Raw genomic sequence first — 72,089 nt, 5'->3', positions numbered from 1 at the left:
TTTTTAGAACATTATTCAAATTAGGCTTTTTAAATTATAAAAGGACCATAAGTACTTAGTTTCAGATCTGCTATCACCTGACAATCCCTCAAGAGCAGGAAGAAAAGTCTTTTTTGTTCATTTTTCAAGAACTTTCTTTCTTGAAAGTGGATAGCATAGGCTTGTATTCAGCTGCAGCAGCTAATGGAGGATTATTCACAGGACAGCTGCCAGACTAGCACCATTCAAAGCAAAAACTAACCAATGCTTGACGCCTATAATTTTTGCTTTTGAACAAAATTAAATGTCAGAGAGTTCAGACCCTGTAAGTCAAGAGTGACAGACTCTATTGCTTTAATTTTGACAAAAGTGATTGTTGTTATCCAATATCTACAGTTACCTCAAGATCCTTTAATATTAAAAGACATTATTAAACACAAAACTTTGCAGAAACTTACTTGAAGTGCACTGGGGTCCTTTTACAGCACTATTGGAAATACAGTGCAAAGAAAAGGAACTGGTCCTGCACATTTCTTCTGTTTTACTTTTTTCTCACTGTTAGATATTTAAAATTATCAATAGTAATTTCAGACAGATAATCTGAGTACACACAAATGAATTGATTAACTGAGTGTTTTCATTTAATGTCAGTCACCACACAGACATGATAACTGCCAGGCATACAGAATAAAAGCGATGAAACCCCCCCACTCAATTCATAAAGATATTAAAAAGCAACACCTCATACCATGGTAAAGAAATTAAAAACAAGCTGATGAAACACAGAAATCGACATGCCATGATGACTAAACGCCTTTGGGATTCATGCTGGCTGCACTTAATCTGAACTTGATATCAAAGTTACCTTGGGGTTTTAATTGGATGATTTTTAAGCTGTATTTCAGTTTCTTTTTTGGACACTTTTGCTAGTCAGTCAGCCATGGCTTTTAGCTGTTTCTTTTATGACTGCAAAATTTTGCATTGAATTTTTCTTATCCTGGTTGTTCATTTCGAAGTACAACCATATTTTACATATTTTCGTCAGAACATATATTTTGTGTGCAACATTCTGTCCTTGAATTTCTGGGTGAAAAAAAAAATGTTAGTAAAAGACAGTCTGAGTGATACATTCTGAAGTAAACCGATCCAATGAGTTTTTTTTTTTTTTAAATTGGAGCGAACGCTGGTTGTTCATGAAGGTGATTCCTTTTTTTTTTGTGTGTATCTTTTTTTGGTCACACATTAACCTGCGATTGACAAAAAGTGAGTGATGACTGACAACTGTGCTCCCACACACAAATCTCTCCATTCACGAGGCCTCAGCATATTTTTCGGTGTCTATATAAAACAAGTGGGAATGTGTCAACCAACGTATTCTCATGTTAATTCTATTTTTAGGTTTAGGTGATTCACTGGTTTTTAGTTACATATTCCAACCCAAAAAGGCGAGAATCAAATATCTCAAAATGAAAGAAGTTTGAGTTATTTGGTACCAGGGATTTAAAACTGTCTTGTTCTCTTTTCTAAATGCTCGCTTATACTAGAGACAAACATTTTGTCAAAGCATAGCGCTGACATACAAATTTTGATTTCTCTTTATGTACTATGCATGTGTACCAAGCTATTTTTTTTGTTAGAAAAATCATTCATACTTTTATTTTAGCCACAAAAAAAAAAAAAAGAATGCTAATATGTTTGCATTGTTGATTTTTTAAAGCAGTCTTCATTGGTGTATGCAGAGGTAGCAGGATTTTGCTCAAAATCTTGTCACATTATTGAAGTACATGTATTGTTTCTGATGAAGTTTCTCTATAAATATTATGTGTATATTGGGATCAACAGTGTGAAATTCAGTATTCTGCTGCATCAAGCCCAGTTCTATCATATCTATTAATTTTTTTTGTTTTTTTCTATTTGTGTAACAAATGCATTAACTCAGATAGATTGGTGCATATGTGGAATAAACAATGTAAAAAATCTTGGAAATGTTCAACAAGTCCTGAAGATCCATGTCAGTCTGGTTTACCAGGTGATCAGTTTTATGTGTTTCAATGTCTGTGTGTTGCTGACTGGGAAAATGATCGATAGTTCATCTCAAGTAGAAATAAATGCAGACAGTATACATTTATTTAAAAATGCTTATTGTAGCCCTGTGGTTGCTGTCCATTCTGCCTCCCACCTCACTCTGCAAGGATTTACAGACTGTGGGTCTGTAGCCTATAATAACTTTCAGATCTAAATATCAGTGCAAGTGTTTCTATGAAACTGCAAGTTAGATTTATGGATGTCCAACTTTATTTTGTGTGGCATTAATGTTTTACTTTTTTCAGTTTTCTCATGGGTTCCTGTCAAAAATCAAATCTGGACAGTACAACATTGGGAGATTCTTATAAATTGGCTTGGATTGCAGAATTGATGCCAGGTAATTGAGTGGACAATAAAATCATGAGTTACACTTTATGCAGCCTTGAGTTCTTGGATTTCTAATCATCCACTAATAAGATCCTCACCTGCTTTTAAACCTTAGAAAAAGCCCCCTCAGATTGTAAGCTATCGACTGGTCTTTTGTCAGGCTACCATCTTTCCTTCCTCTTTCTTTCCTGACCACTCCAACTGGAGAATACTGACTCTCTGAATTTGATCCATGTCTTACAATCCAAGAACAATAAAAAAAAAAACCCTGTGTCTTAAAAGATTTAAAATGGTGAAAAAAACAAAACAAAACTGACTGTTGGCCTTAAGCTCTCACTTTTTGTCTTCTCTGGAGCCAAATGCTGACTGTGACAAAGTTGATAAAATCAAGCTGAAACTGAGGAAATAATGTAATTTATAAGCTAGCGAAGACATTACTTAGTTATGATCGTTAAGTACAGCACATTCCACACGTATTGGCAACCTGGAGAAAGATGTGTAAAAAATCCTTAAAATAAAAAACAACTTTAATTTGTGACAGTTTGCACTGGGGAAAAAAATCTCAAGCTGAAAACTGACTGATTTTGGAAAAACCTTCAGTGACACAGTAATTGTTTTTTAAATGTATGTTTTACTTTTTAAGTTGATTGGAGTGTAATGGACTTTAATTAGTAAGTAATTAGTAATCTGCTGGGAGTAGAAATATATGACACATGTACCCATTTCTTCTCAAAATGGCAGAAACAAAATATCAGCTTTCATTTTAGGCTGATAGGTGCTATCTTAACTTAGAAATGACTGCGATTCATTTCTCAAACCTTTTTCTATGCTGATGTAATGAAGGATGGGTTTATAAACACCAGAAAATCCAAAATGTGTTGCGAGTGCTCTGACTATCAACAAAGTTTCTTCAAAAAGATTAAGATTAATAAATGTGATTCTGCATGCAGTTCATCAGTAAGGCCATTAAAAATGCATTCATTAAGAAAGAAATACATAAAAATAAAGTATGCATTCATTTTTCTTAACAATTGTTCTGAGTTCATTTTTATATTTCACCGTTTTCACGGGTGGGCAGATATACACGTTGAACTGAACCGGGAAGCTCCAGCAGAAAGCAGCCATGTGAAATATTGATCAAACTATTCCTGACTGGTCAAACTGACAGTGCTGCAACAAGCCTGGGCCTCCTTTGTGTCAACCAGAGGGAGTTTTCAGTTTGGTTGTTGCTTTCCTCACAACAGGGCAGGTGAAGGGTCACCAATACAGCATTGTCCATGGAGCTGGCTGAGATTCAAAGTGTTTTCGGGGAAACTTCAAAAGCGCCGGGGCAAACCAGATCTTGAATCTGGGTTCACCACCCTGAGGACAGTGTCCCTGCCACCTGCTGCAGGCTATACTCATGTACTTGTTAAAATGGATAGCACATATCCTCGTGGAAATGCTATGCAGCCCCTTGCAATAGTATTCATGATCCCTGGAACTTAACATTTTGTCACATTGCAACCGCAAACTAAAATATATTTCATTGTGTGGTTTGCACATGTATTCAGCCTCCTTTAATTTGTTTTCTCTAAATAAAATTCAATTAAAATACTTAATTGATCTTGAAGTAAATTTAAATGTTATTGTAACTCATTATTGAAGGTTCTTCAGAGTGTTGTTGATGGCTGTGGGCAGGACGGCGCTCCTGTAGCAGTCAGTATTACAGTGGTTCCCAAGAAACCTCTGAATGAACACACTTTGTTGCTATAAGAAAGTCTCATAAAGGGGAACCTTTGGGTTGTCTGTGATTCTCTTGATTTTGTGAAGAATTTTTCCTTTCTGCAGATCTCCCACAGTGGTCTTAGAACAGAACCAGCCTTTTTTTAACGCCTTGTTGAGCCTTCTCTTAGTCCTTGGCTGTAATGCTGCTAACCTGACAGATTTTGTTAGAGGAGATGATACTCTCCACAACAGACTTATGGAAAATTTGCAGCATATTACTGTGAATATTGAAGGATGCAAGCCTGTAAAAATACAGTCTACTCTCTCTCATCTTGTAGATGGCTTCACTGCTGAGTGTCCACTTCAGTCTGTTGTCCAGGTGAACGCCAAAGGTGTTTTTGAATATCAATACAGCCATCATGTGAAGACAGAAGTGTGTTAGAAGTAAATAGTAAAACACAGCGTTATGAGACAGGTCAAGAATAAAGGTGTGGAGAAATTAGAAAAAAGCTAAGCCATAAAGCAAAATTCCAAGTTTTGAACATTTCACAGTTAGGCATATTATTATTAGCTGCAAACCTACAAGGACATGACTGTCCAAGGAGAAAGTTTCTTGCTGGAATGCGGCCTTGGGCAACCTCTGCTTTCTGTATCATCAGAAAAGCAACAAAGAGGAAAAAGACAAAGTCGTTGTTTCCACAAATCTGGGCTTCAAGGAGGAATGGAAGACAACCGTTGAAAGAAAGCTATGTCAAATGTCAATGTCAAATTTATTTATATAGCACTTTAAAAACAGGCATAGAACTGCACCAAAGTGCTGCACAGTAACAACAGTAGCACAAATAGATAAAAACAGAATATCAAAAATTGCTTCAGTTAAAAGCCAACGAATAAAAATGAGTTTTGAGAAGCGATTTAAAATGATCCAGGCTGCTAGCAGATCTAATCTGAAAAGGCAAATTGTTCCATAAATTAGGAGCAAAAACAGAAAAAGCCTGATCTCCTTTTCTTAGTCGGGTCCGAGGGACTGTAAGTAAAAGCTGATTGTTTGATCTGAGGGTGCTGGACACAGACTGAAATTTTAAAAGGTCCTGAAGATAAGGGGGAGCTAACCCATTTAAAACTTTATAAGTTAATAAAAGAATCTTAAAATCTATTCAATACATAAAAGGCAGCCAGTGTAAATTGACCAGCTTAGGCCTTATATGGTCATGCTTCCTGGTTCCTGTAAGAAGCCGTGCCGCTGCATTCTGGATCATTTGAAGTCGATGAATCTGTGACTTAACCATGCCACTATATAAAGAATTGCAATAGTCCAAACGAGTGGTAATGAAGGCATGGATCAATTGATTTTTGTTAAAACCCGTAGGTGATAAAAACTCGATTTAACGACACAACTAACTTGTTTATCGAGCTTTAAACAGCTATCAAAAGTAAAGCCAAGATTCCTATCTGACGTCTCACAAAACCGAGCTAAAAAACCCAGAATCAGATCTGTTTCTTTAGTGTTAAGAGTTTGTCCAAATAATAAAAGCTAGATGAAATCTCTAGATAAAGAGTCAAACACATCCACATGTCAACACAATTACAATACTTGATCAATAATCAAAATGTAGATAAGGATACAAATCTATAAAATATGCCAAGATTGAGCTGTCATTATTCTTGGAGCAAAATTATGTTTGTACCGGTTGCTCTTTATGGTTCATTCAATCTTAGGGAAGAATAAATTCCTCTTAAAAAGGGGATGTTATCTACTGTCTTGAATAGTTTTGGACTTTTTCACCAGGTATGTTTGTTCCAGGTATGTGTTGAGTTGCTCTGATGAATGTTATTTCAACTATGTCAAATGTGGCAGAATCATATTCTGGGGTTGTTTTGTATTTCTTTATCAGAAACAGGGTAGTTTCCAATCTGGGACAAATATCTCAGAAAAAGACCTAATGACAATATATTTCAGAAAAAAGACCTAATGACAATATATTTAAGAAAAAGACCTAATGACAATTGCAGACCCCATGTTTCAGATATTTATTAGCAACATAAAAGGAGCAACAAAAAGCAAACAAACAAAACATCTAAAAACCAAATTTCTATGGTCTACATTTTAGTTATGTACAAGACAAACAATTTCTGTAATGATACATATATTTTTTTAATTTCTGGTTTCTTCATGCAATTAGAATTTGACATTTTCAGTGTATTCAGACAGGAAATTTTCTACTTTCACATTAAAAGCCCTTTTTTTCTCACAGTACTTAAATTAAACTTAAGCTGTGTCTTAGCAAAGATTTCCTACCAACTGACTGTATCTCTGTGCCAGTATATTTACCCAGCTTGAGTCTTATGTATAGTGCTCTGCAATATTTGTTCAGGTGTGCTGATAGACATCCAAAATGAGAAAGGGAGGGTAAAAAAAATATAATAGACCATTCAAGCAACTGACACTGAGCCTCTTGAGAACAAGCATTGGTAACCTAATTACAGAGGGGATTCAGAAAGTCATAGTGCTGTTATGCCTAAGCTCACCAAATAGAGAACATGTTCATTTACATTTTGATACAGAAAAGCTAAACAGCCTCTCTATAGAATTACACAGATATATTATGATTCTTTAACAATTTGCATTCAGACAACCTAAAACAGAGTTTAGCTCATAAAAAATGTGTTTATGCCTTTCTCCTGTGGAAAATGACAGCAGTTAATTTCACATGACAGCTTTTTAGTGAAGCTTTTCGGTTGTTTCCAAACTGCCACATAATGACAAAGCAGCTGAAAGCACCTCAAACGAGAATCCGACACATTCTACCTTCTTTTCCCTTCCTGTTACTCGTCTTTGTCACTAACAGTCTTGCTAATCCTTTGACCTGTGGGGTGCTACGTCAGTCTCCTTGCAGCAAGAATCAAGGTATTCTCCACGGAACCAGCTGGTGCACCACTTGTGCCTGTTTGATCCTTTGGCAGACTCCCAATCCCGCTTCAAGTATATTTTTAGGATATTAGAAAACTGAAGAAGCGTTGTGTTCCCTGCAGTAATGTTGGGTAGATGTGTCTTTTTGCTTTCAGTAGTTGTCAAGCAACTTCTCATTAGTTTCTCATGGAATGTCAGAAAAAGCAAGGTGAATGCTTCCTCTTTTGTTGGAAGAGTCTTGTTTTGTTCTCTATGTAAAAGTGGCAAAGTCCAGCTAGGATTTTAGCAGTAACAACAAGAGGACGTTTGTTGCACATCCAGAAACTGAATTCGGTTGACATGGTACATTATTATTAAAGGTTAATATTTGACATTCTCACAAAAAGAAAATACAGACACTTGGAGGTGTTTCTTGCTTGAGGACTGCCCAAGATAATGTTTACTTTCTACATCAGATGTATAAATAGGTACAGACTTGCGTAAATTTAGGTTGTCCTATTGTCAAAATAATAAAAAAGAAATGTCCTCTGTCATTAGCACATACAGTAAAGACTTTTATTTCTTGTAAATGAGTTTTTCAATCTCAAAGAGTCTCTATTTAGTGTTGAATAATTAAGTTGTGCTCTGACCAACCTAAGATTTTTACATTTTAAATTAACAATAATGTACAGAAGCACTTTGATGCCTCATTTATATTCATGACAATATGACAAAAACTTTCATGTTCTTATGATATAATTTCTATATTGTAAGAACATAATCATTTACCATGCAAATGTCATGTAAATGTTAGAATAGTATGTTTTTGTAGTTCAATCTGGACGGAGAAAAAAAGCGATTAGAAAAGTTCATTGACATGCATAAATTAAGTCTTCGAGCTGTGATTGCGATAAGCTCGGATGAGCATTCCCGATGCTGATAGGAATGTCATCCCCCTGGGACCCGATACTGGTGGTGGAGGTCGGTAAATGAAGTATGCCTAGAGAGCCAAGACAGTGGAGGTGGAGAAGGGGTGGAGGTGGGTTGAGCGCAGCAGCGAAGCGGAAGACGCCTTGGATGGACGTCCTTATCAACTGGGGCATGGTTGATGATTGGCCGTGACATGGCTTGGTCCAGCGATGATAGGTCGTCGTTGATTAGCGGGATGCGCCGATTGGATGATGCAGGTGGGGCTAAAGAGTCTTCCAGTTTGAATTTACGCCTAGGCTTCATTTCAAACATAACACATTTCACATTCAGAAATTCCATGAATTTCTCCATTTAAATGAAACAGGTTCAATTTGTCATAGAAATCAAGCTGGAACATCAACTTATTTGAAGTAATCTTTGGCCAACTCTGTTTTCGGTCAACCTTGTATGTGTCCAGATATAGCGTGGAGCTGGTACTCTACTTGACAGTAAAACTTACCTGAATGCGGTTCAGGAAGAGTAGCTTGTATCTGTGGAACCACCCCCCACAACCCCCACCCTTTCCTCTCTGGTTGATTGATTAGCCGGTTGGTTAATCAGATCAGACTCGTTATTCCTCCTGTAATACCCCGTGTGTTTTAAGTTCCTTCTCAGCACACCCAAAATAAACACAATACTGTCTAAGCTGCTGAATAAAAGCAAATTGATGCAGGTAAACACATCAATTATCTGCATTTCGTCAAAGTTATAAGATGAATATTATATTCCAACAATAAATGCTACCATGTTTTCATGTAAAACTGTCAATGTTCAAACAATATATTTTTAATATTTGCACAATATATTATCACATCACTGCAAAATAATCTTTAACTTGGACCTCTTCAGACAGAATGCCCCCCATAGTGGTGAACAAAATAGTGAAGGGGGAAAAAAAGAAAAAACAACCATTGAAGTCATTTTAACTTAACATCTTACATATTACATATTAAATCGTTGCAGGTTTAACTACTAATGAAGAGTATTTAATGGAAAAAAAACTACAAAAATAGTACATAATACTAATTCAAAAATAGTACTGATTTTTAAAATTCAGTCAGTTAAAATCAATTAAATTAAAGGCTAATATGATTAATAAGCTATTCTAATATTCCCTCTGAACTTGTGAATGTCGGTCAGCAATTTTAGCTATCCACATAGTTTATAGCAGTATTTATAAACACCTTGTGCCGTTTCGTTTCTCAACAGTGTCAGCGCGTTGAGGCAAAAATAAACTTGTATTTATACAACTTGGTTGAAAGGTTGGTATCTGAGGAGTTGGCCACTTTCCAAAACTAAAACAATTTCATTATTGTGGTCATTACACTGATGTGTTTCAGAATTTTTATTTTTTTTTCTCAGATACGTATATCTTTTCTCCATTTTATCTGATTATTGTCACATAAAAGTCACCGGTGCCAAAAAAAGAACACCAATCACTCATATTCTTACTTAAAAGCTCATGTTCAATCCTCATTGCCTAATATTAGCAGCTATGTTGATCTAAATGTCTGTTAATCAGAACATTTTTTTTCTTTGCTGATCATATCTGTATTTGGGAAAAAAAAGAATCCTGATTAAGTAGTTGATTTAATCAATGTTATGTCAGTATAATTAAAGTGAAACATGGATTTAGACAAGAAAAAATATTTGCAATAAAGCCTAAATTAATTGATTTATTTTTATTCTTGCATGATCAATAAACTTTAATGAATTCCAATCTGCTCCTATTTGCTAACCCTGACTAATTTTGGAGCTTCAGCATGAAAAAAAACAGACTTTGCATGCAGAACAATCATGATAAGCAACATATTGATCTGACTCTGAAAATCACACTCAAAAGCTGCGTTTTTACACTTTACAACATTTTTTTTGTACACTGGTAGCAGCTTTTATTCAACAACAGATAAAAAACGCTCAACCTCCTTTTGTATCTGATTATCAGAACCAATTTAAAGGAAATATTCCCAGCTGCTCTTTAAGTATTTTACATTAAAATGTTTGGCAGCAAGGATTATTAGGGCACACCACTCTCTCTCTCATCCACTTTCCTCCCCTTGTTATTTCCGCTGTGTTAAATTTTAGCTCTTTATTTCCTCCCCTGTGCCTCCATAAGTCTCCTGGGCTTTGAATTTCTTATTGTGTTTCTGTTGTGGTATTGTGACACCTCCTTCACAGTACCTGATGCCACAGTCTTGACTTCCATTCTCTTTGTTAATCGGCAGTAAACAACACAGCTGTCTGGGGACTTCACACTCCTTGCATAGAATGGGATTGTGTTTTTACACCCAATAAAGAAAGAGGAAAAAAAAGAACTGAACAAGAAAACATTGCATGATTAAGGATGATGTCTTTCACACTGTGTATCATAAACAGTGGGGCGGTACCCCCTTAATTTACCGCAACTAATTGACGCTGCCTCAGACATTTAAACATTTTTTTATTTGCTAGCAGGCAGAGTTATTCTCAAAATGGTAAACTAAGTATGGGTTCTGATTTTCCAGCTTTGAACAGCACTTATCGGCAACAGTTTGATATTTGTGTGGTATGTTTGATGCCAGAAAAGATAATAGTTATTGGTCATCAAAACTATTAAACTGTACACCCCACCAGTCAATAATTGTGTATACCCTTTAACTTCTGGAAAAGTAACCAGAAGAAAATCATTGTAGAAAAAAAAGTTTGGATTGAAATGAGTAAAAAGTTACCATGAGGATATTAAAAATATTAAAAGAATGAAGATTAATGTTTTTTCCATTTATGCTTTCAGCTGTAAGAATTGCTAATTTCTCCTAGATTTCAAGGGATTTTGAGTCTGTTGCACTATGTTAGGATCAAACATTACCTATATGCAAGTCTCAGTGCAGTCACTGTTTTGCTGTCTAAATACTCCCACTCGATTCTTTAGAAACTGTGACATTTGTCTGTCTAATCTTGTTCCGTGTCAACTAAACCTGCAGAGAGAGCAAACACAAAAGCATAGAGACAGATTAGCATCCTGAAGGTTAGAGGAATTAGCATCTGAGATTTCTAATGATTCCAGAAAGAATTTCAGTCAATATCAACAAACAGTGATATCAGGCGAGTAGATTTGGTTGGTTTGTGTGAAAGAAAAAAAAAATCAACCTGTTGGAGAATAATACAAGAATGCAAATAGTTACAATTCTTCTGAATAAAGCTACATAATGCCTAAATCTTACTGTGTTTGATAATAAAGCCTCTTACCAATATGAACATATTTCTTACTAAAACAGATCTCTTTCTTTGCAGCAGTGTGTACGTGTTCTCCAAGAGCTCTTTTCAGCTGATTAAATATTTGAATATTTAAAAATGGCAATTCTCAGCACAGCTGCACGTAGTCGGCAGGTTTGTTCCTGAGGGAACCGGCAAGCTGTTCCTCCCGCATTCAGCACCATGCGCCCGCACAGCACGAGGAGTCTCCAGCGCCACTGGAGGGGACTCCATGTTATTTGTAGAATCTGATTTTCCACCACAAATACAGAGCACTCGGCACGCTCCGTGCACAAAAAAAAAGGCGAACCCGTAGGGCTGTGGAGTGGCATGTTTTCAATTTGGCAGACCCTCCCTTTCTCTGGCTCCACCGCTTGCCTCTGCTTCATTGTGGCGAGCGTGACAGAGTGGCCATGGCTAAAGCTTGGCTGTGATTATTTGCGGAGGTAGTCAAGGTGGTGACTCTTTTGGTCTGCATGCAAATATGACCCTATCTATATGACATGGATTACAAGCTTACAGAAAATAGGACATCATTTAGAAACTTTGGAATAATGTTCGCATTAATCTCAGAAGGTCTAACGACCAACTTAATTCAAAAGCAATGATTCTGTCATCTTTTTAAACCTTCATTGACCTTTTTGCATTCCATTTGCATAAACTATTTATGGTAGCAACCTCGTCACCTGTGCCTTTGCTGTCATAACCAATTACAAAGAGGGAAGATGGCGACCTTGCCCTGAGCACTTTGTGTTTCGCAGAAAGAACACCAGACATTTGTCAATTACAGTACAGGAAAAAAAAATTGCTTGGAGTTATAAAGTGATACCAGGACACGTCTTCTGAAGTTCTCCTGGTACTTTACGTTATGCTATGTCACAACTATAAATGTTAATGGATTTCATTTGGCTATTATGTTGAAAACCAACAGAAATAAGTATTTTGTGAACTGAAAGGCAAGTTAGGCATTTCAGTAAAAGGTATGTCCTAATCACCAAGATTGAAAAAAATGGACTTGAAATATTCCACTCCATTTGTGATGAATAGATATAATATATGACTTTCACTTTCTGAAATAATTAAACAATATTGAAATTTTTAAGGGATTTGTTGGCTCTATTGTCTTTATTTGATAGTGAATTGACAGGAAAGTGGGGAAAACGTGCTGCAAACGTCTTCAGGTCAGGAATAAACCTGAGACGTTCGCATTGACAACAACCCATACTGAATGTTTTTCATAATGTTTACAATGTTTTCATTAAAACTTTTTGACACAAACTTCTATTATGCTGTTTTACAAGCAACAATAACAATTCAACAAATTAACTGGTATCATTTAGAACCTAAGCAGTCTGAGTCTAAGACAATTTTCAATGTTAAAAACTCATTTTCACAGCATTTCAGATAGAGCTATCAGTGCTAACTGACCTTTCGTCCTACTTCGATTTAAGTTTGGTGGCTTTAAGTAGTTTATTTATGCACCCACTTTTATTGTTCCATTGTTTTTATTGATGAGTGCTTTATTTTTTATTTTATTTTTTATTTTTTATTATGTTTATAAAATGAAATTACCACTTTGAGCGCCAATAAAAGTTTACTGGATTAAAGTCTCTGAGCTACAGTATATGCATTTTTGTTACTGAGGAATGGTTGATACTATGAATAACAAATCTGTTTCATGTGTGCAGGCTTAATTAATTATTAAGCAGCAGTCATCTCTTATTTTACTACAGACTTCTTCTTATACAAAGATATTTTTTATACTGTTTCTTCCACTATCATCATTTTGCATTTTGCGAATTGTTTGCATCTGGGTTATTTGCAGCTGTTTAAAAAAAAAAAAAAAAACACAAAGAAAATATTGTTACTTCTCCACCAATGATGTAAGAACTGTAAAATCACAAAGTTTGAAATATATAACCCATCTACTTGCCTACCTGCATTTTTCAAACAGACAAATCAAAGATGCATGTATTAACATATAAACACCGATAGAAATTATTAACTAAGAAAACAAACACAAATATCAACAAGATTGGACAAGGAATGAAGAAATTAGGAAATACACTTGTGCATCTGACTAAACTGCACAATAACAAATAAAACAACATAAAAATAGAAAAGAATTGAAAAAAAACCCCAACAAATTAAAAAAAGATAATGCAGAATACTGTAGAAATTGTACAATAATAATATATAGTTGTTAAGCACCTAAATCAAAAATAAGATAATGAGTATAATGATAAATAATGAACTTTGAGCCAAACTGAACAGATGTTTCCTCATCTGTTCTGAAAGTATCTAAACTCTTGCTTTCCCTCATGTCCTCATGAAAGCTGCTCCACAGGTGCGGGTCATAAACCAAAATGAATGCCTGTTATTTGGTTCCCTTGTCTGGATGTAAAAAAACAAACACAAAAGAAAAAGAAAAAAATAACATTTTCAAAAGACTTGAGGAGTCTCGAGGGCCTACAGAAAACCCAAAAAAGAGGATGGACATGATCAGTAAGAGCACTTTAGAATCTCTTTTAAACCATGCTGGTAGTGAACAGAGAGACTGAAACACTGTGTTAATGACGCTGTATAAGCACAACCCATGAATTTTGGTGTCAAAGATTCAACCCCTAATTTTCTTCAAAGCAACCCAGGATCTCTACTGAAATGGTGTAATTAAAACAGCACACCCCTAGATCGGTTTGAGCTGCACACAAATTCAACATGTAAAGCACATGGTCTTGAATTCTGAATTGAATACATGTACTGTAGGTAAAACTGGACTGGGCCCTCGTCTTGTAGGACCACTGATACATCCTTCCAGTAGGTCAGGCTTTTTTTTGTACAAACCAAAAAAACATTTTAAAGAATTATTTCAAAAACACATCTTCACAAATGACTAGAGTTGTAAATACTAGACAACAATAATGGCGACTTTTTTTTTTCAAACTTAATACCAAAATAGAAATAGTACTGCACTGAGGAGCATGAAAGGTTTGTACAATTACAGAAAATCCTATAAGGAGGGTGAGTTCAGACAAAGTACAACTTTTTGCAGAAGTCGTTGGTATGGCACAGTTAAAGTCTGAACTAAATCTGATTTCAATGATGTAGCATCACCTTAAGAACACCGTTTGTGCCCAAAAATTTTATTTGAATAAAAAAACAAACATTCTACAAAGAAGAGTGGACTAAAATTCCTTCAATGCAATGAAAAACTCACCACTAGTCATAACAAAAGTCTGATTACAATTACATATTTAGATGGTGTTAGGAAGGACAGCTTATTTTTCTTCATAAATTAAACAATTTAAAAACTGCCTTTGTATTTAATCAGGTTAGCACTGTTGGATATTAAAAGTTGTTTGAAAATCTTAAGCATTTGTGAAAAGAAAATGAAATAAAAACAAAAAACCCCAAATAAACATCACGTAACAGCGCTGAAGGAAACATAAGAGCTGAAGATGTCACAGTTCACAGATTATTTCTCCAAGAAATCACAGTTTGAAACTCACAAACAGCAGGTCAATATTTGTAATACAGACTTGTCCAGCACTACAGAATGTTTATTTTTTAACAAGCACTAAAATCCATTCCCTGCGGTTTTACAGTTCAGTTTGCATGCACCGTCTGTCTACATATTGTAAAAGACATAAAGACATGTGTATCAGAGCATTGCTAAGACAGGACAACCCTTTGCCCCCCACCCCTCCAAAAAATAAAAAATAAAATATATATTTTTTATTCTCTTCATTTTTGCCAAAGATAGAAAAAGAAAAAAACATGGAAAGAGAGCTGCAGTAAATAATTGTTGCAGATGTGCCAGAAATCATACCAATGGATTAATTGATCCACACTATCATAAAAATTCATCCATCCATTCATTATCTTACACACTTCCCTATTGTGGTAGCGAGGGGTGCTGGTGTTTATCTCCAGCGATCATTGAGCGAGAGGTAGAGTACCCCCTTGACAGGTTTCAAGACCTTTGCAGGAGTCACAACTAAATGTCCACAAAAATAAGAACATCCACTTATTTTTCTATCTATTTCTGTTGAGCTTCAAGGGTAACCGCCGCATGTAACCAGGTATCAAACGACAGAAACCCAAGGTCTGTTGCCAGTTTGTAAGCCAAGGTGAGACAGACCACCACCATGCCAATTTATAGGACAACATAGATAGATATTGTGATGGTGATTCTTTGAATTTTAAACACTTTAGAATGTACAAAGAAACACCAAGGATGGAGGTTGCAGAATTTGCTCAAATTATGTTTTGACCATCCAGATCACTTAGGGGATAGTAAGAACTGACAGTAAGCTGTACGAATAGTAAAATAAAAAAAATAAAAAAAAACATACAAACTTGGATCAACACAAAGAAGCAGGTCACTGGATAATTTGTTGGGTTTAGCAAACACAATGCCCGGAAAGCCACTATAAACATATTCCAACATAAATTCTAGGGGATTTTCACCAAGTCAAATGATCTATTTCACTGACACATACAATTTGATTAGTGAGGGCTGCAAGGACAATGATAATGATTGTCTTTGGAATGTAAACTGGAAAAAATCTTTTTAAATTCCCCATTGAAGTTTTCTGTCTGATTACCTGTCGCATGCAGGCAAAACCAAATTCACTAGCAAATTGCACAAATCCAACATGATATGCGAAAATAACCTTGATCATGGCAGAAACAAAGTGGAGGACTTAATTGTGTGACTTTTGCTTACCTGAATCAGATTCTTGGCGACCATTCATGGAGTTATAGTGGATGAGGCAGGAGTTTTGCAAGTCTGCAGGATAAATAGTCTGCGCATAAAATAAAAGTCTGTACATAAAAATGAATCCCGGCCATTTTGTTCCAGCCAATGATCTTGCTTTTTTAATGGTTTAAGAACCTAAAAATATTGCTTTGTTTTGAACTGGAATGTGAAACACTGGCTTGTTTTTTAAAGTATTTGCCACTGCTTTGTTATTAAACTGAATTTTCTCTGCGTTGCTTTAAAGATCTGAGAGTACAGCGTGACCTTGCAATTTCCTTACAAGCCATCAAACTTAAAATGAGACTTTCATTTTTCCTGAGCTTATTTTTTCTTTTTTGGGGAGCCTCTCTCAGGACTGATTTCTTTGTGGATTTTTCTTTTCTTTCCCTGCTCCAATATTCCAATTAAAATGCTTAGTTCCCTTAAAAAAATGTCTAAATCTTTTGAAAAATATTAATAAAAAACTTCTCAATTTCTCCTCTCTCTCATATGCTTGGTGATCACATAAGTCTGACTTTAATTAAATATTCCAAGTAAAAGGGTTTATGAGCTGCATACTTGTGATTATTCTTGCTAATGATCAACCAATCTAAAAAACAGATGTGTTTGTCAACATAAACCACAGAAAAAGACAAGGATGCTATTAACTCTGGGATGTGAAAAATGGTTGTAGTTGAGTTTTAGCAAACAAAATACATCATGGCTTCTTTCATGACAATATATTATTCCTTAAGCCACAAGATACTACATAAAATATAAACTTTCAAAAATATTTAAACAAGCATGTTCTGAAACAAACAGCTAATCTGGAAATATAGTTTGATGAAGTTGTAATAAAATGAATGTTTTTGGAATAGGGCACTTTGGTATCTTCATTGTCTTGCACAGTTTAGTATGTCAAGTGCTCTGGGTAAGAAAGGTTAAAGATATTTCAAATGTTAAACGATGGAGTTTTCAATAAGACACATTTTGAAATTGTTTCAGGAACATAAATATTCTGTGAAATAAGTTGTACTTATATGTATTTTATTATAGCTAACTGTGTGACAGAAGCTGCATTAAAGAAATCCAGAAGAATCTCAACAGAGTTTCTCATATGCTCCTGTCCTCTGTGACTTTCATCAGATCAGAAATTGCAAAGTGCAGCTATGGTGACAACTAAATATTAAAATATCCCACCATCTCTAAAAACCCTATCGTCTTTCTTGATAAACACCAGATATGACCAGAAGTAATCTGTAACATCCATAAAGCAAAAAAAAAAAAAAGAAAAAAAGAAAAATGCATGTTCCAGTCTGAGCCCTCACAGAAGCACCCACACTTTCACACAGTGGTGGTCTGTTATGGCATATCACCCACTCACACTACAGTTTATTTGCACTTTGAATGCTGATTTTTTTTTCAGCTCCCTCTGAGGTTTACTGGAGTCGTGCTTCAGAGTTCTCAGCTCTCCTACTGCTCACACACGTTTCCTGCTGAGCCCATCTGTAAGCTCAGCCTCCGCCGGGCCCCACTGGCCCCCCTGCTTGCGTCAGGCGTGCCCCTGAATTGCCCCACTCACTCTCTACTTGAGTGTACCACTGATGCCCGATCACATCTCAAACACACACTTGCACGCCCACGCATGCACCGCTGTAGAAGAACAAAGGAGAGGAAAGTTGTCAGTGGGTCTCCTTAAACACAAAGAACCTCTTGAAAAGTATTGAGAAGTTTGCACTGTACTAAATTACCCTTATTTGATTTTTGACTTCTTTGGTGATTGGTTTGTTCAAGTGTTGCTGGTTAATGACAACATAAACTAAAATGCTTCTTCTTGAAGCTGGTTGCTCCACCATATTGCTGTTTGACAAAATTATGGATCCTTGTCTCATCTTTTTGCCTGTCTCTATTACTTGGCAAATGCCATCCATCTTTTCTTAGCTTGACTTCTTTTTTATCAGCTTTTTCTTTTTTTCTTCCTCTACCTCCTGCCACCTCTAATATCTGGCACCTTTCCTGGCATACTCAATCGAAGCTGGTTCTTTTGGAGAATTATGAGAGGAAAATGAGTGCTATGATGACAGGAGTCACTGAAATATTCCTAGCACAAATCTGGAGCAACTGCTTTAGATGATTTCAGATAGGAGTGAACCTCCTAGTTTATAGTTTAAGCACAAAGTATTTACATTCTGTAAATTAATTCAGAATGAATGATTTGCTGCAGGAAGATGTGCAACAGTGTACCTTTGATAGTTTATTATTTACTAGAGAAACTGTAAAAATATTAAAAATACATAAATCATATTTGGACTTTCCATAGTTTCTCAGTTAATAAGTAATTTTAAGAGCATTTTATGCATTTTTCACAATTTAAGTAGAAAAAAGACCCACTCACACAAGACTGTATAGTCAGCCACTCACGCATCAGAGGGTTTTAACAAGTTACCCAATATCATGCATCTTGGAAAAGTCAGTTCATAGCCAAAGTTCAGAAGCTTTAAGACATCTTGACAAGAAGGAGATACAGCTGTAGATTCAGGGTTGTAGTGACAAGAAGCCACCTTCTATTCATCAAGGGTGTCAAGATGTATTCTGAGCAAAATGTGAGGTTCATTATAAGGAACCTATGGCTACCGGCTGCTGACTTTATGGCTGGTACAATCTGCAGATGATTTGAGCGATGGAGTGTCAAAAGACTGCGACTAAGTTGTGAGCGAACTCACACCAATGGCTTATTTCACGGTTATAGAAGTCATTGGAAACTTTTAAAGAAAACACTTTCTTTCTTTCAAATTTTTTTTTTGGAACTGAAGCAATATTGAATAAGATAATATTTGTAATGTGTTGTGTTTAGGTGTAATCAAAAATGTTTTTTTGTCAACCCATTTCTAAAAACTAGAAATCTAAATCGATGAAATTAATACTTTATTGACCAGCACATAAATATTTATTTCCCCTTTTTTTGATTCTCTTGATCTGAATCCCTTTCAAAATAACTATTTGCTTGAGCCAGCGCCTCTTGGAAACAGCTGTTGGAAACACCTTCAAGAGGAAATAATTTATTTTATGAAAATTGCATTAGTCTTTTGTGGCACCAATGACTAATTGCTGCTGTTCCATTTACCTAATATTGCATATGTGCATTTTGGGGCATTTGAGGCCTGGTTCAACACACCTGGACGAAATGATGGATTATTAGCAGGCCTGTGCAGAACATTGACATGTTGAGGAGGTAGCTAAACATGCAGCATACTGGCCTTTGTGCATGAATTTTGGACACCCCTGATGTCCACATATGTAATACAAACTCTACATTTAAAACATCTTGATAACCATTAAGAAAATGTTATTTTCTTTTGCAGAGGAATGTCTCATTCTGAAAAAAAAATTGTAAAGGTCAATAAACCTTGAAGAGGTTTTAACTCTCCTTTGGTGTCAGGGTTGACAAGATTAACCTTTGTGTTTGTTCAGCCTTGTTTTGTTACAATTTTAGCACTTTTAAACCCTTCAATAATTGTTCTGACTGCAGATGTGAATAAATGTATGTGAGTAAATATGTCTTGTAGACATATCTACTCACTTGGGAGAAATGACACATCCGGCTTATTTGAAATTAATGCTCACTTTTCTTTCCCATTGTTAAGACAGATATGGTTTTCTCTATACAAGGAAGGATAGAAATAATAATTACATACTGAAAGTTCCTCAGTACTCTGATCCAAATACATAGTGTGCAATAAAAAGGTTTTAAATATATTTTGAAAAATTGGTATCATTGTCAAAAATGTTTATCATTAAGAAGTACAATTATTGCCGAATGAATGATTTTTAAAATGTTGACAAAAATATACCCCAAGAAAGAGTTTAGCTGTTAAAACTCTGTGGAAGATAATAGTGTATTACTATGAAGGATAACTTTATCTTAAGACTGTTTTACACACATCTGCCAGGAGTGTCAGAAACATGAAGAGTGCTGTAGCACAAATTGTATATCTGCTATTATGAAATACCGTACTGAAGTATAATTATATTGGGAAAACATTTGCCTGTCTTTTAGTAATGAAAGCTCTGTAAAAACATTTCATTTGTTTAGATTCTTTCTGACTCATTTTAGTTGCAGAGCAAAGTCAAATAAGATTAGTCATGAACTCACACAACATTGCATAATTTTGTCATCTTAAAATCCAAGCAAGCCATGTTTTAGTGTTTGTGACACAACTTAGTCTCACTGTAAACAATTTAAAAAGGTTGGTAATACAGATTTCACTTTAGACGTACCTAAACGTACATTTTGCAATGTACGTTTTCAACGTGAAACATACTTTGCAGTATGAAGTCAAAATTCCGTGTTGAATTTCTTCGCAAAATAAATTACAAAGGGGACACAATTAAAATCATCTCTAATTAATCCACAGTGATATGGGGGGAAAGCCTTCCAAACTGATGATATACAAAAAAAAAATATATTGATAACTAGATGACAGAACCACCTTAACTGGCCTACAAAAGCATTAGTGTTAATTGGGAATAAGTCTTTTACATCATGGATCAGTTCTGGCTGATCTTCTGTGTGGATTTTCTAAAAGGAATGCAGCCACAATTGAGTATTTTAGATTGTGATTGCCTGTTTGAGTCAACAAAATAACAAAGTGTCAATAGATTGCTAAAGATACTACAATGTATTCACAAAAGACTAAATTTGGCTATGTCACAGAATCAAAAATGAACAAGCACTTGCCAGGTCATGCAAAATGTAAATATAATTGTAACTGGAGACCAGAGGCTGAATCGGGGCATTCTGGCAGATTTGGTCCTTCTTAATATTCCATTCGATGATAAGTAAGGAGAAGTGTGGAACATTTCCTTGCTCATAAATTATAATCTAGTTGACAGCTGCACCGCAACACAGCAATGATGTGAATCTGCCGGGTCTAGGAATATTTTCATAGCAAATGAAACAGTATTACTCAGATATTAGACAGCAGTTTGTGGGCCATGCTTTATTAAAATCCTCCCAAATGTGATAAAAATTCTTGGAAGGAGAGAAGTGACAATATATTCCAAGTTAGAGCAAATGGTTCTTTTATTATTCATCCGCAAAGTGAGGTCTTTTATTTAAATCATTTTTGCGTCTTGTTTTTTGTTTCATCTGTCATTGTTTCACAAGTGATTTGATTAAAAGTATGCCATTCCGTTTGAAATACCAGAGGCACTAAGTTGGCGGTATACTGAGGGTAAGGGTGCCTGCTGGGGCTTCATCCCCAGGCTGAATACCTCTCACTCTCAGCCACCCCTCATGCTGGATTTTTATCCTGAGAAAGGGATGGAAAGTCATGAGTTGGATTCAAATGCAGCTGTGGTCTGCTCTGAGGGGGGTGTGGCACCATCAAAGGCATCCTAACTATCTTCTGTGGCAGGAAAAAAAATAGATCCACTATCACTTATCACATACCTAACACACCAGATATCCGTGGACATCCACCCCCACCTCTGATTTTTTTTTTTTTTTTTTTTTGTCGGGTTGTCTCCACCTTCGGTAAGCCGTTGTGTCTGTCACTCACTCTCTACCCAGCGAACTCTCTTCTTCCCTCATTTTTTTCTTTCTCATACTGTCACCTGCCTTCACCACCTACACAGCAGGCAGTTGTACATAGCAGCTTCAAGAAAACGCTGTAGCCCAGACAGTCAGACACCTCATTTATCGGCTCATACTCTGGTTATTCACTGTAGAGTCAGGAGGCATTCCTGCCCCTTCCCCCTTAATCATCTCACATTAGAAATTAGAAAGTGGAATCCGTCAATACAGCCAAAATAATAACCACTGAAACTCATTTTTGTGAGGGGTTTACATAAACTTTGGATGTTTAAAGGAAAAGAGAAATGCTGTAGTGTGAAGTCTGTTTCTGTACATCACATCACACAAATGTTTTTCCAGTTATAGTCATCACCTCACTTTTCATATTGGGAGCCACATGTGATGGAGAGCTGGGACAGACACAAAGAATCTTGTGTGTCATGCATCTTTGTTCTCACAGTCCTGAATGACCTTTTCATATTTAAATGAAGTCGGTTAGAGGGTTTCAGTAATTACAGAGGCTGGAAAACTTGAGCTCAGGTGTTCTTGTAAGAATAAATATATTTCAAGACTGACAGCTCTTACTATAATCTCATGTCATAAAGACTGCAGTGTGTTTGAAAAATAATCAAGGTTTTCTTTCTTTATTGAAAAAAAGAAGTTAAATGACAGTACAAGAGGTTGCTGTCTTCTTTCCTCACTATGGATATCTCCTGGTCACTTTTTGGAATTGAAAAGCTGTCTTGTTTATGCATTCCTTCATGTCTTATTGTGTGTGTTTTGACAGCCAAAGACTTAGAGAAATCTATTGTAATCCATTATATGCAGATGTGATTCTGTGTATCTGACAAATAATGTCTAAAAGTAGGAGATGGTTTATTTTGGTTCATATTCTCTCATATTTTCAATCCAAAAGGGATTAGAACCACAATGAATGAATTAAGACGTGATACTTTTTCTCAGTGTCTGCTGAGATAGTAGATACAAACTTTTTAGATCATTTTTAAGAGTTTGTTTATTTTCTTCAAAGTCAGAAGGTACATATGATCACATGAATTTGAGAAAGCTCACTTGAGTTAATTGGAGGTGCTGTGGATGTATTATAAGGCAGCACCTCAAACACACTGCTTCATGGGAAACTCAAAAGAAATCAACCCAGCTATCAGGGACATAACAATCCCTGTACCAACATAAGCCCAAAGGCCACACTGCAAGGAAGACATCATTTCTCAGGGAAAACAACCTTAATGTTTTGGAGAGATATAACTTGCTCTGCTGAAACTAAAATTAGAGCATTAATTAAAGCATAATTGTCAGTGTTACATTTGGAACAGAAGTGGATGCTGAGAACACTATCTTACTATGGCACCATTCACAGCACATCTCAAAGCATTTTATTAAAAAAAGTATATTCAGTCCAATCATCCATTCCTTCAAATTGATCCCAGCTTTCAAACAATGCAGTCAAATTCCGCTAATTATTTAAAAAAAAAAAACAAACAAGCAGTTAACTTTTTTGTTTTTAACATTTGGAAAAATCTTAGATTAACTACCGGTAATGCTTTATTTAGAAGACAATAAATAAAAATTGATTTATAAAGTATCATAATTGTCTTCTGAGTTGTTTGTGACATGTTGCATGTTCTCCCAATGTCTGTGTGGGATTCTTCTTCTAGATAGGCATGCCCTGTTATTCCAACAGTCCTCTGACATCCATGTCAAACTAATTGGTGAGTAGTCATGATTTTCTGTCTCCTTATTTTCCCAAAAGCAACTCAGAGTTCATTCTCCATACTTGCAAATGCTATTTTTAATGCTAAATAAAAATGAAAATGAAAAACAAACATATTGACAACTATCAGTCTCTGTAGCTCAGTCATTTGTCTAGCCATTTTCAGATTGTGAACAATACCAAAGCATTTTAGGGCATCTTCTGCCTGTACTTTCATAAGCACAAAATGGAGAAAATAAATTGACTTTTTGTCCTTGAGATGGACGTCTGTCAGATCTGTGCAACTACAAGTGCTGTTATTATGTCCAGCATTACCCAAGATAAAATTAAAGGATTTATGTCCTTTGGAATCTCTATAAACTTGGTAGCTTGAATTTATCCTTTTTATAAATAAAAACACATCTAACATTTATGGATACTAGCAATAAATAAATAAATAAATAAACATCAATAAAACACACTTGTTTTCACATTCTTACTAATTTTTTTTAACTTTGTAGAACTGTAGAAACTTTGAAGAGCATTCTTTTTGGTCTTTTTGCTGAACTTCGGAAAGCTGTTTCATCTGGAAACCCACTCTTGCATACAAAAAATTAAAACGAAGAGCTGAATAAGAGTGTTATTTATTTATTTTTTAGAGCTGTTTAGTTTTTACCAGGTTCAAACTTTGCCACTGGAAATCAATTGATCCAAACAGTCAGAAACATTAAGGAGTATTGCTACACTCTTGCCATGAACCTGATCTCAATATGATAACCTCATGGGGTTTATGGAAATTTTAAAAATGTACCTAATTGATTTAGCTTAAAATTGGAAAAAAAAATTATTGTTGCAATGTCGTTTGTCTCATTTTCTTATTTAGATTTTAGCAGTTTAGTAGTATTAATGTTAACTTAATACAAATGATAGCTTCTTTAGTTTCCACAGTAGAACAATTCATATTTTTTGTGACACTGTATATATTTCTAAACACTCAAACTTTGTTAAAACTTTCCTTCAGTCAGTTGACTGGTTAGACATTTCAATCTGGAGAGCCTCAGATGGAGAATGACAGCAATTAAACAAGTTTATTGACTTACATGAATTAAAGTTCTTTGGAGAACATCAAGCTGTGATTTGCGATAAGCTCGGCTGAGGATTCCCGATGCTGGTTAGGAATGTCATCCCCTGGGGTCCGTACACTGGAGAAGGATGGGTGGCCGAAGAAGGATGGGTGGCCGAAGAGCCAAGAGAGTGGAGGTGGAGAAGGAGCGGAGGTGGGTTGAACACAGCTGGATGGTCCAGCGTTGATAGGTCAACGATGATGGGCGCCAATTGAATGACACAGGTGGGGGTAGAGAGTCTTTCAGTTTGAATTTACGCCTAGGCTTCATGATAACATGCAGGGGTAGGGCAGCACTGCCAAAATGTATTCTTCATTCACAAAGCTCACATCACTCTGACACCTTGAAAACATGTGTCTGTTGTAAACTGCTTAAAGCCCTATTTCTGTATAAATTGGTAAACAGATCAAGTCTACTCTATACTTATAATGTCAGCGGGGTTCACTTATATTATTTAACAGGAGTGGGATAAACAAAAAAATGTTTCTGCCTTTAGGAGTAGAAGGTGCTTTCTGACATGTGCTTTGGTGGTGTTTAGGACAGTTTAATAGCTGTTTTCACTGCCAGTGACACTGAGAAACACAGTCTGTCCAAACGATGAAAGACTGGTGTCGTGTCAAGCAGTTATGCAGCCTTTCACTAAGAATCACATTTGTAACATCCTCATCATTACATAGAGAATGAGTTGATCTAAAAGCTTGAACTCTCACAATGTACTAATTCTGTGATAATAAATGGGTTTCATTTGACATCTGCTTTTTGCTGGTAAAGTATGTAATATAACTTAATTAAAACGAAATCAAAGCATTTGGTTTGAACAATGACTACATTTGCATTAGATTATTTACACAGCAAATTCTGCAGAGTTAAATCAACACGATGCCGAGTCTATTTGGTCCTCATCAGTCAATTGCAATTGAAAAGAAAGGCGAGAGTCAATTAAAAAATTACTAGCTTAAACCCCTCGATTCTTGCATTTTAGACATATTTGCTTCTATACAGAACAACAAAATCTCACAAAACACTTTTGACATTGTCTTTCAATGCTGCAAACAATATAGATTACTATGACATTTTGACCACTGAAATCTATATCAGATTTAGGCCAAGAAGACAATTGAAGAGTACACAACTGCTCTAACACAACATTACAAGTCCAGGCCCTGTTTCCATGCAAAGGACATGAAAAATATCAGCCGGCCAAATAAGGTTGGTTGTTATTTTGTGAATGCGTAACTACACACCTTGAAACTGTGTGTAGTTACGCATTGTGAATGTGTAATTATACAATTTGAAACTGTGCTAACAATGGAACATCAATATCTTGCGATTACCTACTTTTATACTTTTATATGAAATATTTTCAAATTTTGTTTCATATATAATGTTCTTATAAAGTCAAAACACAGTTTATGCAAATGAAGAGCCAGGCTGAAGGTTACCTCAGTTTGCCTCGGCAATCGTGTGACAGATTGGCTAAACGGACGCCCTGCACCTGCCACACACTCAGGCACACTCAGTCACGTGACTTTCTCTGTCCTCCATTCTCAATCGCACTCCCTGCTATGCCGCCTTGTCCATCCATCCATCCATCTGACTGACAGGTTATGGAGCCAGCCTCTGCATAAATGACTCTGACACACCAGTAATCCAGACCGGCTGGTCTCCATCAATCTCAGTTAAAGAATTTTCCATCACAACGAGGCTCTCTAATATGGTGACAGCAGAGACGGCAGTTCCACCATAATACCATCAGGTCTCTGTGGTAGGGCTGTGAAGACCTCTTAACTTTGTAAATGGGAGGAGAAGGGTAATGACAATTTGTGTAAGAAGCAGAACGAGAAATAAATGTAAATGCAGCTTTATTCTTGTTTTATTTTATTTTTTGGTTGTGAACTTCAGCAAATCCTGAAAAAGGATCAAAGACACACAATTTTGCGATTCAGGTAGAGTGATCACAGAGTGATAACAGCAGCTCCACCTCTGTTAATAGGGGTGATAATACAGGATGGATTTAGATGAGTAATGTGAAACTAAGGAAGTCTTAAGTGTTTTGTGACTGAAAACTGTGAGGAAAAACACTGGGTAAGATTCCTTCAGATTGTCCTGATATTTTTTTTTTCCGCATACCCAGGGTCCACTCCCTTTGTTCCAGGTCTACTGCCATGGGGAAGGTAAATTTAAACTCAAATTCTCAGTGGTGAACAAGTGAACTTTCATTATTGCAAATTCTGTTGACCAACAAATAACTTCACTCAAGAGACAGAATGATTGATATTCTTCATCATCTCTGCCTCCCCCCTCGCTCCCCTCTAATTCAATTCCACATAACGGCGAGGTTGTGTCACCCATACCAAAGAACTCACCAATGTAGCAATATTATTGATCCACAAACCACCACAGAACCTCAGGCGTTTATCCAGAAGAATGCAAAAAAAAATGTAATAAATAAATTAAAAAAATAATAATAATAACTGAATGTCGTTAGATTTCAGTATATTTAGGTGAATTTTGACACTTAATAGTTTGATATTGTCCACAGAAAACGTTTGGGTGGCTGCCACACATTTTCATGCCAAAAAAGTGTATGTATATTTACGCAAACTTTGACGCAAAGTTAATGTTTATGCATGCCGACTTGGCGGCGTACATTTTTTTGTGAGCATGGACACTTTATGCATGAGGCTCCAGAAATATTTGATTGATGCCTTTCTATTCACATCTAATAATATTTACCCAACCAGGACTGGAGAAGCGTAACAAAATCAATCTTTGGTGGTTTTACCATGTTGTGTGCTCTGACAGCTAAAGTTTACTAATCCTGTATCAGATCTTCTGCTGTATATATTTCTCATTCTAGTTTTCTCCTTTTCTCACCAGAAAATGACTTTAAGTGCTTTGTTTTACATTTACATTTGTTTTTTTTAAGTTATCTGAAAAGATTCATTTGCGATTAAAGTGGAAGAAGTGGGAAGCATTGCGCTTTCTTGTTGAGATCCAGCACAAGTGAGGACTAGTAACATCAAAACATATTTCTAATGAAATAGTGGAAATATTTTATTGACCTTGAACTGTAAACACTCCTGAGTTCAAATCGTGGCCATTGTCTTTCTGTCTCAAGGTTTTGTGCTCTCCTTCTGCATATTTTTGTTTTTCTGTGTCCTCCAGTTTCATTCTCCAATCCAGATCAAATACTACAATGCCACAATTTTGGAGAAATGTTCAGTTTTTTGGGAAATGCCTATTGTCCAACATTTTTTCCAGTTAGCATGGACACCTTTACTGGGTGCTGCTATGAAAAGTCACATGCAAGCAACAATGACACACTGTGTATTGTGAGACACTGTGAGGTTCCTATTGATCAGAACCATCATTTATTAATAATCCATTTAAGTGAAAGTATCACTACAGTGATACTTTGTAGCCATCTACCAAATTGGTAGCCATTTGCGGAACTATTACTAAACTATCGTATAAAGATAGTTTAGTTTAGGTGGCTGCCGCACATTTTCATGCCAAAAAAGTGTACGTATATTTACGCAAACTTTGACGCAAAGTTAATGTTTATGCATGCCGTTTCAGGAAGGCCTCAGAAGATTGTGGCTGATTCAAGACTCAATAATGGCACAACACATACACACACGCACTCCACTGTAACTCACATGCAGAGACCACACTCAAACACAAATGCGGTACCACACATGTGCACACAGACTCACACAGGAACATGTTTCAGCCTTCATTTCACTGTCCTTTTCCTGAGGTTACTACCAGTCAGCATCCTTCTCTATTCCAAGTCATCATATTTCAAGCCACAGCGGTATAATTGGCCGCGATCAGGAAGCCCCCCGGACTCTGAATGAAGCACTTTTATGCAAAGAAACCCGGCAGCTACAATCTCATCATTCTGTTTTCAAGGTGGAAGAGGAAAAGAAGGGCTGGCACGCGGGATTGGGGGGGATGGGTGAGAGGGGGGTGGGTGGGTTGAACCACACGCAAATAGCACAACTGCGTTATTGGCAAAAATCTCTCGTCTGTGTGTACTTGAGTCTGACTTGGAATTTATCACATCAAAGACATGGCAAGTTGCTACATCAGATGATGTCTGGCGAGACTGCTGAAAAAACTGTTTTAATTAAGCAAGAGCATATTCATTTTATCAAACAAGAATGTTCTGTTTCATTTTTGTTCAGGAGGATAAAAGTTATCAGTGATTTTATTTTTTTATTTATTTATTATTTATTTATTTGTATGTGTGTGTTGACCATCTAATTCCCTTGGCTGCACTGCAGAAATCACAGCTCCCATGATGCTTTGTGTTAAAATAGCTTAGCTCAGCAACCACAAATAAAAAAAAATAAAAAAAAATCATTGACAAGGCTCCAAATGCACACCCAGGAATACAACATCTGGCTTATTTTTGGTTTCCTTATCTGTCCCACAGTACTCATCGACACAAGCACCAGCCCCACAACTTGGAGTTTGTTTTTCTCCCTTGACATCAGTGTACAAAGTTAGTTGATGACAGAGCCTTGCATGATTTAATATTACTGGATGACATAATGCATTTAACAATGCACCTGGGTAAATAATATCAGCAAGGAATGGCTCATAAAGTGTCATCAGTCTCTGCGAGGGACGCACAAGTGTGAGATTACGTGATGTTGGCGATGAGAAACTGACCTGATTAGAACACTTTGATAAACACTGAGAGGATTGTCTCTCGCAGTCTCCGGCTCTAACTACCTCACTTGTTAGCAGCCTGAATGGCACTGCGGCAGAGCTGATATTCCAAATCATCTCCACCTTCTGCCAGCAGAAGAATACAGCCCTGATAAAAACAACAGATGCACTGTATTTTCATGCCGTCCTCCTGGAATCATCTAATTTCAGACCTCTCTGTTTATACATCCCCCTGTCTCTTAATGCCCCTACCATAGTGTAGTATAAGGGCGGACGTAAATGAAAAATACATTATTCATATTCCTCAGCAAAGGCAAGAAAGAGAGTGTTCCCTCTGCCACGATGTCTCAACCTCACAAAGGGAGAAAAAATGGCCAAAAAACACCAAGCTTGACTATACAATCTGTTTTTGACTTCATTGATTTTCTTCATCTTTTAGGTGGGTTATAGATGTCAGAAACTAAATTGTACCTTAAATCTATTTTGTGTGCTTCTGAAGTAAGCTATGTGTATAAAGTCTGACTTAAACAATATTCTTTTATTTTAAAGTGGATGCACTTGAATAGCAATGAGGAAAGAAGAGATAGAAGCAAACACTAAATTGTAAAAATGTAGGAGAGAGAAACAAAAAGGAAAGAAGCTGCAACCCTTCCTTCCAAGTATGATTTATGAGTCAACTTGAAAATTACCCATAATGATTCAGCATGTTGATCAAGGGTTTGTACAACAGTGCATGATCCAGAAATATTGCAGTGAAGCCCTGAGCAGACAGCAATTCAGATCAATTACCCCACAGGTTTCACATTGTGCATACTGGCATTCTACCTGTTTCTGCATTCTCGCTCCATCAAAGGAAAATTTACCCAGAAATTCCCTGCAGCATGGAACGAACATATGCATTTGCCCCTCACACAATTAACTCTCTCCTTGTGTCTTAAAGTAGAAAAAAATATTGTCTTGCCTTGCAGCAGGAATGCTGTATGCTCCATGGGTTAGCTGAAGCTGGCTGAAAAATGATAAAAATATTCTTTATTGTTCCACGTTGTGAGTTAGTCTCATAAAAAACGCTTTAAATACTATTCCCTCCATGAGAAGGGGAGAAGCTCAAACTAGCATGTTTCCTTGACATAAACAATCTGGTATGAAAAATGTGGTGATTGACTACTTTATCAAAAGTGTAAAAGCAGGAAGAATTTGTTTCAATAGTTGTGGAAATGTTATAAAAAATAATAAAACATCCAAACATAATTTTATGTTTACAAAAAACTTGAAAGTAATTGTGATATACACAAATATTGGAGTAACTTTTTTGTCAAATCACAGGTGGTGTTTCTGCTTAAATGTTTGATGCAGTACCTCTTACAAGCATATGCATCTCTGTTAAAATGCCATTTTTTTGTGATAAATATCTTGTTTTGTTTTTATGTGCAATGTGAGATATCTCCTGAACAATTCAAATAAAAAAAATAAAGCCAGGATAGAGTAAAAAATAAAGAATCCATAGTGTTACTGTGTTATAATTTAATGGACCCAAACTTATACTTCTGGACCACTGTTCCAAAGCGTTGGTTTGACACAGAACAATACTTCCAAGTCCTTCATGAAGACTAGAAGGGACATGATATCCATAATGAAAGAAGGAGATGCATCATGCTCTCACTTTTCAATTGAAACTGATGCATTTGTCAAAGTGGACACAGTAACAGTCATCATTGGCCCAAAACTTTTAGTTTTCTGCTTGAAAGCTCAGAATAAGAAAATACTTCATTCTTCAGCATTATTTTGAGTCTAAGCACACATTCAAACCAACAAAATAAAAAAATCAAGAGAAAAAAGTAAAGTAAAGCTGTAGAACAGAGTATGTGGTGCATGTACAAAACAAGAGTTCTTTACCTAGTTGTTAAATTATATATTTCCGTTCATTTCTCGTTTTGCAGGCCAATTCAATGTTGTTTTACCAAGACAACAGGACGTCTATTATGACTCCTAAACAGAAAAGTACCCAATTGTTTTCTTGATTATGGATGGTAAGGAGAACCTGATAGCAGTTAAGTAGTTATCTAAAGACAATTTTTGCAGTTTCTGTTGTATTTATTTTAAGAGCATTTTCATTAGTCTGTTGAATAACTTCCTTAACGCCATGTTGTCACAGCACTGGGTTGTCAGAGGCATGAAGGTATTTAAACATGTTTTGATTTGTTGCATTTATATGGCAGCCTTTGGTGTAAAGTGTGAACAAAAACAGATGAACTCAAATCCTTTGGGAGGCCTGATATTAGTTCAATCAAATTGTGATTTAATGAAAACATTTGTTTAATTCAGACCACGTGAAATTTTTGAGGAACATTTAAAACATGAAAATGGACCAGAGTGCTGTGGGTGGGCATTCTTATGTAATCATGTTAATTCAGCTTTTTTTTACTTTTATATAAAAAAACAAAAAAACAAACAAACAAACAAAACATATATAGCCTATATACTGCCACCAGTTTATTGAATGTAATTTTATAGATTAAGTGCTTCACAACATTGCATCATTGCCTACTTTTTTCCAACATATAAAGCCACCATTTTAACATGGCTGTGTTAAAATTTAGGGAGCAACGATATGTTGAAATGAGGCAGCAGAAGCACATGTAAATTATTGAGCAGTGACTTGGTCACATGGTTCTGCATCTACAGAATGAGCAATCACTTTGTTCCTCCTGAGACCAGAGGCTGCTTATGGTGCAGGGTGAGAGGTGAGGTGAAACTCCAAAGGGTAAACTAGAATCAAATCCCCCCATTACTGATTTATCATACGCTGCCTGGCCTGAAATGGGACAGACGTATTTGTATTAGCAGTGTAATTTTATCTCACAAACCTGGGCATCCAAGACAAAAAGGTTGTTGTCGAAATCAAAAATAAAAAAAAATCTAAAAGTTATCTAACTATTGTGGCAAATGGTGAAACTTGTTTATTTCTTCCATATTTAATTAATCTCTCTTTCTGTTCTGTAAGAATGGACTCGTCAACAATGTGCACTTACAATAAATTTTTTTCATTTGAATCTTTTAGCCAACCATCTTTGTTTAGCCTGTAAACACAGTTTAGTATCAGGTGGCAACTGCAAAAGGTCACATTTATCTGTGATGAGTGGAGTTGATGGAGAGGAATGACATTTACATTTTAGGCAAGAATAATGCATGCAACACTAATTTCAAAACACAGACTCCCCGTATTCTTTGCAAACTGATTTTGATTACATATCAATATGTTTTCAGACTAAATAGGATTAGGGTGTTTTGGTTTGTCACTCACATTGATTTGAAACGATACTACAAAGATTTGCAAACAGGCCCCCACAGTTACAGCATTGCTTCATATTATGAATGATGACTTCAGTCACAGACTTGATGGCATTGGATTTGACATAAATAATCTCCATCAATCCACACTTGTACTATGTTTGAAATGCAAAATTATCCCTATCCTCCCAAGTCCGTAATATATTCAAGATCGCTTTCTTCAAGGGCAAGGTGTATGAAAGTCAATGAAGGCCAGAATAGTTCTTTGAAAAATACTTACATTTCTGTATTTGTCTCACATTTGAATATTGATTAGGACCATTTCAAATTTCACCATACTTTACTGGAGTAAATAATTTGTAGAACCACCTTTTGCTCTACCTCAAAAGAGCTGCAAGTCTGTGTGGGTTGTGCCTCCACTAGCTTTTGCACATCTACAGATGGAGATTTGAGTCTGTTTTTGGATTATATGAATTAAGAACATTTTCTTTTTTTTTTTTTTTTTTCGTCATACTGTACCAAAAACAGTTCAAGAAACCAAAAAAATCAGAAAACTGGATAGTGTTTGGAAAATGAATACATCGAGCTCTTGAAGTTGCCACAAATCGATCCAGAAACACAACTCTATTCATTTCGTGTCATTATTGCAGACCTTGTTAGAACATGGATCTGTTCTGTTAATAGGTTTAAGGAGGAAACACCTTGGGCCATCTGTATCCAGGGAGCCTCCATTGCACCAGACCTCAGGTGTTTTGTAGCATGTCAGAGTCTCTGCAGCAACAACCGTGATCTGCTCTCTTAATTAGAGGCAAATCTCGTTTTCAATAATTAGCAGACAGACAAAAAAATAAAGGAGAGAAACCTCATTTTCCTACAAGTCCGAATGCTGATAATAGGTCAATGTAATGAATGTCTTGATGGAGGTCCTGATTTGCACCAACAGGAGGATTTTTATGTGGAATTAAAATTGTTGCATGTTACTCCACTGGTTTACGTTAAATCTGACCGGTAATTGATTTGCTGTGATGACTTAACAAAGGAGTATTAATTGTGTCGTTTTCTTAACTCTCCTTGTCGGATAAGTGCAAATTATTCTAGTGTCACTTATCAACTCAGCAGATTTCAGTGGATCTTCCACAGCCTCGACTGTGATTGTCTCTGAATTCCCCACTAAGTTTCACATAGCATTCTTTCTATGGTTCCCTGTTTCATTATTCCATCCAGCTCCATGGTATCTGCTGCACTTTTACCCACAACAAATGTGCTGAGTGTAGATAACCCACAGTGACAGAAGCCCCTGAAATTGGACGTACGAGACAGATCATAAAGGGTTATACACCTTAGGAGGATATCAACTTCTGATTAATGCAGCCTCCTCGCAGCACGCTGACAAGATTGTGTGGGGGATCTAGAATAAAAAAGTGATAAAGAACTAATTAAAGATGGTAAAAGGTGAATATGATTTTGCAGATCTGTCAGTAATTGGGCAAATGAAAGATACTGGCGGGGTGCAGAAGCCACCACTGCTCTCCCTGATTAGGCTCTGATGTGAAAGGTAATGTGTTTTGGGTTTAGGCCCAAGCTTGTGGAGGACGGTAGTGGCATGGCCAGCTGTGTGCTCCATTAATAAAGTGAAGACTGCTGCAATATTTACAGTGGCTTCTACAAAATCCTAACCCGTATGTGGAGATGCCTTTACAGCAGGTTTGCATAAAATGACTAAAACCCTTATTTCATAATGAAAATCGTTACAATTTTCACATAATTCTTCTTCGTTTACTGTGAAAAAATGACATTGAATACCCTGACAGCTTAGCAAAAAGATAGCGCAGAACTATATATCCTTTTATCTATGCTTTCTGCCATGTATTTGCTGCTCTGCGTTTACTCATTAATGTCTAAATCTATTTAAAATTATCTGCTTTTTGCTGTCAAACAGAAGCTAAATTAAGTACAGGTGGTCTATTTATATATAATATCCTGATAATTTGTATCTTGAGATCAAGATACAAATTAGCTAAATTGGGCACAATTGAGCATTACTCTGAACACTTGAAGAAAACAAAAGTGCTGTTGAGTGCTGTGTATTTTGGCATTTTTTCTCAATGAGAGAAAACATCCTTCTTTTTTGAGCCTTCAGAAAACAAAATTGTATCACATCTAGACAACACAAATGTCTGATAAATATATTTAAACTGAAATCTGATGGCGGCCAGATTATGTGTTGTATGGATGTATGTTCCTTGAATGTGCCATTTAATACTACAGAAACTTCTCTTCTCGTTCTATATTCCTATTTTCCAGTCATGAAAAGGTTGTGCCTGGAGTTCTTTCAGGTTTGGCGCTAGGGTTACATTGCTTATACGGAAGCATGTGCAGACTGTTTTAATTCAGCTGCTCTGTTGCTTATTTAAATTCACAGGTGAAAGCAGAAAGTGTGAGCATCTCGCTGCATCAGCATGAAACATCTCTAATGTGAAAACTTATGGCTTATTTAACACCCGTGCTTGATTTAATTATGTGTGCAGAGAAGATGTATATTTAAAAGGGACATTGTGTCATTCTGACTTGTGAAGAAAAGTGTGCATTATTTCTTCTTCAAAAATACACATAGCTTAAGAATGTTGATTCGCTCTCAGGAAGATTTTCCGCTGTGTTTAATAGCAGTAAACAAAGTGAATGCTAATTACTGGTTTTATTGCTCTCAAGATAAAGCTGCTTGTTTATTCATCGTAAGCTCAGCCAACCAATCGCTACTTTCACATTCTTTGAATGCATGCTCCTACTTCTACCCATTGTTGCTTAATTGCTTTGTTTTTACTCATTTCCTTTTGAGGTGTGCAAAGATCAAGTGGATTCATTTACAATTCATCTTCTCGCAATAGGTAAGAAAATGTGGGACAGAGAAAAGGACACAAAATCACACAATTTCACGGAAATTTGTGAAAACGTCTCAGGTCAAATCAATAAAAGCTGCACCTTTTGGTCCATAAGCAAAAAGCTTTATGTGACAGAAACCTTTAACATTACTTTGAACATACTGTCTCCATGGCGAAACAGGGTGGTGGCAACATCATGCTATGAGGCACTTTTTTTCAAATATTATTTTTATTGTTGATAACTTGAATATAGGGCAGATATTCACATTCCAGCTTACAGACTTGAATTCAACTGAGAGACTGGTAAGATTTCAACGCCGATGTTCACAGATGATCTCCTGAGCTAGCTTTCAATAAAGAACAGGAAAATAGTTGAAAATAGTTCAATCTCAACAGGTGCAAACAGTGGTAGATAAATCAAAATGTGAACTTCATCTGCAATGGCAAGGAAAGGAGACTATACTAAGTGTTGTTTATAATTTTTTTTTTTAACTGTGATCAAATTACACAGGTTCACGCAGGTGATTTTTTTAATTAAACATATTTTAAATGATTATTTTCCTTTCACTTTGCAATTTGCTCACAAATTTGCTTTGACCTATCGCAATCAAAATCCCCCCCCCAAATAAAGTATGTGAAGGTGTGTAGATTTAATGTAACAAAATGTGAGAAGGCTCAGAATATGAGTACTTTTGAAAGCACTGTTGTCTCTCATTATTTACAAATTTACCAGCAGCGACTTTTCTCACAGCATTCTCAAACTGTATGGCTTTTATTGCATTGAGCACGTTGCTACATCCATAAGCTGTTTCAGCAGACTCTCTGACCCTTTTTCTCTCAGCTGAGTTTCATAAAAACCATTTTAATAAAGCTAGACATCATCCTGGAAGAAATGAAGGGGGGAAAAATGTAATGAATGAAGTTTGTATACCGGAAAACAAAAGATAACAATAAAACACACCACCAAATTGTGTGATTGGATTATTTTCTGCAAGCGGATTTTCACTGTAGGTTTGCTTATTGCAGTCTTCTAACATAAATAAAAACTCAGCAAAGTTTGAGCTGCTGAGTGGAAGCTCGGAGCTGGTCCGAAACCCAAACATTGAAAACTTAAAGCAGATGAGCTAAGTGGCATTGCAAACGTTTAATTCCCCAGTTTTGCTGCTTTTTTTCCGGTTTGCTAAAGCCAGCAAATGAGGGAAGTGTCATGTACGGATAGTGAGCACATCAGGAAGGATATAGAACAAAGACTCACAATTCAGTGCAAATCGAATTTTCCCTTTGGGCCAGCATGAAAGGAATTTACACCTAACTTAGCAGTTTTTCTTAGCATGTGGTCGCCTTCCTTCACAGATCAAACGATTGAGCCCAAATGTGGATGAAGCAACACAAGGAAGCCTTGAGGCCATGCCACCCGCAAGCTCTTTGCTAAATAGAGAGAAGATGCAGAGATTTTGTTGTTGGTTCATTCTGCAACATTTTCAGCATCCGACAATGACTGTGCTGTCATATATACAGTTATTTCAGCTGAACATTGAATATACCTGCATGGAATAGGGTAAGAGGATGCGAGTGGGGGGGAGCAGATAAACCCTTAGAGTTCTGAGGAGTTGAATCATCCGGTCGATATTTTGGGATTTCATCTGGGGGAGGGAGTCCTCCATTGTTCTGTTTTGCACTACTGACTCACAGTGTGTGTATGGAACGCTGCTAACTTTATACTTGTGTATGTTTTCTCCACAAACAAATCTAGTTCATAATTGGCAGATGCAAGGGGCGAAATATTGACTAGGTCTGTGTGTGTGCATGCGGATAGCTGCAAGCGGGTGTCTGCATGTGTGCATGTGTGTTTGTTTTTGGCTGCAATCCTGGTTTCATCTCAGTGTGCTACCAAGGAGACATAAGCCACTTCCATCTGCCTCATGTTCCAAGTTTCTTTTTGTTCCTAATAAAAGAAAGGAAGTGAAGTTTAAATCCAGTTTTTGACGTTATACCAGTCTCTAATTAAAGGCTAAATAAAACGTGAGAAAATAACATATTGATTTTTTTCTATTTTATCTCACAAATAAAAAAAATACACACACAAAGAAATTTTATTTTTTGGGTTAAAATTATTTTGTTTCTTTAGTCTTATAATTATGTGGTGTAATAGAGTTTGTTTTACTGGCTCTGGCATAAAGTACAAAAATCTAATTTGAGTAATTGCATCCATTAGGATTTGGACTGTGCTTCCCATACAAGACAGTGGATTTTGTTTTTGTCTGAGTAACAAACAAGACACCCCCAAAACCAAATTGGTAATTTGCTTTTGTGTTTTTTGACAAAGTTTGACTAAGTGTGCAGTTGTACGAGTGACCTTCAGGCTTTTGATTAACGTCTTGGTGCCGAGATCCAAATGACATCCAATGAAATCATATTCTTTCCCAAATTTCAGGTCAGGATATACATCTAAACTCTATTTCATTGCACAGTGTCTGTTCTGTGTCTACCCAGTTCCTATGAGGCCCTCTTGACTCTTTAGAACCTCCAACAGTTGTGTGCTTAAATATTATTTTATCAATCAAATCACTGCAGTTTTTATCTTTATACTGCCGAATTACACCAATGTGACACGATGTTCAATAACAGTTCATTTAGGAGGAGCTGTCAAATTGCTATAAACTGAATTTAACCAAAAATAAGACCAATTTCTCCATGTTCTCTGCTCCAAATATTTGGAAGGCTTGGATAAGTAAATCTTTACCAGTGCAGAAAAAATTGTTGCACAGCATAGAATGACCTTGAAAACATTTAGCATGGCAACTATCTATGGTATATGTAAACTGTGAAGAGTGACGTAGATGTAAATGTACTTATTTAGGCCCTTTGGTTCATTAACCCTCATTTAAGTACCACAATTATTCAGAGTTTTGTTATTTACTACGTCAATCCAGTTGTGACCACAGAGTACTTACTGTCTTACTGCTACTTCCAACAGGATCATGTGCGTCATCACAACGTTCAAATCATCCCATCATGAATCACTACATTCTAATTCAGCAATTGCAATGTGGTAGGATAAGAGATCCACTTAGTAGAAGTGCAACCAAAAAAGAAAAAAAAAAGAAACTGTACTTACTGAGTCATTTTATCTACATGTGGATAAAATCATCTCTATGTCATGAAGAATTAAGGCTGTTCTAAAAAAGTGAGATGAACTTCATATGGCTGGTGAGTGTAAATCGATAAACTCACAGTTTGTAGAAGAAAAATGTAGCTAATCACGCACAGTCACATATAGATGTATTCCAGCCTTGTTCTAGAGTGGCATTTATCACTCAAAAGAGGCTTTTCAGTCAGAATAGATTTCAGGAAGAAATTTCGTATCCACTTGGACAACTGGTATAAAGATAAATAGAAAAATGTACTATTTCGCTTGAAACAGCAAAAACATTGGTGCACACGGTACTGATATTGCTTGAAGTGATTGACAGAAAGAGCTTTGGATCCTTGTATTTCAAACATAAAAATTCTTGGGTAAGTTTGTTCTTGGCTTGTTTCTGAGTGGATATAATAATGCTGTCTGACACCTAAAAGAAATTGTGTTAATTGGTCTTAAATTAATCTCAAACATGGGCATGAATTTTCTTTTTTTGACAACATGACAGCAGTGCCTCAGTTCAAATAGCGCTAAACTTAGAATGCGTGTTTGAGACGTCCTTGGCGATAGTACAGCAATATTGCTGCTCAGAGAAGCCTTTTCATTGTTCATTGTCACAGAGATAAAGTTTTTAAAACATAATGAACAAAACCTGATGTTTTGTTAGTTAACTTACAAGGAATCTGCACTCATGTTTTTTGCCTTGATATTTTGGTAATTTAAATTTTTGAGTTTAAATTTCCCTGTTATTGAATAAAATTGTAGCTATATCAGAGTGATGGTACTTAAATTTTATATTGATAAATTAAAATAATATATCAAAATTTATTTCTGATCATCTTTACTATTATGGATTACAATTTACAACTAATATAAACCTGAAAATCTATTTTTCAAACAGTTGCAACTTATGACAGTTTCCAGTTTTTGAAAATAAATCACAGAAATAAATACCTTTTTGATGATACAGATGCGTCTAATTTATTGAGAAGCATCTGTATGTGTTTTTATGTCTGACAGTAAGCTGACTTTCTCTCAGCATGTCACTGTTTCATACCTACAGGAAACGGAGACCAATGAGACATAAAATACAGCCAGAAGAACAAAGGGTTCTAAATCCATTGAATAAAAGATTTGTTGTTGACAATATGACCCGATTAGAAAGTGCCACCTGTCAATGCCGTTATGTACTTACACCTCAGATGAAACAGAGCCTGACATTTTGCCATTAGAGTATTACCAGTGCTTCTCTGGTGTTTTGATTCAGAATGACCAAATGCGATCTGACAGACTTTGAGGGCTGGAAGGAATTGTTATTGTCTCTACATGTCATGGAAGGTTGTAATGTTTCACTGTGCTTTTGATCACTGTAATGAATCTTTCTGCAATCAGAAGAATAAAAGTCCAATGAACTGACCAACCACTACCCTTACTCTTTAAACCAGTAAGATGGTAAGAAATTCCTTGACTTTTTGACACTTTAAGATTAATTATTTATTAGAAAAGTTTATATTCACACCTAAAAGTCAAACTGGAAGATCATGTAACTGTTGCACTTAATTATCCCAGTATAAAATGACAAAAAAATTCCTATCTGGTTATTATAAAATAATTAAGAAACACAGAAAAGACAAGAGACATTCTACTTTGCACTTTAACATAGTTAATGCCATTATGGGGGAGTAGCTTTATCACAGATCCCATAACACCACAGGGAGTGTTTCCATGTTTTAATCAGGTGCTAAGTGGCTGAAGCTCAACGGTGCATGACTGTACCTGGAAAGAGCCTTGGTTGGCATCTAATGAGGAATTACATTTAGCTCTGCCTCCAAGTGTGAATATCAAACACCTCTCATCTCTTCTTTTTTCTTTGCATCACATCTTTTTTTTTCTTAAAGCCTGCAGGTTTATATATTTGATGGTGGAACTATAAGAAGAGAAGACAGACAAGGTTGGAACTCATTCAAAAGGGCTTGTGTGTACTTGCCTAGATGGTTCTGTGTCTGCGTATAAGAGCCTCAGCATGTATAGATTATCGGTTTGATGGAAATTATTCTGACTGACTGGAGTTTTCAAAATAACACCTTTTTATGGATGCTGCAGAAACTGATAAATTAGTGTTTGAGGAGCCTAAAGGATGAAATGAGAATGATAAAGCCAAGAACATAAAGAACAAGAATATTCTTTATCAGTTTCAATGCAAAATGCTATGTGTCTAGTTCTATTCACAAAGTATGATCCACTTCATTTTCAATGAACATTTGCATTTCTGCCTTGTTATATGCTGGAGCAACGCCAGCAGCATTTGCATTTCCTTCTGTCTTTAAAATCCTAGCATGCCCTATACTAACACCACTGGGGCAAGCATCAAGAGTTCATTTATTCACTATATATTCAAAATATGAAGTATACTATAATACTAGATTTGTGGCCCTCATGGTGTTCCTAAATATAAATTCATCATAGGAAGAAGCAGCAGAAAGACAAGGCGTCTTTACGTGGCTCTTTGCTGGAAATATAGTTTATTTAAACAGATTGTCAAAACCTTGCAAAAGATTTAAATTATGCCAAAATAGATCTAGCATATCTGCACTGTAATGAAAGTATGTTGAATAGGGCAACATTGTAATACTTTCAAAATGTACGAAATTTTTTGCACTTTAAAATTGTAGAGTTTTTTAGCACAAACGTCACATTAATTTAGTTCCGTGCTGGACTGTTACTTGTTACTGTTACTCAGGCAGGAAATGAGGACCAAAACATCCCAAATAGAATGTTTCTGAACTCTGTTTCAATTATTTTGAAATAGACTACAGCTCCAATATATTTTAAACCATAGGCATAAATTTTTTATGCAATGGATGTCTTATTCAGCATAATAATTGTGTACCTTTCCACAGTGACGTCTCTATTTCTGTTCCTTACATGTGTTTCAACAGATTTCCGGCAACCTTTGCAAAGCAGCAATGTATTTAGTAATAATGATGTCAATAGAATAACCTCTACCGATTTGTGGGCCAGATGGCTGGCCAGGTTACTCTTTCAGATCACTGTTATGCACAGTAAACTGCCTGGTACGTCTTCATATGTCTATGAAAAACACCTGCCTATCTCAGGTGTTCTTCTGTTTAGTGTCTTTTTGTTATCAAATCCCACTAAAACCAGTGATACCTTAGTGTGTCTTATTTTACAGCTTCTCTTCTTTATCGATAAAGTCCAGCCACACATTTATTTGTCTATAAGTCATTTTCTGAAGCAGAGTCACATTGTAATTGCATTTTATTGAAACAGGAGCCAGTAGTCTATTTGTTGGCATAATTTATCCCTGGGAGGTTGGGACAGAGACAATGCACTGAAGAAATTAATCATTTTATTCAAACGCACCAGTGTTGCTGTATCTGTACCACAATGTTGAGGTGTAGAAGTTAAGGATTCTTGCAATGAAATCCATAGCTTGACAAGTGGTGTTGGCAGATTCTCTGTGAGAGAGCTCGAGCTATTTGGTAGATGAATCGATAACATTTCTTTTATTAAATTAAATGACTCTGAATACTTTTCCTAGGCAATGGAAGCCCATCCCATCATTTCTGTTAACTGTTTTTGTGATACTACATACATATATTATTTTGACTATCAATGGAAACGTGACTTATTTGTGCCAATGACAATTCTTCAAAGCAATGCTAATGTTTGCTTTGAAGAAATGTTTTTCCATTATAGTCTAATTACAAAATGTAATACATAGTGTCATATTCTGAAACTATTTATGAATGTGAAACTAGCTGAACAATGAAAACCTTTAAAGAGGAAAATAAACATTCACTTTAGTGAAATGGAAGAATGAGAAAGAAGGAGAATACTATAAAACCAAAGATAATGTAAAAGTATGCTAAAAATGCAAGAAAGAGTAAACAAAAAAAAAAAAAAGATTTGTTGCAGAAATAATGAACATTGTTGCCCAGATTTACAATGCTGAAAGTGATCATTACGCAGTGCAACAGTGTGGCCCTCGTAATTAATTCTTAATACTTACCAACAACAATGGAGCAACAATACAATCAGCTGTAAAAGGACTTGGTCAAATCAAATGATTCAGAAGAACAGAAGATGAGTGGAAGAGACATCTCTGGTTCTGGTCTTTTGGAGGACAATCAGATAAACTACTAAATATCAGTGATAACTTCTTAAGTTGCTCTTATAATTTTCAAGCAATAAAAACTCTCTCTCAAAGGCACATTTTTATAGTTATATTGTGGCCTGCAGGAGATATACTCTCGCTTTCTTGAGTCGGTTAGTAAACTCCCAGAAAGCTCATTGGCGTCTTAGCTCATCAGAAGTAATCCAGGTCCACCTCTAACAGGGTGCTGGCTGCTGGCATTTTCCCTGCAATTTGTTTTGGGAGTGAGTTTACATGTTGATTTAATAAGGCCCATAGGTATGGCTCCAAACAAGAATCAATCATCAGGCTGGAGAAAATGAGGTTCTGGCCAGTGGAGAACAAGACGGCTGAAATCAGTGGAGCCGGAACTAACTCACTTTATCTGCTTCTGCACTCTTTTCCCTCTCCCTTTTTCTCCATCTTCACAGACACGCACATTATGCTAGAATTGTTCTGGTTCACATCAGTCATAAAAGAGGCAGTTTTCATCTAACCAAGAATCAAAGGCTTTGTCTAACTGCATGATTGTCAGAGGAGCATAAAGGGAAGTCGCTTCATTTCCACAAAATATGGCCATACTGCAATTTAAACGGATGCACGTGTATTTAAACCAGTGAATCACACATCGCCTGAAGACATCAGAGTCTGCAGGGGCCATACTTCTCCGTGTTCCATTTCTCATTACTGTCTAATACCTGGCTCCCTTGACATGGGCCCTCCGAAACCTCCTGATGGAACATTCATAATTGATTCTGATTTGAGACCCTCATTAGCAACAAGTGACTGTGTATTGGTGTGTGCTTATTCAGCTCCACCGGGCAGATCCTTCAGAGTGTAAGTTTTATCTTCACTATAACTCTCGCCTGCGTACGTGGCTCTCTCATGTCGAATGCACACACAAAAGCAAGAAAATAAATAAAAAAATAAAAAGAACGTGCGTGAGGGAGACGAAGGTTTGACATCCTTTGTAGTGTGAATCTTAGCTGTTTTTCACTCTGTTCCATTTCCTTTGTTGCACGCATATGGAATGAACCCACACGCAAACACACCCACTCGCACACACAAACAGTAAGTATGTCTTTCTGTCTTCACAAGGACTTTGCATGACTTACCCTAACCCTGAGACCTAATCATTGTTATTAATACAGTCCTATCCCAAACCCTAAACTCAATTCACACCTTAGTCCTACACCCAACCCCTAATCTCTAACCCAAAACAGCATTTCTTATAATGGGGAGTAAACTTTGGGCCTTGTAAGGAGCAGACTGTACATCAGTGTATATGTGTTAGGAAAATAGTCCTTGCAATGTATCAAATACAAAGCAAAACTCACACACACACTGGTGTGTGAGCTGAATAAGCACACACAAGGGTATCTGTCTCCTGCTTTTTTCCTCTGCATTTTGCACACAACAGAAGCAGTCGGACGGTTTTGCAGAAGTAGACAAAATGATAATGCTATGAAAACTGCCAGGGTGACACTTACAGAGGTAGATGGTTTGCACTGTTTGTCAAAAAGATACAATTAAACAGCATTCCCACCTGCCTGAATAAATGAAATATGCACAATAAACTGTGTTTGATCCTTTTTTTTTTTGTCATTGTGGCACTGTGGTTAGAGTACTGGTTGAAAATAAGTCCCTCTCCTTTTAGCAGGTGAAGAGGCCAGGGACTGATCTCCCAGCACTGAAAACACTACACCCATATGATGAGATAACAAGCCAAGTGGCCTCGACCTTGTCTAATGGCACCTATGTCATATTTACCAAATGGTATTTGGAGCAATCAACCACTCAGATGGAGAGATTGAGAACAAAGCAATCACACTGGGAGTGCGTGTATAAGTACCTGGGACAAACAAAATACAATCTGTTTAGGATGCAGGTTGGACAAGTCGGATTCTGTCACTGACATAAAAAAAAAAAAAAAAAAAAACCCTATCCCATTCCCCCAATGGAACAAGGGTACTATCAGTTCCTGGTTCTATAGTCTGATTTGATCACAAACACAATTAAATTAAAGAGATTAAATGTTTAGCAACAAGGTGCAGGCTCTTCATCTTTTATATTTTGGCTTTCCTGGCTGTGTTGCGTGGTACACAAATACCTGATATTGAATTTGCTCTTTATATGGAATGCTAATCTCAACCTCTGATATTTAATTATCTCATGAGGAGAAAAGGACACGGCTGCTGCAAGAGGCTGAGGCCATGAAAATTCAGTAACAATGATTCCTCCTTGGACAACAACTTAAAAATGGCTCCTGGTCTTGTCAACCATGGTAATACAGTGTAAGACACTAAAGGGATAAACACCTGGCTGACAAATAAATGTGTTGTAAAAGGGGCATTAATCGCCAGCTTTGTGGGACGAGTGTCCTTATGACAAAGGAGGGAGACATTTGTCAGTCTGTTCCACAGATGGCCTCTCAGAGCCCTTGATGAATCACCTCCACCTTGCCTTAACTGTCCGCAGAGCCAGCAGCACCACAGTGGCTCATTTTACAGCTGTCTCCAAGGTACTATGAGCTGGTTGAAAAAACACCGTAAGCATACTCTGTACCAGGAACCCATTTGTCGAACCATTTTTGTCAAAATTTGTACTTTAGACACAAGAAAAAAGCTTGTTTCATGCATTATTTGGGATGCTGGTAACAGTCATTAGCAATAAGGATCACACAGCCTAGCCAAGGAATTCATAGCTATACTTTGCATAACATTTTCCATGCTTTTGAGACGACTTTTTGTTTCCTAATATGGTACTGGTTATTCTTATGTCCATTGAAGATAGTTAATACTAAGGATGCTGATTGAAGACCGAAATATTCTTTGATGGCATTCTAAGGTCTTATATACATGCTAAAATAAATTTGTCACGATAGAAATAATGTACAGTTAATATTAACTCCTATTCTTTCCTAATCTATCAGACTACAATACAGTGAGTTTAAGACTGTTTTATTTGAAATAAAAAAAAAATTCATAAAATTCTACAGTTACAGGATTTTTCAAATTCATTGTTATCTGTGTAGATTTTGTGACAAACACATACAAAACTGTTGGTACCCCTCTGTTAATAAACAATAAGCCCTCAACTTGATATGGACAAAAGTGATTCATAAAGATGACTGACAATTCATGAATGAAAATCAGACATTGCCCATCCAAAAGATTTAAAAGTTTGTGGCATAGGAGAATGCAAAATAAATATACTTTATCTTTTACTTGACTATAGCTAGCAAAAATCATTTTAAAATTATATATAATGATAGGAACCCATGAAACACTCAATTATTTAAGACTAAGTGAATACTTTGGACAATAAAATGGACCCCCACAAAAAATGTCAACAAAATTCTCCAAAATTGATATACTTGTTCAAATTAGAACCAGAAATATTTTAATACCCACAGAGGGTATTAACATATTTCTAAATATTGCAAACCATGCAGACACCTAATTAGAAGTTACAAAAATAGAATAAAAAGTCAAAGAAAAACACCAGCTACTTTATAAAGAAAGAATAAAAGGATTTTCTAATTCAAAAGGGAACTTTAGAATGTCTCCCACATGAGAACTATTAATGCAATCATAATTGTTCCAAATATGAAATCTATAATTACTTAAGGACATCATATTTTTTGAAAAGCTCAAAACAATAACTATTCATAATTAGATTCCCTGAAAACAAGAATTGGAAATGGCCTGGAAAAAAAGAAGAAAAGTTCAAATGTCACATCTGATGTTTGCATAACACCAGAAAAAATAGGTACATTTAACACTTTTGGCTTATCCAAGTGCTGCCCTATAAAAGGTTAAATTCTCTGTCATGAAATGCTATGGTAGCGGTGGTGGTGGAGATGGTGAGGCAGAGGCTTTGAGACCTAGGATATGGTGAAAAGAGGAGATTTAATGATGACGTTGATCCAAAAAACACAATACAAATCAGGTCCACAGCCAGGCAGCACGGCTGAACAAAATCCAGGGCTCAACGCTGGTCAAACGGGTGGACAGGACGACAGGTAAACAGATTTACGTGAATAAATGAGGACCCGACGATGAACAAAGGACACAGGAGGGATTAAATACACAGAGGGTAAGACGAGACACACCTGGGAGTAATTGAGGGGAAGACAGGACAACAAGGAGACGAAGGAACGCAGAAAACTCAAAATAAACGCACAGAAAGACACGGAACATGACATTCTCATTATTCCATTTTGTGCCCATCAATGGTTACAGTGAAAACACTCAGAGTCTACTCCTCACTAGTGTGGCCTCACTAGTGTGGCGTGAACGTGATTGGGATATGTTCAAGCCCCATATTGGGTTTACATGTTAATTGTGCTAGATCTCATATGCAGAAATATCTGTTATTCAACAGAATCCATTAAGCCTCATTTACAAATTTTCACTCATCCTTGGAGAATGGTCCTGCCCTATCAACAAAGAATATATAAGTCGAAACCAATTAGATTTTAGGTTTGAACCTGGCAGGTATTTTTCTTGTTCATGACTTCATGTCTTCTCACTTTGAGTAGTCTTCTGACTCTGTCAATGCCATCCCTCTGATTTTTGTTGTTTGTTGTTTTTTTTTCAGTGTCAGACTTTGTGTCGCAAATCCATAGAGTAAATCCTGTTCAGTCTCTCAGAGGAGAGTGACCCTGACTCCCATCCTTGTTCGCAGAGTTCACAGAGGATGTGATTAATCGCAGACCAATTAGTCACTGGCACCTCTGCCAGCACCGGCTGAGGAGTGTGAGCAAGTCAAGTGAGAGGCAGTCGCACTCTGCTCACCAGTTCTCTAAAACTGTTCTAAAGACTTTCCCTGCTTTGTGTTTTATTTTTATTTCTCCAGTGCTCAGCGCAAAGGACTCCCTGCGAGCAAAAACGATCAATTATGCATGCCATTAAATATGTATATCTCTGCCTTTGTTTATTCGATTGCCGTACTGTGATATCTTTCTCTCTTGCTCGTGATTTACAAAGAAAGTTAAACCATACTCTTTCATACTTTTAAAGCTGCCTAAAGCAGTTAAGCTTTGACAAGCACTGATAAATATGACCCGCTGATAACTTCCTGTGTGACATCACTGCAAATCTTTAGTCTTCTAATGTCTTCTACTGCTTTCCTCTACATACCAAGCCTTCAGGGATGATTTCTTTGGTATCTCACGGCAACTGAGTCATTTTACGCTGAAACCTTGTGGCCATCTCATAGCTGACGGATGATCCTGCATTATACATTAAACTGACAGTAAGACGAGACACTTTGTGGATATGCTTCAGCAAAACAAAGGAGTTTCTTAATAGTGGCATTGGACACAGACTTAACCTACTCATGACTCAAATACATGTGTTGGGGTTAGATTTCAGTGGGATTAAAGTGCTTAATAGATTTCAGAGCAAGAGAGCACTGATGCAGCCCAAATTCAAACATTGCCTGGGGCCTATAAGCCCTCCTCACAAACGGATTGCAGGAGAAATAACAGTAAGTCTGCAGTTGGGTCGGAGCTAATAGCCTCTTAGAAAAATCCAAGACTACTGTCAAACAGGCAATCTGTGATGTAGCGTAAAAGCTGCAAAAAATTCTTGAAAGTGCTTTCTCCAGATCTTCAGATCTCCAGATCTCCTAACCGTACCCTAACCCCTGACCATGATAAGTTCTCCTTAAGTCCCCATTCAATAACAACTGCGAGGGAATTTCAAATCTTCATTCTAAACACTTCCAGATTTTCAATTTGAAGTCTGTATCACCCAAATTCTAAATTAACCAAATTCTGTTACTATCTAATTAGGAAAATTAGTTGCACGTAGTTGATGTTTAAGTGTATTTGAATACTGTTTGTTTGTTTGTTTGTTTCAATGTTGACAACCTGCTGTGGGTTAATATGTTATGAGCAGAAATACTGGGCCCTGACCGCTGACCCTAAACAGCGCTAAGCTGCATGGAGACAGATAGGGCTATTAAAGTACCATAATGGAGGGAGAAAAGTGACACCAATTAGATTAAATGTGTGAGATATTCAGTAGACCTTTTTCCCTATCTTCTAATTTCTGTTGCCAGAGAACCAGAGAGCAACTCAGACTGGATAACAGAGGATAATGATCCTATGATCTCATTACAGTACACACTTCTTGCTCACGTGGAACCTGAGCGAAAAGGACCGTCAGCCATAACAGATGAGCAGATAACATGCTCATGTGTTGGCCAGACTGTGTGCTTGGATAAGGTTTCCATGACAAATCTAACATGTATGCATAAATATATTTTTTTAAAGTCTAATGAGGCTATCGCTGCGAATGTAGCATGCTGCAACTTGTTCTCCTTTAATTATTAAGAGCTTGAAATTTTCACCAACCCCCAAAGTTCCTTTGGTTTTAATTAAAGCTGCAAAAATTTCCCCCTGACGAATTCAGACAAGGAACAACAGTTACATGGTACTCTGGGAAGCAGTTCTGATAGAACTGTGCACAGTCATGTAGTATTTTAGTAATGTTTAAATATACAGTTAAAAAAAAATAATCATCTTAAGTTACAGGTATGACATTTGTTATGATTGGACAAAAGAAAATAGCTGCCATGTGCTTCTCTATGTAATATTCAGATTTTCTGATATTAAAAAATCAATTTGTTTAGTGAAAATAGTTTTTTAGATGTTCTTGTTTCATAAAACTAGAATGGTAAAATCCTCCTGCCAATATGCTTTGACATAACTGAATAGAGTAGAGGAGACCACAAATTAAACTCTATGTGTTGTCTCTTTCCTCTACAATCTAGTTTTGTGAAACAATGAGACACTGCCAAATTGGCATGATATATTTTGTGTAAGAAAAATATTCGGACCGCAAATGGTCACAAACTTTCTAAAAACCAAACCAAAAATCCATTCGGCAATCTAGGTAATGTTCATAACCAATGCTTTCAAATGGTAGGATGCAAACTAAAAAAAGTTATACTAACACTACATCCATGCTCATGTAAAAGCCAGTGAGGCAAGCCCAATCATCCACAGAGTGTTAAACTACATAATGTACCAAACTAACCTTGCTTCTAATCTCTTTGTATGCCACTCAACTGTCCACATCTCACTCATCAATTGCAAACAATTTCCAACTTCCTGGTTCACAACGTGGAAAATTAGAAAATATAAATAGAAAGGGTGTTTCACTGCAGTTCCAACTATTACCCCAAAGAAGGATTCCTGCCATTACAATCATCCACGTCCATATCCATGATGCCTGCCTGCTGCATCTTGGCATGTTTTATATGAAAGTGCCAGTTGCTAACTAGGAGTTTTGCACACAATCTATATAGCTCCAAAAATGCTCCAAGTAAAGGCTGTAAACCTCTCAGTAGGGCACCGTTATCCAGCTGACCTAAATCTATTATAAATGTTTCTGAAATTTGTCTGTCAGAATAATATAAATGGCACATCCATTGTTTGTACAAACTTGTCCTTGTGGGCTTGCAGGAGAGAAGTAGGCCTGATTTTTAGAAATAAGTAATTCTAGAGCAATACATGTTTTGAAATTTGCATCAAAATCAATATAAACTGAGCTGTTTTTCCCTGAGCATCACAACACACCACAGCGCAAATACAGAGCGATACTCTGTATTTGCACTCTCAAAAAAGTCTGATGATGCTTTAAAACTACCATAACATGATACATAGGACCAGAAAAAGGACCTTTGCAACTTGCTTTTGCTGTGTCAGATCAAACAAAACTCTCATGAGAGGAATGATCTGGTTTCCAACAAATTGTTTAACAACTGGATCCAAGGTACTTCATTATCAAAATTAACACTATTAGGAAGTGATGTCTTGTTATATGTTTTGCACCACAAGTTAGTTTTTTTTTCTCGGTTTTAAAGTTTATGTATTATAATGTTTTCTTACAGCAGTTTTTTTTTTTTTTTTTTTAAGAAATTCAACATAAAATTTTCTGATTTGAACAGATACACTGATAGCTTTTTCAGTAATATTTTGTAAAGGCATATATACAATTTATCTGGAATGTGCAAAGTTATGTCAACTTACTTCTGAGAAGTAAGATGAGAGTCCATCTAAGGTTGCACAAACCGGAAATGAACTTATAAAGCTTTACACTGCAATCACTGTTGTATTAGATGCATAATTTGTAAAGACATTTATTTTTATACTAAAGAAATGTCCTGAAAATGACATATCCTTGTCACATTATGTAAGCCACAGTTGGAGACTGTGTGCTTGAGTGAAAACTATGTGCATGCATGTGTAAAAATCTGTAAGTGGAAACCTGAATATGGTAAATTTTCCACTATCAGCCCCTGGCACTAACATGTCTTAGTCCATGGGGTTCAATACTTAATGTTAAATTCACAAATTGACTTTTTTGGCATATTCTTGTGTCTTCTGCAATGTATACTATTAAAATGCCTTTTCTTATGTTACGTTTATGTCCATATATAATGTTTATAATTAATTTTAATGTTGCTGTCTCTTGATTTTGAAAGTTCTAAAGCTTTTGTAAAAGGACATCATTGCTCTAACAACATAATATTTAACAATTTAATTTCTTATTTGTGTTACAATTTAAAAACTGGTAATGTGAATTGTTTAGAATTAAAATGCATTTTATTCCACATTTTTAGAACAACATTGACAAGAAAATTGTTAATATTTGGCCATTCTAAATCCGTGGTCATTTTGCAGACCAGTCTATTTTTTGCCACCATTTATATTGAGTTGTATTAATTTGCCTCTCGCTAGTTCATCTAGTTCATGCACTTTTCACGTTGAGCCCTCGAAAACAGAAAAAAAGCGACTAAAACTTTTTACTTTGACTAAAAGCCAATTGGCCGGATAAAACATGCAAACTGATCCAGCTTTCGTTTTCAAAGTTTTATTTTGTGAAAACAAATGCTTAACTTCCAGTGTAAAATACTGTGATGCAACCTTTTGTGTTTTGTGCCCTCTATTCTTTGAATAGGACAGACTTTGAAGCAGATGCCACAAGTTAAAAGACAGACGTCATGAGTCACATTTGGTCTGATGAGTTACTGGGACACCGTGGTCCATCTGCTCTCATAAGACATTTGCTTTCTTGTTGCCAGCCTCCCGCTGGTCTGAATGTACTCTGTTGTGCCATTGTCTGGATTACTCTTTCTGGGTTGTATAGGGGTTCATAAAGTAATGAACTATCATTCACTAACAATATATTACAAATAAATTAATAAGATTACAAATCTAATCCAGACTTAGTTTTGTAAGAAAGCTTTGAATGCAGAGTGTTCAGAACAGTATTTGTCATTTTTTCTTTATTTATTTAGTTGCCTTGTTTTTAAGTTACAAAATCTCATTGTAGGGTTTTGTACTTTAATAAAAGTAAAGTTTTTGTTATGAATAAATTTAATAATAAGGGGTGAGGCAGTTATTTTGATACTTCCTGTTGGTTTATTGCGATATTGACTTTTGTGACTGCAAATTCATCTTGTAAGTTCAGCTTGTAAGTAACTATTGGGTTGTCACTTTTTATCATCTGAAACAGCTATTCTTTCACCATATCATCATTTCCACAGAGAAGCTGAAAGATGTCTTGGGAGAGTTTTCTTTCCATCTCGACAAAAAAGACAAAATCGATGTCCTTTACTTCTTCCCAGAGGTTAGGAGCAAACTTTGTTAGGACAGGTTGGATGTGCTTCATTTTGGTAGCGACATTTATTGATCTATTTACTTATCAATCAATCGCCAAATAATTTTTTTCCACCATATCTCTCCTTTCATCTTCGGTTCCACGTTTGAAACCCATCCTGTTCGCTTCCCTCAAAAATCCTCACTCAGGCAATTTTCATCTGCATACATGTCCTCATTCGGACAAAAAGACTTTCTGATCTTTATTTTTGTTAATTCAAATATTTTCTTTAGAGGAACAGGATACAATCTTCAAGACATCTTCTTAAAGTTATTTATATAATTTTGCCTGAAGTTTTACTCATGGGTACTGATATAAATGCAAGCTGACGACCACATGGTACAAATTTATGTGCAAAAATGTAGAATTTCCTGTTACAAGTCGTCAAGGCTTTATTTTCACATATCCTGAATTTTTTTTTTAAAACATAATGACATGTTTTTTTTTTGTCTTTTTTTTTTTTGCAAAATGCTAAAAAAGTTCAATTCATATAAATAGTTTTATGTCAACCCGTTTCACCAGATTCCACTGTGTCATGGATCAGCGGTTGTTGCCCAGCTAATTTTGCAATTCATTAAAATGAGAACGCTAGTAAAACTATTTGCTTTCAAGTAAGTCAAATATCTTCTGACATTCACAAGTCAGGAAATAGATCCAAGAAAATTGCCACTCCTCTCTATTAGCTTACAGCTAACTGCATAGTAATAACAGTGATATATATAATAAAAGTGAAAACTGTGACCAAATGCTTAGGACTGAAGCTCATTTAGTTGAGGACATTGAGGTAAGTAAATATAGTTAATTTTTTACACATATATTCAAAGAGTACATAAATGTAGAGGGTGTTAAGATTTTTTTATGTAAGCTGTAAGAATTTGAATTTCCCGTAAAGGACCTTTTAATTCGACTTAATCTTACATTTCATGGCTTACAAATAAGCCATTTTTCAACTAAAAGTGGTTGAATAAATCATTTCTTCCCCGAAAGCTAAATAAATCAGATCATTTAAAAAGACAAACTATGATAATTACAGTAAAGGTCTATACAATAGATGATAAAAACTGCAACATTTATATTGTCAAATTTAATTAGGGCCATATTCAGTCCTGTCTTATGTAAGAAGGAATCATTCCTTAGATTTTATTTTGCTGAAAGTAGCGCGTCACATGTTTAACATTGTAGATCAATCATGTTCCACTATTCTTTCTAATGACAGGTCTTCCATAAGAGCAGTCATTCACAGAAAACACAGGACTGATGTTGATGCACTGGTAGGATGCAAAACACATATGCCAGTTCTCACATTGACTGAGCTCTTACAAATGCCATCAGCTTTCCTTTCTCCCATCCAATCACACAAAGTGTTCATGTCATTAGTCACCCTTTTATTCAGTGGCCTCAGATTACCTTCCTCTTTTTGCCTTTTATTCTTTTCTTTCTCACATTTTTCCTCTTCCTTCTGCTCTACCTTTGGATTGACAGCAAGAAAGGAGCTAAGTGCAGGGTACCAGTGGTTTCAGCCCTCACATTTCATGCTAATCATGGCAGAGAATAAAAAAGATGGTCAAGGAGGGAAAAAGAAATGTGATTCTGACCTAATCTTGCAACGTGGTGTGGCAGCTTTCTGGTTAGATATTGTGCCTCAAGGACAGATTTGACTCCCAGTTCCTTCTCTCAACTTCATCTTCATGACTCCACAGTAGTTGAATTAGAAATTTCACCCATACAGATGTTTGTGCTGCCATTTTTTTTTTTTTTACTTGGGGTATAGCTATACATACTTTCATTATTGATGTGGTTTTGATTTCTGACATTGGACTTTGGGGCTAACTGATTTCATTCAATGTTGGAAATAAAACATGTTTCTTATTATCTGAAAATTTTAAAAGTTTTCTCCCAAAATATGAAGAGCTTTTCTTCATTTAGCACCAAAGGGGCTGAATGAAGAGCTTGATTGACAGCATTAAATCTCTCCTGCTGGCTCTGATTGGTTGTTTTTGACATTTTTTGACATTTTCATAGATTACTATTGCAACAGGCATGACAAGGTGACAATTTTTACAAATATGTAAAAACCATATACTTTTACAAAAGTGGCATAATGCAGCTTTTAAAATAATTCATAACATCTCACACCAAAGTGCATGTCAATAAGTCTTAACATGACATTTGTACTTTGTTCATTCCAAGCTGCTTTACATATGTTTACTCAAACTGTACTTCAATTTAACCTGATTCTGTCAAAAATGGTGGTTTTCAGACTTAAGCGTGGGCTACTGTTACAGACAACCAAGTTGAAAAGAAAGAGTTTTTATTTTTCACTTCACCAAAGAGTTTCTTTGGCAAGTTCTCAGAGGGACTGCTGGAGGACAACCTATCTAGGACACCATTAAGAAGAAAGGTGACAATTAGCAGAATATGACTGTGACTCAAAATCAATCAATGTTTCACACATGCAATTCATGATAATTATGATTAAAAATGTATTATTAATTAAATTATTGATAAAGTTAAAGTTTCTTTAGTTAAATCAGGGCATCGACGTCAGTAACTCTGGGCTTATCAGTCAAACTTGCCAATTTCTTTTGAATCAATTAGTCAAAACCACCAAACAGAAGAAACTCCAAATGCACAATTAAAGGAATCAAGGAAAAATCTCTGACATGTACATTTCCAATCAAGCTTTCTGAGATTCCTGAAATAACATCTTCCTTGAGGTTTAAGAAGATGAGAATGTATTAACTTACTCAATAATTTTCAGATATTTCATTTTTGTATTAGTTTTTATATATCACTTCTCATTACAAGATGACAATGTTGCATAAATATAGACAGTCAGAATTATTGTTATTATCCAATTACCTCTTTCTGAACGTCTTCAGTGATTATCTCCAGATGACTTCCAAAGGTGGAAAAGAGCCTTGACCTCTAAGTTCAAGCAAAATCTCATAGGAAAATAAATAAAGTAAGAATATATTACTCTCAGCGCACTCTATGGAAATGTAGAAATGGAAAGAAAAAAAATCATTTATCTAATTTCCTTGTTAAGAGCCTCTCTGGATTTTTTGAATGATACCTGAAACAAATTTAGTTATTCATTGCCTCCACCTAAAATGTGCTTTGAGCTGAACACAATAAGAGAGAAGGGGCCTGAACGCCATTAGATACTCTGGAGTCTATTGATAAGGAGCCAAATGTGTGTGTATGTGCACGTACTGAGGATTGAAGCATTCTCAACCTCTGAGGACTTGTAGTAGTGAAGGCTGACTGAGGTTAGCAATTCCAGCGGAAACTGATATGAATCATTTCAATCACCTTGCAAACATTTTTTTAATAGCCTTGATTTTCTTGTATTGTTTGTCCCATTAATCACTAAATATTAGCAACACTGAACAGGGTCTTAACATTTATTTACTCAATGGAACATGTTTGTGAAATGAAAATATAAAAGTAAGATATATATTTATTGGGAAAAATGTATTTGTACAAAGGTATCAGTCAGGAGAAGAAGTCCCACAAAATCCATCTTATTTGTACCAATGAAAATAATTATCAACTCTATGCTTCACCAAAATAACAATAATAATAAACAAAAGACAAGTCAGACTTCAAGTTGTCACCTGAGGGATTTGGACTCAAGACACTGGATTCTGCATTACCTTGTCATCATGCTGTAAAGCATGTTCACTTAAAAATGACTGGTGGCAATAAGGGAACAGCTTAAATACGCAGGATGATGTGCCAGAGGGAAATTTTTGGGGTCCACTGAGTTAAAGTGTCAGTTTAGGGGAGTTCAGTTTTGTGCACTGGTGTTGTTGTATTGTATTTTCTCATGGCAAATTGGTTTGTTTTATAATTGTTTATCAGAGTCCATTTCTTGTATCACAAAAATGTGCTACGATAATTGATCTCTATTTACAAAATAAATGCATGTATATTTCAAATTCTTATTAGTAAATGTTATCAACATTGGTGCCTCATTTTCATGTTTTGTCTTGAATGTATTTTTTTTTAATCTGCAGCTCACCAAGTTCTACATCTTCTGATTATCGCCATTCAGGGTAAAATTAAAGATGAACTATTTATGTTTCAGAGTTTTTATGCTTGAGGTGTTGTACCATCATTCACCTTAATTTCACATTTTTTGTACCTTGAGGCATCTCTAAATTACTTTCTGCATATGTTTAGAGTGTTGTGCAGAATAAAACAGTGCAATAACATCTTCAACAGACAATGGAGGGTTTTCAATGTCATTTCTTAGTAAATGTGTTTATATTCCACACACAAAGCATGGACTTGTATTTATTAATCTAAAATAAACTACAAAATCCTGTTTAAAAATTAATCTGTGGCTACAATAATGGATACGCTGACTCCTTTTTTCTGCTATTCAAATTGTAATATTTACCCCACAGATAATTCACACCTCTTAGATGTGTCAAGTGTAATTAATGGCTTTTAATAAAGAAAAAGAGTCATCTTATAAGTGAAGAGAAGCAGAAAGAGGTGTAAAGCTGAACTGTAGTGGAACATATTGCGATGCAGAGAAATAGGGAAGTAGCCATTCATCATGCCATGCAAATGTGTGTGCTTCAGTGTCCACCAAGCAATGACTAAATGTCTGTGTGACTGCGTTTGTGCATGTGCATAGATGCATGAGCATACCTCTGAGTTATCGAAGTGTTGTTATCTATGCTGTAAGCTCTTATTAACTCAATAACTGGCCCAATGATATAATAATTGTGATGAGAATAAATCGTTAAATCAATATAACCTGAGAAAGACTACAGAGTCAAACTGAAGGCGATGCTTATTTAAACAGTGTAAACTTCAACTACATACTACATATGTAATGGATGAATTCTTACCTCTAGCTTTTGAAAAATACAAGCAATTCTTCTAATTATCAGAAATGCGTTATTCAAGTATCCTGTCATCCATTTGCTTTACCTGCCTACTTAATCCTGTTCAGGGTGATGTTGGGGGCCGGAGCTAACAAACACAGTAGTCATTGGGTAGGAGATGGAGTGCCCTCCAAGCAGGCTGCCAGTCAAAAACATTATCATTTAACATTTATCTTCTTGCTCATTCTGACTCTTAATAGATCTTGGGAATTATAGAAAACAGACTGAAGCCATACATATTCTACAGTGCTTCTAGGTTTGATCAATACTCATTTGCAAATGTTTATACTCCAAAGCCAAATATCTGACCTCAAAGAAAGTGTATCTTTAGTTTTATTCTCCTCTGTCATATAAATTCTATATTAGGCCAGCTGCAGAAGGTGAAGAAAGTTTACTTTTGGCACAAAATCTCATTTTATGTATAAAGTACAGATGAAACATAATTGTTCCAACGGATGTTTCACCTTTTTTATTGTTTTGACAAATGGTCAACAAAATTTTGCCCTCTTGATAAACAACAAGAATTAAAAGTGAAATTTCACAATTCTGATCAAATTATTTATTGATCCAAAAAGGAATATTAAATCAATCAAGTTAATTTATTTAACACATTTCAGCAACAAGGCAATTCCAAGTGCTTTACATCATAAAACATAAAAATAAAAACTCATAAAAATAAAAACTCATAAAAAATAGTGAACAATTGAGAAATCAGTAACAAACATCACATTTTTGGAAGTGCCATTATCAAAATGATGCACATCAAACATGTTAATCAATATTCCATTTATTATGGTTCAAAAAGAAACCATAATAACCATAAACAGGTGGGTTTCAGAAAGGTTTTTTCATAAAATCATTTGTTGTTGTAACTCATGTTGAACAAGGTTCTTTAAAAAGTTATTGTTGTAGATGCTGATGTTTATGGTTGAGAACAATATCCTATACCAGTCTGTGTTGCAGCAGTTCTGAAAAAGACTCTGACCAACAGGGTTGTTCAGGGTTTAGCAACTCTTTCTTGATTTTATGAAAAAACCTTTCTTTGTGCCATCATCTCCAGTGGTTCCACAATAGTTAGATCAGGTGCAATTGCCTTTTGTTTGATTCAGTCTTTAGTTACATCATAGCTGCTTTCAAAATTTTCACACAAATAATATATTGATTCATTTTCAATGAATAATTTTCTTTTAAGAATAAACAGAAAGTCTTAAACATCAAGAGCTACTCTAAATCAACACAGCAAATATGAAAAACTTGCACTAATCAGATGATTATTCATAAACAGACTAAAAATAAATAAATACTTACGGATTTGGTATATTTATTTAATCATTCATAAGCAAACATGAAGTGTTACTTATTTTTTTGACGTTGGTTTTCTTGAACTGCATTGCCATTAGACAAGAGCAATTTTGGTTTCAAAAAGAAAAACAAAAACAATTATCATATTCATCAAGAACATGACAGTTCGCCAAAAAACAGAAACATTGCATCATTGATTGAAGATTAGAAACAAAAGTAAACACTTAATGGCATGAAGGCATGAATGCACGAAAGGGGAAACATGTTACAGACTATAATTACCCTCCTGTCACAACGTAAATCATTGGTTGTAAACTTGACAAAGTGACAATTTAATCTGGCTGTGTGGCTTTTTATGCAAAGACTACTTGTGTAAAATATCAGTATTCATATTTAGTTTAAGGAGCCAACTCATATGCTTTATACCATAGTATATATGGACAAGAGTCTTTAATTTTTTGTAATCAAGAGCAATGTCAGTCAACTGGGGCTATTTGTTCAGACAATCTTTCTTTTGATGAGAAGAGATGTGGCGTAAAACTATACCCAGTGGACCGACTATTGTTCTTAACCGGTTGATGAAATGAAGGAACAGGATAGACACATAGACAAACACAAACTCTCAAGGGCCAATAGACAGGAAAAACAAGGTTTTTGACAGCAATGATTATCAGCTTTATAGGGTCAAATTTAGGCCAAAGAGATGTCATCCATCCTGGGTGATGCAGTTGGTTCTTGACAGTGCTGACAACGACTGTGAATGCACACTAGATTCTTTGTTGAAGGTGACCTTCTGTGGTCATCTGGGACACTTGTGTCTGCATTAGCTGGCAGTATGATTGCAATCCATCCTGGAAAGCACTGTAAGGCTGCTGATTGATTTAATACAACTCCTCTTAGGCAGCTGAGTTACCTGGGTGGCCCTCAGTTAAAATAATTCAATAAAACAAAAGAAAACTACAACCAAGAACCTTCTGTGGATTGTTAAGATACAGACATTGTTAATGTGTAGTCAGATTTACATAGTAAAACAGCTTTCAAGTTTACTCTAAATGCAAAGCTCTCAAATTCTAGACCAAAGGGGCCAGTGGCCTGAAACCATTAGATGTGCATTCACTTCACCTGATTCAAATAACTTGATCATTAGCATGAAGCTATAGATCTTGAAGAGCTTGAATGCATTCTGAGGAAGTAATTTAATTCAGCTGTGTTGGACTAGCTGTGCAGGTCCTTTGAGATTCTCCTCAAAGGACAATTTTTTTTTTTCAGTCACTGGTTATTATCAACTTCACTGAAAAACAATATTCTTAAAGTTTCACTGATCAATGTTTAACTCTCTAGATTATTCTTATATATATTTTTAGAGCAACTATATTCACCACATTGTAAATGACTCATGAGAACCACATTTAATTCCCCCATTTATGCAAAGTTGTATGCGTGGGGTAGTAATGGTGAGCCAACAATCTGTCAGATAGTACTGCAATGCTATTTTGCTTAATTCACTTAATTTACATAGCTCCAATTCAAAACGAATTTGATCTCAAAACACTGTACTAGACAAAGTGGTCTAGTTCATAATCAGACTTAGAGATTTTAATCTTTACATTTCAGTCATAGTCATAATACAATGGTGTGAAATTCAGTTTGTAAGGCCAATTGGTAAAACATCATTTAAGTCAGCCAATTGCATTTTGATGTTGTCTTTTTTGGAGCAATCTCTTTCTAAATTCCAGGGTATTTATTGTCTCCTCTTTCATCACACATCTATTCAGCTATGCAAGCAAGTTTATAAGAAATTTGTGGTTTGTAGAGATGACATAAAATGCCACCTAGCTGATTTTTAACTGTATCCAGTTAAACAAATCCGTTTATGAATGTATCGGTTAATGTACAGTTTATTGCCAACCTTACAGCATACACTTTGTGATGTGACTACTTGTATTTTTGCAAATGACTGAGTGAACAAAAATCTTAATGGCAGTTTTAGAATAAATGCCAAATAAGGAACACCCACATAAAAATAGAGTAGAATTTAAATTCTAAGTTATTTGGATCACCCAACTTGCTGTACAGTTACATTTGAATTTCACATAGGAATAATATTGCTCTATTTGTATTTTGACCAAAGCATTATTGGTCAAAACACTCTTTTTTCCAATTCTATTTCTTTGTTTAATTTTTTTTATGTACGTCTTGAACTTTCTTATAATAAATGCAAAAGTCCAGATTGTCACAGTTTATTTAACTTATGCACCTTCTATAGTCATGAGTTAATTAAAACCAAACTTTCAATGACATTCTACACATGCTGAACCCTCATTAGATCCTTAAAAACAGAACAGATTGTGGTTCAGACACAATGGATGTTTGTCACCGGTCATCGTATCCTTCCCTATCCCTCAATTGGCCTCCCCTTGGTGCTGAGCCCCTTGTGAAAGAGCAGACTTCATCTGCAGCAGGTGCAAGTCTAATGATGCTTTGATGCCATATGTCAAATCTCATCACTTGCTGAGTCGACTGACATTTCCGTTTATGGCTCCTAACAACAGCATTGCAAGTGCCTGACACTCACCTCGCCTTCGAAGAAGAAACTGCTAAGTGTTAATGAAAATAAACACTTATGCTGAACCACTTTGCACTTTGTTTAGATTGACAACATTTATATCATTGCTTTCATATCAGAGATTAATTTTAACAAATTGTTCTGAATATAAGTCGAGAAAAGTTCTACAACATTGTGGAACACAAACCTCTGTTTTTATTATTTTTGAGTTATAATATTTTGTAATTGTTAAATGTCTGTAAGCACGTACGCTATTTGTGTACATCAATGTCTATCACCTTGTAACTTCAGCAGACAACTTCTGATTATTGCATCAACAGCAGTCATCTCCTTAACGTCTCCCCAAATTGTGCTTTTTGTCAAATCATAGCTCCGCAGCCCACACATGGCTGGCTGGGTAACCAGTAATCATTCCACTTTGGTTTGATGTGTGGGGCGCTGTCTAGTCAGAGGCAGCCCATCACAGTGAAGTGGTATGGAGGGCTTGCCTGCATTGTGTCAGTGATTGAGGTAGAAGACGCTGTTTGTCCATGTGTGGTGTGCCTACTAAAATAACCAAGACACGGATTAAAAAAAACAAAAACAAGAGTTTTCTTTTAAGAACTTTATGTTGTTTTACACTCTGTGGTTTTTGAGCTGCCAACTATATATAAAAGAGGAAAAGTAATTGTAAAATATAGACAAATATATAGACAAATACTGTTTTAGAGCTTTTAAGGTGTGCACACTAAACTCTTTAATTATTCATGACCCTGGGAGATGTAATCTTTTCAATTATTCTAGATGTGTTTTATTACTGGAAGTAATATTACCATTTTAGATGTGCTGAAGCCAAGACCCAGTTTGAGTCTGATAATCTTGATTTAAATCCCCAGATTGAGATTAAGGTGAAGGTGATGAGGAGGAGGCCTTCCACCCTAAAATATTATCAAAGATCCATCACAACTGATCAATCATCAAGTGAAAACAACCCAAAGCTGCCCATCAATTAAAAGAAGGGTAAAGAAGGGTTTGATAGCTGTAACATCAGGAAATATATATTTTTTTCCATCGATTACTGAGAAATGTTTTTCCACATTTTTTAAGAAAATGTAAGAAAAAAATACTTTATATTAAACCATTTCTTTACCAAATATAAAAATATTTTTTTTAAGTTAGAAGCACAATCTCACTCTTTTATACACAGGCGCACGCACACTAAAAAAAGTAGAAAGTTCAAAGGCTCACGTTTTTAACCACTTAGATTTGAAATACAATCTTTTTAATTTCTAAGAAGGTACTTTTTTTTTTTTACTGCTTTTATTAACAGATTGTACCTGTAAATCTGCATCATTTTGTGTGTGTGTTTTAAAGCTGGTTATGTAAATTTAAAATGTACCTCTATCTCTTCTAGGGTAACAAAACAAGCCACTCAGATTTGAAAAATACACAAAACATCATGTGTAAGTCTTTCTTTTAATGAATGAAAATTAAGGCAGTATGTTTTCAAAACTTGTATTTTTTTGATTGGACATTTGCTGAATCTTCAAACCATCAGATATTAAGATCAAATTCTAAATGTTGTATATTAGTGCATATGGGTCATTACTATAGGCTACATTTAAAATCACAAAGTGGCATAATTTGTAGGACCTCGAGGAGGCTAAAACAAGTCAGTTTATCTTTTAATGCAGATCTTATTATTTATGAAATGTGTTAGGCACTATAGTTCAATTAATTGATGTTTTATTTTAGAACATATATCTAAATGACACATACTCTGTGTCTTGGGAGAAATGGTATCTTTAATACTGTAAATCTGATAAATATTTTCTAAGATACTAACCTTGATTTCTGATTCATAGGCTTTTGATTATGTCAATGTGCTGGATGACTGAAGAGCAAAGAAAAAACTACCCATTTCTCAGAAAATTTCAGGACCTTGAGTTGCTGATTGTGAATTGCGTTGAAGGTTGGAGACAACATGGCAAGACAAAACATTTTAACACAAAGGTTTAAAAATCTGAAGTAAATTAACTAAACAGCATCATGACAATCTTGTTTTTTATATCCCAAAAAGGCTGCAGTGTGCATTACAAAATAAATGTGTTCATATTTTGAATATAGTTTGAATGCTACAGGAAAGGTGTAATTTGAAAAGAAAGATAAAGTATTTGAATAAATCCTGTTTTATTTTTCTTGCCCACTCAAAATTCTTTTCAAGCCACAGTCAGACAAAATGTTTTTTTCTATTTAACATGTTTTGTCATACAAACAACAATGAATGCATTAGCAGTTTACTGAATTCAGTGTCTCATTCAAAGGCACTTCAAAATGAAAGTATGATAAAGTCATGGACTGAAACACAGACCATCAGAAAAGGGGAAAAGCCAGAATTTTTCCATTCTCTTTACCTCCATTGGCTTTGCTTTGAAACTAAATAAGGAATGTGAGAAGCAGCAAAGGGTCAGATAAACAAGCTGTCTCAGGGGAAATGTTAGCCTAGAAGCTTGGTCGACTGTTAATTAAGAGTCATGGTCAGAAGCATCAGTTTGACTCTTAACTGTCTTTTCCCTCATCTGTCTAAAGTTTCCTACTTTCAGTTACACAAATATTCCTGTAAAGATTTTCTGCTATCCAGGTCATTGTAATCCTGAGGGCTTGTGTAGAAACCAATTGGAATTCCATTCTGGTTCTTCAAGACATTATACCTCTCATCTGAAAGACTGCTTTTTAACTGACTGGTGGGGACTTTCAGGCTTAGAAGCTGCTGTTGAGAGGCTCCTTGGCTCACAGTAATAACAGTGTGTGAATTTCAATGCTAATGTCAATGCCGGTCTTATTTGTCATGCATGTAACAACAAACAAAAATTGAGCCGAACTGATTTTGAGAAATTATTAACCTATGCTAAGAATAAAAGCATGACACATTATGCAGTAGTAAAACCACACATTCTTTCACAGTTTGTTACTAGCAGCCTGTGAAAAATGTTCTATTTGTGTAGCTGAATCTGGAAAAAAAACAACTTTAGCATAGTTTGGAGCATGCAACAGCGTTTTATCGCCAACAGTCTGAGCATCTAACAGTAAAATAATGGCTTAGGTAATTTTTTAAAATGCATTTTGATGGCCTATTCTGGACAAATGTTCTTATTTCATAAAGACATAAGACCAGATGGCCAGCTCAACCTGGATAACAGAGGATCTGACATTGAGTAATTGAACAAAGGAGTTTCTATGCTGGGATCGTTGATTACAGATGGGAAACAGCTGTGGAAGAGCAGGGAACTGAATTGAATTAAACTGAAACTGATCGAAAAGAGCAACAAAATGAAATACAGGGTTCTACAACAGAATCAAAAGAATCAAACTAAACTTAAAGTCTAATTAATCAGGACAATATTCAATTTCATCTTGTCAGACAGGTCACATTTAAGTGATTTCTTAAAATTGTAGGCCTGGATTTGGCTAGCAGTGGCTAAAAGGTGGCTAAAAGGGGTAATTAGTATTTCACATAGGCTCATGCTGGTGTGGAGTGCCTTTTCTCTTAAACAAAAGAGCAACAGATTCTCTTAATCATTGCTAGCTGTTTTTATATAATTGACTCCTAAACAATTTCTTCCAAACTAATAGAATGATGTGTGTGCCACATTGCTTAGATATATGCTAATAGAGCTCTTTTCTAACAGTTCATGGCAATGTTGTTAAAGGTGTATTCTCTCCCTTGATGGCCTCTAATAAGCTCAAGTCAGCCAAGCTTACTTCACCTGGAGGACTCGCTACTGATTTTCTGTCAGAAGTAAAAGCACACCATAATTATGCTGCCATTTGAAATTCCATCACTCTCCTTGTGAAGCAGAAATAAGATGCATCTCATTGAAATGTATGTGGAATGCTGGAGGGATATATTCTTGGGTAAACCTTGTCTTTTTAATTAAATACACGGTGGCCTTGGCGGATTGCTTGTGACACAGGGAATGATCGGGGCACTTAAAGGGCTGCAGTTCACGTAAATATGCTTTTAATGTCCCAGAGGGCAGCATGAGGGGCATGACTTGGCATGTTTAGGGAAGCGTGCAGTGCGAAAACATTTTCAAAACAAAACCAAATGAGCAGTCTCTTAAACTGCAAAGTTAAAATCTCTTCACAAAATAAAATAAATAAAAAGTATGAAATGGAATTTAAACTCACTAGGAAAGTCTACAAAAATGCCTCCACATATCAGTAACATAAACTACTGGTGTGTAAATGGCAACAGCATTGCTTCAAAAATAATAAATAATGACACAAGGTCATGTTTATCCATGGATCGGTAACATGCTGGAATTTTCAAATCCCAATCAGTAGTGTAATTAATTCACATGATTTTTGAACTCTATGAAATAATTTAAGCCGCCATTAATAATCTGCCCTGTTTATTTAAATGCACCTGTACAAAGTCAGTGTTTTTAATAATTGCTGTTTTAATCTAAAAAAAATAAAACTAGTTGAGTTTCTCACATGAAGCGGCAAAATATGACACGAAGATTTCTGATTTTGAATGACAAAGCTGACCTTGACATTTTCCTTTGCAGAATGCCAGCTGAAGAGGAAGAGACAGACAGTAGTAGGAGAGGAAAGGGAGTGAAGAAAAACAAAAATAGAACAATTCTGGAGGGGAAAAATACATTTGAATTTCTTCTGTTGTGTCGAGAAAACATTTTTAGCCTACAAGTTTACCGACAAGTTTTCTGCTCCTCTAAGATGGCAGGATTATACATAACTGATTTTAATTTTCAGTACCTAAATGAATGTCAGCCTGATATTCTGAGTCAAATTTTGGAAATACAGATGTGAAGGCTGTTTGTCTTGGTTTGTTGGAGGGGCATAGAGAGAGAGGTCAGAAGCTTCAGGCTGCCTGAGTCAGCCCTTTAGCCTCCATGCCTCCCCTCCTTCCTCTGCTCTTGCATCGCTGCGTCTCACCTTTCACCTGCCCCATGGCCTGCTGCCCACCGACAGCCACTGGCCAAGATTAGCCCCTTAATTTCTATTTTATTCTATCCGCAACAGGGCGACAAGCTCTGACTGCAGAGCTTACACACAGAAAAACTCTGACTAAATGTTCTTTGAATCAAAAACTGACAAACAGGGCAGAACAAACTGGGTATTAGGCCAGAGGTATAAATGTTTTGAGAGCACAAAAGTAGTTTTCTACTTTTATGTTTTAGTCAGTGGAGGTTTTCCAAAATTGGGGTTTTCTAAGTATAAGACTATTGCATAATTTTAATTTATTTCTTCTAATTTCTGGCACACTGATTTAGGATGACCAAGGAAGGGTAATGACCCAATGAGTGTAAAAGAAAGCTCGGCTTCCATTTTTAAAAATTATTATTACTATTTTTACATTCACATAGATTGAATTTAAAATCACAACTGCTGTCCTTACATTAAACATTGTCGGCTTCCCATTGTCTCTGCCATCTGCAATAATCCCAGTGTTTGCCCAGTTTTCCTCCTGCCCACATTGTTTTGTTTTTTCTTTTCTGCTGGTTTTCTGTGTCGTTGCAATTCATCTCCTGAAATGTGCATCTGCATCACCTGCCAATCATGGGGAAGCAAGCCATGTTGCTATCTGATTGACGTCTGGATCTGCCTGACAAAAAGGAACCGTCTCTCACACTGTTCAGTGCGCCAAAATATGTGTGAACAGAAATGAGGACATTTAGGGAGAATACGAAACTGTGAAGACAAGGGAGGAAAAAAAAAAGTGATCAATTATAGAGTTTTGGTCTGCGCATGTTTGTGAGAGTATATCTTAGTGGGAGATGCGGGATATATTTTCCACAACCTGAGTTACATTTTGTGTGCACACTTTTCTATGCCCCTGCATGGACTTCCGTATGGAAAACTGGAAGCGAAGGGGACACTGTGATTGTGTAATGTTTCTCCACCCGGACAAGTGGTCAGCAACATGAAGCAGACAGGTACAAAAGCTGTGGTTTGACAGGGCTCATATGCAGGCCTCACACGTTCATCTGGGACCATGCCATTTTCCATCTTCAAGTCCAACTGAAGAGACACATGAGTCATCTTGCTACAAAGGCCTGGAATGTGTTAAGCTTTGATGTTCCTGAGCCCCTCAGTGTCCTCTGTGGTCACATTCACCTTGTTGCAGGGCAGTAGCTCTTAAACCGGAGCACGAATCAAAGTACTCTGTGCCTTATTGATGTCAGTGAAGGTCGGCACAGCATTTCTTAAAAAAATATATTGCCTATGTATATAGGTGATATATTTAATAAACAATATGTAGCCAATGAAAGTGTCTGGTATTGGCAGGTAACGCATGATTCCTATATTTTGGGAAAGTGGCCGGTGTTTGAGATTCTCTGCCTTGTCTGCAACAAAAGTAAAATTTGTGCTCAGTTTGGTGAGAGTTATGAACATGGACCATATCGGTTTTCTTAGAAGCCGTTTGTGTTTTTACAGAAACAGCACATGGAATTTTATTTCTACAGTTCTTGCAAAATTATTCTTTCCCCCTGGATTTTTCCACATTTTGTCATGATATAACAAAAAAATTTGAGTACCTTTTGGGTATTCAGGATTTCATTGTTTTTTTGTCTATTTACTCTCATCGCTGCTGAACAATGGAAACCTCAAATCATTCTCCCATCCCCATGTTTCTCTATAGGGCCTTTGTATTGTTTGTAAAGTGCTCTTGGATATAGAACATATTTTCTATATCTCTTTAAATATATCTCTGAACTCTGTAAAACATGTTATTATTGTGCCCAACAATTGCTTGCTCCTTGACAATCTTAGAGACCTGATTTGTGGAGTCCACTGTCATTAGTAGTAGCCAGGGATTTCTGCTCTACCACAATTAAGATTGGCTTATTGGTTTCCTCTCCAATTAATCTTCCAAAAAGTTAAGTTGGATGGTAACGTCTTGGCAAGTGTGCTATTGTGCCAATCTCGGCTCTAATTGAGTTAATAGCGCTCTGAGATGGTGAAAAATTTGTAGATTTCTAAATAACCTAACCATACTTTCTATGACCTGCTGGGTGTGATCATTGATTTTTAGTTTGTTTACCAATGTTTCTAAACCTCTGACTGGTTCAAAGAGCAGCTGTAATTATATGGAATATTAAGGCAATTGATTGTTTTAGTTTGTTGTTATAACATGAGAAAATGTGTAAAAGTTCAAAAGGCATAACTACTTTTGTAAGGCATTACATAAAACCTAATAGTTTTTGTTTTTAACTATATGATCCGCTTTATTGTCAAAATCTGCAGTGTAAGCTGCATAAAGCATTGCAAAAAACCCCAACCAACAAGTTAACGATGGCTCAGCCGCTTATGTTTTCACTTTATTTATTCAACAGTCGGCACATTCTTCGACATTGTGGGGTTGCGTGTTTTGATAAAAGCAGTCACAAACTGGCTGAATTCACCCCCTCCCACCTCCCCAAAAAAACCCTGAATAGTTCACCTTTGAAGGAAACGACGTGCCGTTTGAAAATGTAGCTCTGACAGTTGCAGAACATCCCTCTCAAGATTTTTAAAGAGCAGAAACTTGACAGTTTTGCGACTGTCACCATGGAAACGGTGAGATGGTCTCATTAGGGTAGTGCCAGAAAATATCTGTTTCGGAGGAACAAATCCCCTGACGAAAAAGAAAGAAGAAGTAAAAAAAAAAAATCTGGGACCTGCATAATTTTAAAAGAAGTTAAATGACAAAAAGAAGAAGAAGAAGAAAAAAAAAACAACAACAAAGGAGGATGCACTTTGCTTGGAAATGTGAAGAGTCAGACTTCAAAAACAGGAGACAGATGAAGACTGTCACTGTTAAACATATTTGCAGAGCTGCAGATTCAAAATGGCTCTTGACATACACTGTGAGTTTGCTGTTGCATCAGACAAACCTAGTTTTCAAGGGCAATCTCTCCTCCGTGTCTGATGCCAACTATTTTACTGGCATCACCATCATCTACATTATCTGGTCTACAGGTCTTTGCTTCACACATTGGATTTTCCTTCTTTTAATATTGCACCTCATATTTTCACGCCCACAGAAAGATGGAAGTGGCTCTGATTTTCTTTTTTTCATGCCTATGTGTGGACAATAGAGTATGCATTTTTCTCAAGCAGAAATTGTTGAGAAATTAGTATATTTTTTTTTCCTACATATTAGATTCTTACACTTTTTTAAAGGTCAGAGCATTAGCAAGAAGCCTTTATGATTGCAGCTACATTTATTACACAGAATGAAGACAATGAGGGATGAATGAATGGCTGAGTTCTCAGCTTTTGATAATACTGCTTCTGTGAGGCATGCATCTGAAATGCAATCTTATGCAAATGGTGTTATGTTTTTATATTAATATCATCTTCATTGCACAATAATGTGGATTTTAATTATAGAATCAGTTATTAAATTATGAACTAACACTCAACTTGCACTGCATATTTCTTTTTTATCTTAGCAAAATGCCTCTAGGATGTAGCATAATGTTAAGTAATGACAAAACTATGCCAGAGGAGCATGCACAGGCCACCACAGGACTTGGATTTTCAACGAATATAAAATATTTAACTTTGTTAATTTATGGAAGGCATTCAAAAACTTTTCACACAATGTTTAAGCAGAGCATACGGACTACACTGGTTTAAAACATGTCAAGTATATTTGAGGTTCTATGTACTTCAGTTGTGGGAGTGTAGTCTTTATGAAAATACTGGAAATGTTCCAGGTAGTACTGAAAGGCATTAAGAATGATCTAATATTGAAAGCTGATGTTTTTTTGTTTGTTTGTTTTTGACATCTAGGCATATTTGCTGTTCATCTTATTTGTGCTTAAAATGTTTGCATAACATTTATTAACATTACTGCAACATGCTTGTTCATGAACTAACACTCAAGCAGAAATTGTTGAGAAACAATTTCTGCTTTTTATTATGACAACTAATTATAACAACTTTATGACAACTAATTATAACTGACAATGTATTTAGTGACTTTTGTGTCTCCTCAAAGCAACTCGGGCAGAGAATAGAGGTTCCTATGGCCTTGCAGTATTGGTGAAAGATTTGATCTCAAAAAAGAAAAAAAAAGGAAACAATTAAATTTTGTATAGTAAAAAAAACAAGATCTAAATCATGTGGCAAATTGGTCAGGTTATGACAATTATAAATAGAGGTGATGTGGGAGTTTGTCCCAAAATCCATGAGCTGACTATAGTTAAATTGTCAGAGGAGGCACAAGGGAAGCAAAGAAGACTCACTACTCAGCCCAGGAGCAGCCAATCAAGTTTGAAGACGAAGACAAAAAATTTGGCATTTCTAAGGCATTTTTGTTGAACACAAAAACCTTTGCTAAGTACACATGATTCATCTTCATGACTGTATGGAATACCATTAATGCTGTAATACTGAAAGCGAGCATAAAAGATTAGACCTGCATATTTGCATCCATCTCAGGAGGCTCTCCGCAGTTGAGTCTGGAGTCGGAGAAAGAGCCACGGCATGCCTGGTGGAAAGCTGGGAATTTTGAAGTGCTAGGCCAGGAAGTCAGGGCTCTATTTATGGGTGCATCCGGATTAAGCAGTAGGAAATGCAGCAGCAATACCTGGGGACAATACTAAATAGTGAGATCATTCCCAGGACAGGGACAGTGCAGAAAAAAGTCAGGGGGAGAGTTGGATGTGCCTAATGAGAGCAGCAGTGGATTCAGCACACAGAGAGTGCAAAGGCAGCAAAACAAGAGAATGAAACAAATGAAAAGTTAATGGTTCCCACTGGCACTGTCACGTCTTGATACACTTTTAAACATTGTGTTTACATTTTGGTAAGTATAAAACAACATCTTTGCTCACGCAATATAGCATGTTCATAAGGTAAAGCAGGAGACATCACTGTTAATACACTACAGTTACTAAGACTTCTGCACAAGCAAAAATATATATATTTTTTATACAGTAGCCCTATGACTTACAGTTCTATTCAGAGTTCTAAACATTTTGAAATAGAAACTAGCTCTTCACAACCTTTGAGGATTCTGTCATGCTTCTTGTGGCAGATTAATTGCTATTTTATATTTTTCAGACAGGTTAAATTATATTAGTTTTGGTTTGTGATGAAGGATTTGTGCTCAAAATTGTACATGTGTACATTTGGCTATAACAATAGATCTACCAATAGGGCAGATGCATCTGCGATGTATAATTCTACATGTTTTGGAAATTCTTTCATTCTTTCTTTCTTTTTCTTTTTTTTTATTTATTTACTATCGTGCTATTCATCTATTTCTGTTGTCAAAGTTCGAGGGAGGCACAATATAATATCAACCAGAGCTCACCACAAGAAACAATTACACTGCTTCAGTTTTCCACTCATGTTTGTTCTCCTAATGAGAATATGGTTTGAGTGTTTTTTTTTGTTGTTGTTTTTGTTTTTTTTTATATCCAGACAATAATTGTTTGTAAGTGGATCAAAGAGTAACAGCCCTTTGTTTTGTGGTGGTTGTTGAGTAAAGTACTAATCTCTACAAATTACCATTGGCTCTGTTTGTATAACAGCATGGAATAGCGTGAAATGGGTCCCCGAATGATGCTTGTGATTTCATACTATCGTTGGCCTGTCATGAAACAGCAGTCGGTAACCTTGGAAACTGAACGGAGACCCATGGACAGGCGTTGCTGAACAATTCTGCTCCTTGGGCGTCAAGTAATGTGACAGGTGCTGCTCCCCTGCTGCTGCTGGTGGTGTCTGATCTCTTTTATCTGGAGAAAGATATTTTTTCATTGAAATCCTCTCCACAAGAGAAATGCAATTTTGCTTCATTGTGTTGCATTGATGTAGAGTCATGAATCTGAACAGTGGTTTTCAAAGTATGGGAGAGCTATTCTGCTGCGCCCCTGGCGGTTACCTAATCACATAATTACTAATTTGTATGTGAACTTTTTGCTGTTGTCATACCTTATGCTCCATTTATACATGTTTCACTAATGTTGAGAGAATGACCTGCTTTAGCTGTGAGTAACAAGACTACCAATGATGCGAATAAATAAATAAAAAAAAATTCAGACCACAGTGCAGACCACAGTAGAGCGTCTTCAGATCCCATAAAAATCCAAACTTTCGAAAATAATCATTGTCATGTTTCCCTCCTTTTTTTACGTTGCTTGGCTTAACTCAGT

Source organism: Poeciliopsis prolifica, unplaced genomic scaffold, assembly GCF_027474105.1.
Source record: "Poeciliopsis prolifica strain line A6 unplaced genomic scaffold, Auburn_PproV2 SCAFFOLD012, whole genome shotgun sequence".
Lineage (NCBI taxonomy): Eukaryota > Metazoa > Chordata > Actinopteri > Cyprinodontiformes > Poeciliidae > Poeciliopsis > Poeciliopsis prolifica.
This window is presented reverse-complemented; position numbering follows the sequence as displayed.